At 44.1% G+C, this 72089-nt stretch overlaps 2 protein-coding genes and 1 pseudogene across 3 annotated transcripts; all 3 read right to left on the reverse strand.

Annotated features, from left to right (window-relative positions):
• Positions 1-12350: 12350 nt before the first annotated feature.
• LOC115155472 (cyclic AMP-dependent transcription factor ATF-2-like) lies at positions 12351-39918 on the reverse strand (annotated as a pseudogene).
• Positions 39734-42843, reverse strand: LOC115155469 (cyclic AMP-dependent transcription factor ATF-2-like). The gene is made up of 6 exons (XM_029702100.1): positions 42381-42843; positions 42233-42302; positions 42056-42152; positions 41314-41432; positions 41080-41208; positions 39734-39913 (listed from the first exon to the last, which is right to left on the reverse strand). Exons 2-6 carry the CDS (start codon positions 42278-42280, stop codon positions 39734-39736), a joined length of 573 nt encoding a protein of 190 aa, XP_029557960.1. The 5' UTR covers positions 42281-42302; positions 42381-42843.
• A 1087-nt stretch (positions 42844-43930) lies between these two features.
• On the reverse strand, positions 43931-46374 carry LOC115155470 (ATP synthase F(0) complex subunit C2, mitochondrial). Of its 2 annotated transcripts, none has more exons than XM_029702101.1 (5): positions 46284-46374; positions 45995-46090; positions 44935-45009; positions 44623-44813; positions 43931-44509 (listed from the first exon to the last, which is right to left on the reverse strand). In XM_029702101.1, the coding sequence occupies exons 1-5, from the start codon at positions 46362-46364 to the stop codon at positions 44395-44397; spliced, it is 558 nt and encodes a 185-aa protein (XP_029557961.1). In that variant the 5' UTR covers positions 46365-46374; the 3' UTR covers positions 43931-44394. The 2 variants fall into 2 exon arrangements, with proteins under 2 accessions (XP_029557961.1, XP_029557962.1); XM_029702102.1 differs by lacking the exon at positions 46284-46374 and adding an exon at positions 46183-46201.
• Between the last annotated feature and the right edge of the window lie 25715 nt (positions 46375-72089).

The following is a 72089-nucleotide window of genomic DNA, read 5'->3' on the forward strand; positions in this document are numbered from 1 at the left end:
AATGTGGGTTGCCAGGACCGGTGGTCAGTAGACCGATGACTTCGAGCATCGGAAGGAGCAGAAGTAGGCGTGACAGTACCGGTTTGGATTGAGTACATCAACAGCCGATCTCTCACCCCCATGGGGACATAGATGCGCTTTGGTTGGCAGGTGGCAGGAGCAGGTTCCCTCTCCAGAGCCTGTCGGAACCACATCTACGTCCCAAATCACGGGGCCAACAATACAGGAGGACAGATTGATGGGCTGGAGGACACTCACAGGACCCTCCACCGATGAGGAAAAGCAGGTCTTCCGGCATCCTGGTCCCTGTCAGTGATTCTCATCTTCGACCAGGAGATGGTGGGGTTATGAAGTTGGAGCCACGGGAAGCCTAGGATGACTTTGTGTACGGGTGGGGTGATGTTGAGGAAGGGAAGGCTTTCCTGGTGCATGGGTCCCACGGTGAGGGTGAGTGGTGCTGTGATGTGCGTAACTGTGCTGGATCCCAATGGTCGTTTATCCAGGGCTTGGACAGGAAAAGGAGAGGATAGCGGGTATGAAGTTAAGTTCAGGGAGGAGGCGAGGGCCTGGTCGATGAAGTTCTCTGCGGCACTGGATTCCACTAGAGCTGTAGAGACAACATTTGAGGGCCAGCTAGCCAGTGAAATGGGAACCAGAAAGGGTTTGGTGGAAAACGATGATAATGGAATACTTACGCCTACCCTGGGAGACGGAAGGTCATGGGGCCACCCATCTGCTCTAGTTGACCCTGGGGTGGGACGCACTGGACACCACTGAAGCTGGTGCACCTCCTGGCCACAATAGGGACAGGGCACCAGCTGTCTCCGGCGACGCCGCTCTGCCACGGAGAGGTGTGTGCCCCCTTCCTCCATGGGTTCAGGCTCTACCTCAGACAGCCAAAGGAGGTAGTCGAGTGATGACGTGGACACCGGCGCTCCCGAAGAAGGTTATCCAGCCGGATGGCCATCGGGATGAGAGCGTCCAAGGATATGTTGTCATCCCGACATGCCAACTACATCTGGACCTCTTTGTGCAGTCCACTGCGGAATAGAGTGCAGAGCGCCGGCTCATTCCATCCGCTGGAGCCTGCCACACTCCGAAAGTTGAGGGCCAAATCTGCAGTGATCTGAGCACCCTGCTGGAGTTGGAAAAGTCTCTCACCTCCATCCTGCTCTCTGGAGGATGGTCGAAGACCGCCCTGAATAGAACCATGAACTTCTCATAGGAACCCAGCTCCTCCTCTCCTCTCTCCCAGATGGCCGTAGCCCATTCCAACGACCGTCCGGTCATCAGGGAAATGACCGTGGTAACCTTGGAACACTTGGTGGTGGGGGCTCCCGTCTGATAGGCGAAATAGAGGGAGCACTGGAGTAGGAAGCCACGTCGTTTCGATTTAGTGCCGTCATACTTCTCCGGAAGGGACAGCCGGGCATCGCTGACCTGGGTGGACAGCTGGGGACGGCTGAGGGACTGGCTCCCTGTGACGACCCCTGGTAGGAGGCCCTACATCAGAGGTTTGGAGAACCTTGCTGGTGGTGTCGAGGCGGCGGAGAACGCGGAGTACCTCCTTCAAGGTCGTACCCAGTACTGCCAGCTGGTGGTGTTGGTGGAGTAGAAGACCCTGTTCCTCGACCGTCTGGAAGATGCTGTTATCTTCTGCTGCTTCCATATTTTCTGAGGCAGTATTCTGTAACGTATTTGCTAGGAGTCAGAAAGCAGGTGGAGAAGATAAGTTTATTAATGATGAGAAAAAGCAGATAAACAAAACAGGAGAAGCGTACTGAACATGAAGAAAACCAATACTGCCTGAGTACTGAGGCTACTGATTGCCATATAAAGGGAGAGTAGTCAGGGTGGTGATGAAGTCCAGCTGTGCGTAACGATGGGCTGCAGGTGTGCGCAGTGATGGTTGCCAGGAGTGCACAATGTGGGTTGCCAGGACCAGTGGTTAGTAGACCACCAATGCCGATCTTGGAGGGAGCAGTAGTAGGCGTGACAATGGTAAAAGAAAAAGCACACAACACAGGATGGTTAAGGAAATATATAACATTTAATTCACAAATACTGTTTGCAAAGACGTGAGGAAGTGTTGAATTGCAAATATTTTGCTCATGTTGTCAACCTCACAAACACAAACTAATCATAAAACAGGAAGATGTAGCCTACACACAACAGCTGGACAGTTTTTCACTGGTGGATTTTTATTCCTTCATTACAACTCAAATCAAATCCAATTTAAAATCAAATTGTATTGGTCACATACACATGGTTAGCAGATGTTAATGCGAGTGTAGTGAAATGCTTGAGTTTATAGTTCCGACAATGCAGTAATATCTAACAAGTAATCTAACAGTTCCCCAACAACTACCTAATACACACAAATCTAGTATGAACATATAAATATATGGATGAGCGATGGCCGAGCGGCATAAGCAAGGTGCAACAAATGGTATAAGCTTATTGATATCGTGCCTAATCCTACCCTGCAGAAAAGGCATGGCTTAGGGGCCGCCCTGCGAGGGAGGTACATATATACTTGGAGACAGTCCTAGGCCGCTTCATGGAATGCCATGCGGGTGGGAGAGGGCCCTCTAACTCAGCTGGTGCAGGGCTGCTGGGCCCCATCCTTAGACGCTGAGTGCAACGCCAAAGGCTGGCCACGGCTGAAGCAGGTGGATAGCCTACTGCGACGGAGGAATGTGGCATGCGGGCTACAACTGTCGTTGGCAGCTCACTGGCTGAGGCTGGTGACTCTTTCACCACGGTTGAAAGTGATGACTCCCATGGTGAAGCAAGCTGGGACCCCTGGGCATGGATCATCAGGGATCTGGAGGATGTGGGTGGCTGGGCCCCAGAGACGAGGTCAAGTGGTCTCTCACGTGAGAAGGGCTGAGGGCCGTCCAAGGCAGGAGGTGGGAGACCCCCCAGAACTAGAGACAACAGGCTCCACGGATCAGGGAATGGTGGTTTCCCCAGATCAGGGAGCTGAGGGCCTAGCAGGGCAGGGAACTTGGAACCCACTACTACATCTGAGGACTGCTATCATGGTATGGTTGGAGGCTGTCTAGCGTGAGTATAGGTGACTGGTTGCAGGCTGAGAACTGTCTAACTGCACACCTAGAGGAGCAGATAACTCCGGGTCTAGCGGGACGGGAGACCCAGGGCCAAGAACTAGGGCAGGTGGTTTGGCATGTAACACCGAGGGAGCAGACTGCTTGCTGACTGAGGCTGGGGGCTGCCGACCAACTGAGGGCAGATGCTGCAAACCTGGTGGGGCAGAGAACCTATAGCCTGTTGGAGGAGTGGACTGATGGCCGACTAGAGCTGGAGACAATGAAACTAGAATGGCTGAAGGCTTTGAGCCTAGAGCTGATAACTTTAGGCATGACAGTGAGAACATCTCTGGACCTGACAGGGAAACCAATTATTGACATGACAGTGAAACTGACTCTGGACCTGGCAGGGAATCAGACTCTGGACCATAGAAGGAAACCTGAACCTAACAGGGAGAACGAATCTGAAACTGACAGGGAGAACGAATCTGAACCTGACAGGGAGAACGACTCCAAACCTGACAGGGAGAACGACTCCGAACCTGACAGGGAGAACGACTCTGAACCTGACAGGGAGAACGACCCTGAACCTGACAGGGAGAACGACCCTGAAGCTGACAGGGAGAACGACTCCAAACCTGACAGGGAGAACGACTCCGAACCTGACAGGGAGGACGACTCTGAACCCGACAGGGAGAACGACTCTGAACCTGACAGGGAGAACGACTCCAAACCTGACAGGGAGAACGACTCTGAACCTGACAGGGAGAACTATTCAGACCCTGACAGGGAGAACGATTCAGACCCTGACAGGGAGAACAACTCTGAAATTGACAGGGAGAATGACTCTGGACCTGCCAGGGAAACTGACGCTGGATATGGAGAATAGTAGAGCTCTGGGCCTACAAGAGAAACTGGCACCTTTGAGCCTAGTGGGGCAAGAGGCTGATGACCCAGTTGGGATATGGACTGATGAACTAATGCTGGAGACAACAGACCTAGTGCAGCTGGAGACCAATGACCTAGTGCAGCTTCCTCAGGTGCATGATGGCTTTTTGTGGCGGTGTGGGCTGAGGCTGAGGTGACAGCAGCCCCAAAACAAAATGCATAGAACAAGTTTGTAGAGTCACAGCTTGATGTGGTCATTGCGTGCTAGGAATATGGGACTAAATAATAACCTTTTGACTGCTTTATTTGTAAGAATCTTTCAAAGGTGTCAATTTTTACTTGTCAAACTAAATATTTCTCTGAGCAATTGCATAAATAATATATGTATATTTTATACAGTCTTTATCAATGATGTCAATTACTTCAGACCCCACTGTATCTACTACTTTACATATTTATGTACATATAATATATTTTTTGATTACTTGTTTTGATTATTTGTGTAGAGACATTCTACTGCACTGTTGGATCTAGTAACACAAGGATTTTGCTGCACCTGCCATAACACCTGCAGATCTGTGTACGTGATCAATAAACTTTGATTCGATTTTGTTAATAATCTAGTTTGTTGTTGTTCTGTCAGATTCCAGAGGGTTCTGTTAGCACAAAACCATATACTGTATTGTCCATTTACATGGAAATTCGTTTGGAGACATCAGCATACAAATACACAACACATTACATGCTGTACGGAAAACTGTAATGTTAGTACACAAGTCACACATTTACATATTATTCAAAACATGCAGGGCTCTGTCATAATGACACATATCACTCTACCAATTAAAGGTGTGAAACACAAACACATCTAATACATTGTGATTTGTATTGTTTTATTGTTTTATTTATTCACACAGCGTGGGTCCCCATTGAGAACAGTGTCTTATTTGCAAGGAAGCCTTGTGAACGTGAACATACTATAAATACAAGATTAATCAAAACAAACTCTCAAAATATGGTGCCAGGTAGCCTAGCTGTTTAAATGTTGGGCCAGTAAGAGATAGGTCACTGGTTCAAATCCCGGAGCTGACTAGGTGAAAAATCTGTGAATGTGCCCTTGAGCAAGGCCCTTAACCCTACTTGTTCTTGTAAGTCGCTCTGGATAAGAGCGTCTGCTAAATGACAAACAAAACAATACGTCTTTCACCTCTGAATGATTCTTAGAGAGCATATTACATCAGCAAAAGTCAACCTGTGCTCTGTGACTGATGTCACTGGGACTATATCGTCTCTACTGTGTAACTCTTTAATGATGTTAGTCTGACATTTTTAAGTTTCTGACACCAGAGGGTCCTGTTATTACCTGTATGCAAGGCTCTGGAACAATGAGGTCCAAAACTCTAAGGAATTCTACCAATTAAAGGTGTTGGAGACACACAAATGCTTTACTCCAGGGACCTAATAAGGCCCCAATACAGCATAAACATTCAAAGTGAACCTGAGTACAGCTCTATTGTCATTTGTGTGAATTCAACTTCCATTAGGCCTCAGCCTCAGTACAACCCTCACCCCTAAACTAGTCTTCCCTGCACTGGTCAAGAATCCCACCTCTGAATCATGACTCTGTCACAGGTGGGATCTGAACCATGGTATCCTGAGTGGAAAACCAACATCTTAACCAATAGTCCAAGAGGAAAGTCCCGCTTGGACCGAAGGTGACTGATTTAGAAGTACCAGGCAAGGCTACCTCATCACGAGAGCATGAGTCTAACTCACCTCTGCTACACATTTTCCATTTTAGTCATTTAGTCATTTAGCAGATGGGGGGGGGGGGTTGCGGCATTAATAAAGATAGTCATGAAGAGGTAGGTTCAGACTAAACCTCCCCCTAACCTCACTCAAGTCTCAATCCTACATCCTCTCTTATTTGTCACAAACACTTTACAAGACATTTTCACAAGTACAGAACTGAAATTACATTTTTTTTATATGGCCTCTGAGTGGGCACATCCTGATTTCATGGGGCATGATCCAGAATCAACACAGATATAATATGATCTAGGGTCAATATAGACATAACTAACATGCCAAAAGACTAATGTGACCCCTGACCTGGCAGCAGTGATGTACTGAGAGCAGTGTTCATAACCAGTATGTTGAGGTTGAAATATCTGCTGTGGTCTCCTGCTCTGTTGTGTTTCCATCGTTCAGCCAGGTGATAGCCGGAAGAGGGTTGTCACAGATTAGAGACACAGGGTTGTTCACCACCACACTCACATGTTCTGGATGTAACGGCTCTTGTTGGTGGTAGGAAGAGTAGACCAAAGCGCAGCGTGGAAAGTGTTCATGATTATTTTATTCACAAAACACTAAAACAAATACCAAAACGCAAAAAACGAAAGCGCACAGTACTGTCAGGCAGAGACACTAAACAGAAAACAAGATCCCACAAAACCCAAAAGGAAAATGACAACTTATATATGATCCCCAATCAGAGACAACGATAGAGAGCTGCCTCTGATTGGGAACCACACTCGGCCAAAACCAAAGAAATAGAAAACATAGACTTTCCCACCCGAGTCACACCCTGACCTAACATAGAGAATACTAAGGATCTCTAAGGTCAGGGCGTGACACTGGACCTGGTTCTGACCACAGATAATGGGGGAGACTGGAGGCACAAAACACACATACTGTATATTAACACACACACTGTACACACACACACACACACACACACACACACACACACACTGTACACATACATTTTGTAGCATTCTGAGGTTGTTGTTTACATACAATATACCTGCAGGCTGTACTCCTTGGCTGCGTTGCTGATGGCTGTGTAGATTAATATCTTAACTTATTTAGAGCATGTACGTGAGTTTTGCAGCAATGTGTCAAATTGATTAGAGCCCGGGTTGGCTGTGTGGCATGCATCACTGACCCAGGGTTGTGGCTAATAGTGTGGAGTGGCCTAGAGGTTAGCAATTATGCCCTTAAATGGACATTTCACTCAAAAACTATCTTTAGTTGTTTTTAATAGTCCACTGTTGATACAGTCCCAAAATATTTTGCATGACAGATCCCTTTTTGATGTCACCTGTTAAATCCACTTCAATCAGTGTAGATGAAGGGGAGGAGAAAGGTTAAAGAAGGATTTTTCAGCCTTTAGACAATTGAGACATGGATTGTGTATGTGTGCCATTCAGAGGGTGAATAGACAAGACAAAATATTTAAGTGCCTTTGAATGGGGTATGGTATTAGGTACCAGGCGCACCAGTTTGAGTGTCTCAAGAACAGCAACGCTGCTGGGTTTTGAACACTCAATAGTTTCCCTGTGTATCAAAAATGGTCCGCCACCCAAAGGACATCCAGCCAACTTGACACAACTGTGGAAAGCATTGGATTTATCATGGACCAGTATCCCTGTGGAACGCTTTCGACACCTTGTAGAATCCATGACCCGGCGAATTGAGGCTGTTCTGAGGGCAAATTAATATTACAAGTCGTTGAAATGAACTCTGAACAAAAGAACGACGAAAACAGTTCTGTAAGGTACACAGACAATACATGGAAACAACCACCCACAAAACACAAGCTGAAAACCCCTACTTAAATATGACCTCCAATTAGAAGCAACTAAGAACAGCTGCCTCCAATTGAAGGCCAAACCAAAACCCTGAACATAGAAATAGAACAACTAGATAACGACATAGAACAGTACCCAAAAAAAACAACAACACAAAACAAACACACCCCTGCCAGAACAGTACCCCAAAAAAACAACAACACAAAACAAACACACCCCTGCCACATCCTGACCAACTACAATAACAAAATTACCCCTTTACTGGTCAGGACGTGACAGTACCACCCCCCCCCCCCCCCCCCCCCCCCCCAAAGGTGCAGACCCTGAATGCACCTGAGACAAAACTCACAAAAACAATAACCCCAAACTAAAGGGAGGGAAGGGAGGGTGGCCTCCATCACCGACGGTTGTGTGCAACACCCCCCCTTCCCAATCCTCCCCCCTACGGAGGTGGCTCAGGAGCGGGACGCAGACCCCGCTCCACCACTGGCTCACCCCACTTTGGTGGCGCCTCTAGAGCGAGGTCCCTCGCCGCCGGACTGGCAGCAACTCTGGCAGCGACGGACTGGCGGGCGACTCTGGCAGCGACGGACTGGCGGGCGACTCTGGCAGCGACGGACTGGCGGGCGACTCTGGCAGCGACGGACTGGCGGGCGACTCTGGCAGCGACGGACTGGCGGGCGACTCTGGCAGCGACGGACTGGCGGGCGACTCTGGCAGCGACGGAACGAACTGAAGCACTGGAGGCCTGATGCGTGGGGCTGGCTTTGGAGGCGCCAGACTAGTGACACACCTCAAGGCTAGTGCGAGGAGCAGGAACAGGACGTACTGGACTGGGCAGGCGCACTGGTGGCCTAAGGCGTGGGGCTGGCTTTGGAGGCGTGGGGCTGGCTTTGGAGGCGCCAGACTGGTGACACGCACCTCAAGGCTAGTGCGAGGAGCAGGAACAGGACGTACTGGTCTGGGCAAGGGCACTAGAGGCCTGATGCGTGGGGCTGGCTTTGGAGGCGCCAGCCTAGTAACACGCACCTCTGGGCTAGTGCGAGGAGCAGGAACAGGGTATACTGGACCCTGGAGACGCACTGGAGGTCTGGAGTATACGGCCTGCACAACCCTTCCTAGCTGAGTGCTCAACATAGCCTGGCCATACTGAGGAGCTTTTACCGATCGCACCGGCCTTTGAATGCGTCTGGGCAATACAGTGCGCATTTCCGCATAGCTCGGTGCTTTCTTGATCCGTCGCTTCCCGTAATAAGCACGGGGAGTTGGCTCAGGTCTATTGCCTGACTTAGCCAATCTCTCCGTGTGCCCCCCCTAAAATTTTTGGGGGGCTGCCTCTCAGGCTTCCTTGCCAACCGTGTTCCCACATAAAACTCCCGGTCCTCTCCAGCCTTCCTCCATGGTCCTTCTCCAGCTAGTATCTCCTCCCATGTCCAGGACTCGAGATGGCTCTCCTGTTGCTCCTTCCTCCGCTGCTTGGTCCTTTTTTGGTGGGTGGTTCTGTCACACTCGTCGTAGTGAGGGGACCAAGATGCAGCGGGTATGTGAATCATCTTCTTGTTTATTAAAGAAATGAACACTGCACAAAAGAACGACAAAAACAGTCCTGTAAGGCACACAGACAATACATGGAAACAACCACACACAAAACACAAGCTGAAAACCCCTACTTAAATATGACCTCCAATTAGAGGCAACTAAGAACAGCTGCCTCCAATTGAAGGCCAAACCAAAACCCTGAACATAGAAATAGAACAACTAGATAACCACATAGAAATAGATGACATAGAACAGTCCCCCAAAAAAACAACAACCCAAAACAAACACCCCCTGCCACGTCCTGACCAACTACAATAACAAAATGACCCCTTTACTGGTCAGGACGTGACAATTCTAAGTGATGAAAGTGTGTTTTAGACATAATTATGAGTGATGAGGTGTTTCAGACAAAATTCTAAGTGGTGAAAGGGTGTTTTAGACATAATTATGAGTAAGGATGTGTTTCAGACATAATTATGCACTATAGCTATATTTTAGAATTTTCGCGCCGGGAGAGTTGACGTCATTGTCTGATCTAAAAATGAACGGAGTCAGGTTTGTAGCAATTATTTTGACCTTTGTGTTTCGCCGATTGCACGATCACGGAAATAGATATGGTTGGCCTTGTTCAATAGAGCCATCTCAACGATGTTACTATCTGCCAGAACATCAAATAAAATCTTTGAATCAAATGTTATTTGTCACATGCTTCGCAAACAACAGGTGTAGACTGACAGTGAAATGCCTACTTACAGCCCTTCCCAACAATGCAGGGAGAAAAAAAAAAAAATAACACGAGGAATATATATAACAATAACTTGGCTATATACATGGGGTGCCAGTATCGAGTCGATGTGCAGTGGTGTGCAGTACTTTAAAGTATTGTTACTTAAGTACTTTACACCACTGGTTTTTAGACATTTTTGCAAATGTAAGACACTGTCTTTGGGCCATAACTGATTGACCCAAAACGCTTTCAACAAGTTATCAAAACGTGATGCCTTGAGATTGAAAGGAAATCTTATCTTGAAAATCTGGAAGCATGTGTTGTCTCTGTACTCACATCAGGGAGATTGACCTCGGTGACAATTTGACCTCCTCGATCAACGATTCTGCTTTTAACACCTCTAAGGGTTCTGAAACTGAACCGCAACACTCCCCCACTTAAATCCAAGGGCATTGGAAAGCAGGCTTCAGCTGTCATATTTCAACTGGGATGAGAACCCATGGGACTGCAACTGCAGAATATTTTTTCCTAAAAAGATGTCTCGAGACGAGCAGTAACAGACGTCTCAGTGTTTCTGTGAGGTGCTCCAAACCTGAAACTCTGAGAGGGCACTACCTGGATGCCATAAGCACTGCATTGATCGAAAGCATGTGCAGTGATGCACTCCCCCATGTCAGTTCTAGAGCAATCGCTTTTGCCAGCATGACATGACATGGCTGTCAGAGCTAAACATCGTCAACAGTGAGGAAACAGAGGGGAGAACCAGACTGCTACTCCTGTGGCAACGTTTTAGTCACAGCAATACCCAAATCAATCAGCAGTTTGAATATTGAAAACAAAAAAAACAAAGCATCAATGCCCGTTTAAAGATCAACTCCAGCCAAAGCTTCCCCTGCTAAGTACATCACCGTCAACGATGCATGCACCTAAAGTACAATCAGGTGGTCATCAGCACAGACAAGTCACCTCCAGCTCTGCTGTCACTGAATGGAGAAAGCCGACAGATTAAACATTACAGTATGACCAGTTTGACACAAGAGCTCGATGGTCGCTTCATCAACATCAACCAACCTTGATGACCTACGGCCCTCCACCACCCTATTTTGTTTGGAAAGTGTAATTTGTTTTCGCTAGCTAATGCTATAGCAGCCCATTGTATTCCCTGAAAATGCAGCGCCTAGCGTTGTGTGAGTAGCTTCCGGAATTGTTGTTGAATCCAATGGGTTGCTTTAGAATTATCTAGCACGCTGACAAAAATGTCAGTTTCATTAACGAGCAGTATTTCAATCTTCTCGATTCACCTTTTATAATTTCAGGATGATTAGGAGTACAACGACATATTCCATCCCTGGATTGGGGAATGTTTTCCTAGCCATATACCTTGCCAGGCTCTGGCTGTCCACATTCCAGCATAGCACCGTTACGACTCGAGATAAATGAACGAGAGTCAGATCCCTGTGGCTGCTCCTGTGTGCTGGGATACCAATGTCTGATGGCAACTCGGATTCAAACTGACTACATGTTACCATACTTGGGTTGCAATTACTCTTCATTATCATATATGTTTTACATAGTGTATGTGATTTGGATCATTGAAAAAATGATCTGTTATATTTGTCATTGAAACGTATTGTAATGAACAGCAGGCAGGGAGCAGGTCTCGAACCCTCGACCTTCAAGCCCGAAGTCCGGCGCGCTATCGACTGTGCCGCAAAAGCGTGCTCGAGCAGCAGATTCGATTTCCGCGTTTATAAACCCAGGGTCATTACAGTATATTTCATTGCATGTTTTGAGGGAGTTAGTTGCAGGTTTTTCTGTGTTCACTGACCCATAGCAAACATAATAACCTAACTATCCACCTGGTGGCAGAATACTAACTTTCACCACAACAAACTTACACAGAGAGACTACTGTCAGCCAGCAGTAACTGTACATACACTAAAGGAGCGAATTATGAAACGTTGATATGGTCCAAAGAAAACATGCTTGAGTCAGAAAGAAGCAATTATCTAGTTTGCACTCCAACTGGTTGTATACAGATAATTCAATGGTTCCCTGCTTGACATCTCTGCCTGTCACACCTCCAACAGGTGCCTGTAGACAGCTGTTGTGCTGGCAGGTAGCCTCGTGGTTAGACTGTTGGGCCAGTACCTGAAAGGATGCTGGATCAAATTCTGAGCTGACAAGGTAAAAATATATTATTCTGAACAAGGCAGTTAACACACTGTTCCCCGGTAGGCTGTCATTGTAAATAAGAATTTGTTCTTAACTGACTTGCCTAGTTAAATAGACCAGGGTCATCAGCTGGGAACCACCTCTCCTCATTCACTCAGTGCCATTATACCTCCTGGTGGAGCAGGGGCTTGCTACCCTCTGCAGCTGGCCTTCCTTCAGATGTTAGATCTTTGTTTTCATGTCCTTCCTCTTTACAATAAACAAGCAAATAATGAAATGGTAATATGGAAAGCATGCTTTGAGTCAGAAAGAAGCGATCGTCTAGTCTGCACTCCAACTGGTTCTATGTCATTAATACAGAAAAAGAGGCAAAAAGGGATTAAAATATTTTTTTACATCTTATTCATTTATAACACTTCACACATACCTTTCACAAGTTTACTGCCATCACAATTTCACACACCTTTTAATCAGTTAAGCAGAGGTGACAAAATGTTTTATAAAATTGGGACCATTTAGTTACAACTCAAGGTGAAACAGGTTCAATGTTACTTCTTGACAGACATTATTTAGTAACAGTTTAATTATCTCAAATAATGATTTAATCATGCAGAGAGAGCACACAACAGTGAGAGCACACAACAGTGAGAGTACTTTAAATGAGGAACAGACTTAAAACATACATCCTGGATTCCTCGTTAAGTTTCTGGTGCGGCGGTATGTGGTTCAATGTTTTTAAAGGTACTGTACAACAACAGAAGTACAGAGCCTTAGTGTTAGGCTGCAGGCCAATAAAAGGTTCCTCAAGTTGATCTTTCATTGATCAAAAAAAATAAAAGTTCTTAAGATAAAATAGTAAAACTATTCTATAAAAAAAACTCATTACATCTGGAAAGATAATGTATCAGTAATAATGTTATTTATAATGTTTCCTAAAAGTGTCATATTCTTATCTCAAGGAGTAACTAATATTTCCTCAAGAGTGTTCAGGGTCAAACATGAAAGCAATAGACTGTCACTTCGTAAGCAGAAACATTACTCAGAAGCATGATATCTCTATACCAAGCAATTATGTACATGGAAACGCCCTGTGTGATGAATAACAGTAACGGCACATGGTTAAGTCAACATCAACATGTTTGTGTAATGTAAAATGTACTGCATTCCTACAATCACTGCTTCATGGAACAATCAGACTACAGCTGGAATGTTGGTTAAAGAATACACACAGAATTCTACCCAAGCTTCCCCCGAAGAAGACTATTTTACAAGTGGCGGAATCTCCGAACATTCAAACCACATTATGCTACCGGCAGATGCAGCTAACCTAGTCACTCACAAAAAAAGTTGCCTGTTAAAATCTAATTAAACCACTGAAGTTTTGTAATGAGACAGGTATTTAAATCTACCTCTTAACACTGCCAGTACTTTGCATGAACAGTCAAACACTACAAAAGGTAAGCTCTTATCTTTCATTATGTGCAAAATGGAAAAGGCCAAACAATAAGTTTCTTATATCTCTTCATAAGATACTTATAAAGGGACATTAAAAACCAAATACATTCCAAGTGAGCCACAATACACTTTGGAAAAGTCTCATTGACAAAGCACTGATTGAGTCATTACAACTTCATAGGTCACAGAGGTCCAAAACAAAAAGTATGGGTATACAGTCAATAAATTAAATAAATACAAGAGAAAAAGACAATCAGTTCCATTTTCAACAATTTCCTAAAATGCTTTTTTCTCTCGCATATTTACCAATTTTCCACAAACGATCGTGTTGTTTTTCAGGAACGTTGCATTTTCAGGAATGTTGCATTTCAAGAAAATCAAAAGACAGGAAATGCTCGCTCTCCATTAAAAATTAAATTGTTTTATTAGACAAGTTTAAAAAGTCAAAAGAAAAAGGAAACAGTATAGTCCAAACTGACACGGAGTGAGAGTTCCTTTCCCCAGTGAGGGTGGGCCACTGCCTGTGGTGCGGTGGGGTTGATCAGCTTCCTGAGGGCTGAGTCTGGGTGGTGAACAGGGAGGCACCCCCCTGTGGCTGGTCTTCCTCTGTGCTCTGGGCTGCTGTGGTTGGGACGTGGGCTGAAGCAGGGGCGGAGGCCGCAGGGGTCATGGAGGAGGTGCTGACTCTGTTGGATATGCTGACGGAGCTGTGCTGGATGGCCTCTGGGAGTCTGGGACTGACATCTCCTCATAGCTGTTCTCCTCAGACGCTGCGAACACACATACGCACACTGAGCCACAGTGTGTTTAAAAAAGCCAATTTTGGCTTTGTGGTTTGATCATCACGTTTTATACAGTACATCTACTGCAGCAATAGTGCTTGCTAAAGTCCAACAATTAATCAAAATGCATAGCTTATTTCAATACACTATGCTGATATTCTAAAACAGGATCATGAGTAGGGTTACTAAGGCAGGATATATTACTGGAAACTTTTAAAGTTCATCAGTCAACTACAAAAAAAATATAGAACTTTAAAAAAAAAAAAAGGAATTTTATCAGTGGCCTGTTTGGGTACTTCAGATTATCAAATCAAATTGTATTTGTCACATGCGCCGAATACAACACCTTACAGTGAAATGCTTCCTTACAAGCCCTAAACCAACAGTGAAGTAAAAAAAAAAAAGAAGAGATAAAAGTAACAAGTAATTAAAGAGCAGCAGTAAAATAACAGTAGCGAGACTATATACAGGGGGGTACCGGTACAGAGTCAATGTGCGAGGGCAACGGTTAGTTGAGGTAGTATGTACATGTAGGTAGAGTTATTAAAGTGAGTATGCATAGATGACAACAGAGAGTAGCAGTGGTGTAAAGAGGGGGTGGAGGGGGGCACTGCAAATAGTCTGGGTAGCCATGTGACTAGAAGTACTGGAGTCTTATGGCTTGGGGGTAGAAGCTGTTTAGAAGCCTCTTGGACCTAGACCTGGCGCTCTGGTACCGCCTGCCGTGCAGTAGCAGAGAGAGCAGTCTATGACTAGAGTGGCTGGAGTCTGACAATTTTCAGGGCCTTCCTCTGACACTGCCTGGTATAGAGGTCCTGGATGGCAGGAAGCTTGGCCCCAGTGATGTACTGGGCCGTTGGCACTACCCTCTGTAGTGCCTTGTGGTCGGAGGCCGAGCAGTTGCCATACCAGGCAGTGATGCAACCAGTCAAGATGTGCTCGATGGTGCAGCTGTAGAACCCTTTGAGGATCTGAGGACCCATGCAAAACCTTTTCAGTCTCCTGAGGGGGAACAGGTTTTGTCGTGCCCTCTTCACGACTGTCTTGGTGTGCTAGTTGTGATAGTTTTCAGACACATTGATTTTTTCCACATTTTGAAAATGTATTAAAAATAAAAAACTGAAATGTAACATTTACATAGGTATTCAGACACTTTACTCAGTAATTTATTGATGCACCTTTGGCAGCAATTACAGCCTCGAGTCTTCTTGTGTATGAAGCAACAAATCAAACCAAAGTTTATTTATCACGTGCGCCGAATACAACAGGTCCTAACCAACAATGCAATTTTTAAGTAAAAAATAGGTATTTCGTAAACAATAGATAAGTAAAGAAATAAAAAACAACAGTAAAAAATAGTCCGGGTAGGCAAATATTCCAGGTAGCCATTTCATTACCAGTTCAGGAATCTTATGGCTTGGGGGTAAAAACTGTTGAGAAGCCTATTGGTCCTAGACTTGGTGCTCCAGTACCGCTTGCCAAGCATGGCACACCTGTATTTGGAGAGTTTCTCCCATTCTTCTCTGCAGATCTTCTCAAGCTCTGTCAGGTTAGATGGGGAGCGTCGCTGCACAGCTATTTTCAGGTCAATCCAGAGATGTTCGATCGGGTTCAAGGTCGGGGTCTGGCTGGGCCTCTCAAGGACATTCAGAAACTTGTCCCAAAGCCACTCCTGTGTTGTCTTGGCTGTATGCTTAGGGTTGTTGTCCTGTTAGAAGGTGAACCTTCACCCCAGTCTGAGGTGCTGAGCGCTCTGGAGCAGGTTTCCATCAAGGATCTCTCTGTATTTTTCACTGTTCATCTTTCCCTCGATCCTGACTAGTCTCCCAGTCCCTGCTGCTGAAAAACATCCCCACAGCATGATGCTACCACCACCATGCTTCACCGTAGGGATGGCGCCAAGTTTCCTGAGGATTTGTATTTATTTAATACATTTTAGAATATGGCTGTAATGTTACAAAATGTGGAAGTCGTCAAGGGGTCTGAATACTTTCCGAATGCACTGTATGTACAATCCTAGGCCTATTTTGCCAATGCCTCTTACAATTTTTGCCTTTAATTAAAGTTAAATTACAATGTCAATTTAAACCAAAGTCATAAGGGGACGTTACATTCTGGGGCATGTGGCAGTGATTCCCAATCCTCACTGCATTCTCATTAGTTTTTTCCTACCTTGCCAACTACTGTAGCGACAGATTTTAATTATGCTCACACTGGAAAGTACACAAGACTTAATCTCGAAATGCCACCAACTGCTAGGCAGTTGTATTGAATTAACTGGATCCTGATGAAAATAAATCCTGTCACAATCATGCTCTGACTCAAAGGAATGAGGAAGACCACTAATGATAATTAATATAGCTAATGATATGTAGTCAGTTGAAATGGCACTAGGTAATTAACGATTGGGCTTGGTATTTGAGAACGTAAGATACAGACCCCATAATACGTAAAGTTGCAATAAAATTCCATTTAAAAAGGCCCTCTGTGTGGGAGGGCTCCCGTTGCCTTCGTACTGACTACACTTTGATCAGGTGATTTAGTGCAAATCACTCGGAATTTGTCCCTGCATAAGGCTGCTCCCAGAGTAAATCATAAGGCTGCTCCCAGAGTAAATCATAAGGCTGATCCCAGAGTAAATCATAAGGCTGCTCCCAGAGTAAATCATAAGGCTGATCCCAGAGTAAATCAGCCTGGTCTTTTTGTACTATATTCCATTGTGTATTATTACTCTTAATGGCATTAAGCACAGGAGCGGAATGCTGATATTTTATCATACGCAGCTTTACTGGTTCCCCTAAGCAGCTCTTTACATTATTTCTGATGTGATTTTTACCAGAAGCAGATGGACAGCTCTGTGTGGTTTTCACCAGAAGCAGATGGACAATTTGATGTGCCAAGAGGAAGCACGGCCTGGTATGTTTGTAGGGTAGGCTGGGTAATTTCCTCCCACCTGCTGTAGCTGAGTGCCTGGACCTGAGCCTGGGGATGGATAATGAAACATATTACAGGACAGAGATGAAAGATGCTGGGAGCCTGGGGATGGATAATGAAACATATTACAGGACAGAGATGAAAGATGCTGGGAGCCTGGGGATAGAAAATGAAACGTTACCAGACAGAGACGGAGGATGCTGGGAGCCTGGGGCTGGATAATGAAACATTACCAGACATAAGGGAGGATGCTGCCTTTTGTTGCCACAGTATTGACAGTATAGTAGAGTATGTACAGGCTGATGTCATCTACCGCAACCTCACCTTTCAAAAATAGAATGCTTCCGTAAAGTAACAGGATGAGTCTAGGCTGTTATCTCCACTGTATCAACTAGCTGTAAGGGATCATCCTTCACAGAGGTCTAAGAAGCTGGGGGCACATTCTACATACCTGAGAAAGATTATTTTTATTTTACCTTTATTTAACTAGCCAAGTCAGTTAAGAACAAATTCTTATTTACAATGACGGTCTAGGAACAGTGGGTTAACTGCCTTGTTCAGGGGCAGAACAACAGATGTTTACCTTGTCAGCTCGGGGATTCAATCTAGAAACCTTTCGGTTACTGGCCCAACAGCTCTAACCACTAGGCTACCTACCGCACCAAAAGATGACCCAATTCATCCGCAAATCGTAGTCGAAACAATCTCAGACAACCAAATGATTCCCGTCTGTGACAGGTCAATACAGCCTGGGAGCCATTCAGCCATCAGTCCCAGAATAAGCACAAGGTGTGTCAGCTATGGTTAACAATAGGAATGCAGAATGAACAGCAGAGCTGCGGCACCTCTCACTGAGAAAGCTCCACAGTCTGGTCAAGCTCTCCTCTCAGCAATAATGGACTCATCTTGGAGGAAATCATTGTCAATCCAATCCAGACGTGGCTCTACATTACACATTCTGCATATTGACCCATCAAAGAGAGATGGTGAGGTATGAGCTCAAAGCTGAACTGACAAAAAAAAATCTAGATTCTAAAATACAGAGGCAAATGGGGCTGAAATGGTGGAAATGAAAAAGTATAACAGCATGTTCTTACAGAAGTGCTTACACAATGACTGGTGAAACCTGGCAGCCAATAAGTTTTACAACAAGAGAAAACCTGAGAAACAGGCACTGCTGGGCAAAGTGAGTCAACCATCGTCTCCCAACAGCCCGTTCTACTGACAACAGCAAATTGAAATGAAGAGGCTGGATATGGCAGACTTGCATCATTAAAGAATAAAAACCTAAAGACGTGGAGCTTAACGTATATCTGCTAATGCCTTTACTCATGTAGGCTTCCATAAAGATGAAGGAAAACCACATTTAAAACAATATGACACCTCAAAACACATGACTTGCCTGGATACAAAAAGGCATACGAATAGCTCAATTTCTCAGAAGTTTTTCAAAGAGAGGACGGCCTTATGTGTCGATAGCTCAGGAGGTGTTGGGCTAGGCGATGAGTGAGACGTGTCCCTCTGGCGAGCGGTTAGCAGGGCTGGTTTTGGATGTATTTAGCGGGCGGCCCCGGGGCGAGGGTAATGGAACATTACTCACTGTGATAGGCAGATTTCTTCTTCTTGGCGGTTACAGGACAATCTTTATGAGCCAGAAGAAGATGCTTCAGCTGATCCACTTCATTTCTCAGCAGGGTGACTTCATTCTGTCAGAGGGGAAACAGACAACACACAATCAATAAAACACCCTCATACAGACAGAGTACATTAGGAAAGTATTCAGACCCATTGACTTTTTCCACATTTTGTTACGTTACAGCGTTATTCTATCCCACAGCTGAAACACTTCAATAAAATAAGCCATGAAGTCGAAGGAATTGTCCGTAGAGCTCCGAGACAGGATTGTGTCGAAGCACAGATCTGTTGAAGGGTACCAAAACATTTCTGCAGCACTGAATGTCCCCAAAAACACAGTGGCCTCCATCATTCTTAAATGGAAGAAGTTTGGAACCACCCTCATCTTCCTAGAGCTGGCCAAACTGAACAATCAGGGGAGAAGGACCTTGGTCAGGGAGGTGACCAAGAACCCTATGTTCACTCTGACAGAGCTCCAGAGTTCCTCTGGAGATGGGAGAACCTTCCAGAAGGACAACCATCTCTGCAGCACTCCACCAATCAGGCCTTTATGGTAGAGTGGCCTGACGGAAGCAACTCCACAGCAAAAGGCACATGACAGCCCGCTTGGAGTTTGCCAAAAAGGCACCTAAAGGACTCTCAGCCCATGAGAAACAAGATTCTCTGGCCTGATGAAACCAAGATTAAACTCTTTGGGCTGAATGCCAAGCCTCACGTCTGGAGGATAGCTCGCACCATCCCTACGGTGAAGTATGGTGGTGGCAGCATCATGCTGTGGGGATGTTTTTCAGTGGCAGGGACTGGGAGACTAGTCAGGATCGGGTAAAAGATGAACAGAGTAAAGTACAGAGAGATCCTTGATGAAAACCTGCTCCAGAGCAATCAGGATCTCAGACTGGGGCAAAGGTTCACCTTCCAACAGGACAATGACCCTAAGCACACAGCCAAGACAATGCAGGACTGGCATGAGTACAAGTCTCTGAATGTCCTTGAGCCAGAGCTGGCCGCCCGGCCAAACTGAGCAATCAGGGGAGAAGGCCTTGGTCAGGGAGGTGACCAAGAACCCGATGGTCACTCTGACAGAGCCCAGCCAGAGCCCGGACTTGAACCTGATCAATCAAATTTATTTATAAAGCCGATGTCACAAATCTAACATCTCTGGAGAGACCTGAAAATAGCTGTGCAGTGACGCTCCCCATCCAACCTGACAGAGCTTGAGAGAATCTGCAGAGAAGAATGGGAGAAACTCCCCAAATTCAGTTGTGCCAAGCTTGTAGCGTCATAACCAAGAAGACACGAGGCTGTAATCGCTGCCAAAGGTTCTGCAACAAAGTACTGAGTAAAAGGGGCTGAATACTTATGTAAATGTGATATTTAAGTGTTTTAATTTTGAAAACCTGTCTTTGCTTTTTCATTATGGGTATTGTGTGTAGATTGATGAAGGGGGGGAAAAAACTATTTAATCCATTTTAGAATAAGGCTGTAACGTAACAAAATGTGGAAAAAGTCAAGGGGTCTGAATACTTTCCAGATGCACTGTACATACCGGAACTTGGGTCTGATAACCATTGGTATACCATGTCTCTGAAACAGAGGCTAAACCTTCACGATCCCTAACCTTATGAGGAGCACGACCTGCCAAACCATCAGCCAGCATACACCCGTTTCCCAGTTCTGAAAAGTGAAAGGACTTCAGCTACTATTTTCCCAGGACCAAAACCATAATGATTTTATTTGACAAAAAGAAAGAACCTCATTACACCACAAGTCATGTCTTTCTCCTTGTCTGGTACATATGACCATTACATTACCTCACACCCGTCTGTATGAGAGGTCCATACAACCATTACATTACCTCACACCAGTCTGTATGAGAGGTCCATACAACCATTACATTACCTCACACCAGTCTGTATGAGAGGTCCATACAACCATTACATTACCTCACACCAGTCTGTATGAGAGGTCCATACAACCATTACATTACCTCACACCAGTCTGTATGAGAGGTCCATACAACCATTACATTACCTCCTATTCACCCCACCATGAAGAAGAACAGACACTGGGAAAGGTAACTGGATAATGGATGGCAGGTGAATAAAGGACGTTGTAAATTATTATAATAATTACGTCAGTTTACTGGCTATAAACAACACAATTGTCAGAGGTCTTCGGAATGTCAGCAAAACTTTGTGGATTCTGCTGAGAGTAACACTCCTGTGTCATTACTCCCTGTGGGAGTGAGGGATTCAGCATGCCGTAAAGAGAGGCAACATTACACTCAAGGTGACTACGTGGATTTAGAGCAGCCTGGGGTCCAAACACATTAAGGCACTTACATTACATTTTTATTTATTTATTTCACCTTTATTTAACCAGGTAGGCTAGGTGAGAACAAGTTCTCATTTACAACTGTGACCTGGCCAAGATAAAGCAAAGCAGTGCGACACAACACAGAGTTACACATGGAATAAACAAACATACAGTCAATAACACAATAGAAAAAGTCTATACACAGCGTGTGCAAATGAGGTAAGATAAGGGAGGTAAGGCAATAAATAGGCCATAGTGGAGAAATAATTACAATTTAGCAATTAAACACTGGAGTGATATATGTGCAGAAGATGAATGTGCAAGTAGAGATACTGGGGTGCAAAGGAGCAAACATTTTTAAATAAATAACATTATGGGGATGAGGTAGTTGGATGGGCTATTTACAGATGAGCTATGTACAGGTGCAGTGATCTGTGAGCTGCTCTGACAGCTGATGCTTAAAGTTAGTGAGGGAGATATGAGTCTCCAGCTTCAGGGATTTTTGCAAATCGCTCTAGTCATTGGCAGCAGAGACCTGGAAGGAAAGGCGGACAAAGGAGGAATTGGCTTTGGGGGTGACCAGTGAAATATACCCACTGGAGCACGTGCTACGGGTGGGTGCTGCTATGGTGACCAGTGAGCTGAGATAAGGCGGGGCTTTACCTAGCAAAGAATTGTAGATGACCTGGAGCCAGTGGGTTTGGCAACAAATATGAAGCAAGGACCAGCCAACGAGAGCATACAGGTCGCAGCGGTGGATAAAACGCATGGCACTGTGATAGACTGCATCCAGTTTGCTGAGTAGAGTGTTGGAGGCTATTTTGTAAATGACATCGCCGAAGTCAAGGATCGGCAGGACAGTCAGTTTGACGAGGGTATGTTTGGCAGCATGAATGAAGGATGCTTTGTTGCAAAATAGGAAGCCGATTCTAGATCTAATTTTGGATTGGAGATTCTTAATGTGAGTCTGGAAGGAGAGTTCACAGTCTAACAAGACACCTAGGTATTTGTAGTTGTCCTCATATGTCAGAACCGTCCAGAGTAGTGATGCTGGACGGGCGGGCAGGCGCGGGCAGCGATCGGATGAAGAGCATGCATTTAGTTTTACTTGCATTTAAGAGCAGTTGGAGGCCACGGAAGGAGAGTTGTATGGCATTGAAGCTCGTCTGGAGGTTAGTTAACACAGTGTCCAAAGAAGGGCCAGAAGTATACAGAATGGTGTCATCTGCGTAGAGGTGGATCAGTAAATCACCAGCAGCAAGAGCGACATCATTGATGTATACAGAGAAGAGAGTCGGCCCGAGAATTGAACCCTGTGGCACCCCATAGTGACTGCCAGAGGTCCAGACAACAGGCCCTCCGATTTGACACACTGAACTCTGAGAAGTAGTTGGTGAACCAGGCGAGGCAGTCATTTGAGAAACCAAGGCTGTTGAGTCTGCCGATATGAATGTGGTGATTGACAGAGTCGAAATACTTGGCCAGGTCGATGAATACGGCTGCACAGTATTGTCTCTTATCGATGGCGGTTATGATATCATTTAGGACCTTGAGCGTGGGTGAGGTGCACCCATGACCAGCTCGGAAACCTGATTACATAGCGGAGAAGGTACGGTGGGATTCGAAATGGTCTGTGATCTGTTTGTTAACTTGGCTTTCAAAAGACCTTAGAAAGACAGGGTAGGATAGATATGTCTGTAGCAGTTTGGGTCTAGCGTGTCTCCCCCTTTGAAAAGGGGGATGACCGTGGCAGCTTTCCAATCTTTGGGGATCTCAGACGATACGAAAGATAGGTTGAACAGGCTAGTAGTAGGGGTTGCAACAATTTCGGCTGATCATTTTAGAAAGAGAGGGTTCAGATTGTCTAGCCCGGTTGATTTGTAGGGATCCAGATTTTGCAGATCTTTCAGAACATCAGCTATCTGGATTTGGGTGAAGAAGAAATGGGGGAGGCTTGGGCAAGTTGCTGTGGGGGGTGCAGGGCTGTTGACCGGGGTAGGGGTAGCCAGGTGGAAAGCATGGCCAGCTGTATAAAAACGCTCATTGAAATTCTCAAATCTAGTGGATTTATCAGTGGTGACAGTGTTTCCTAGCCTCAGTGCAGCGGGCAGCTGAGAGGAGGTGCTCTTATTCTCCATGGACTTTACAGTGGAGTTAGTGCAACAGGATGTACATTTCTGTTTGAAAAAGCTAGCCTTTGCTTTCCTAACTGCCTGTGTATATTGGTTCCTGACTTCTCTGAAAAGTTGCATAAAAATCGCGGGGGCTATTCTATGCTAATGCAGTACGCCACATCAAACCAGGTAAAAAAATCCAGATCTAGCCTATACAGTCGTGGCCAAAAGTTTTGAGAATGACACAAATATTAAATTTCCACAAAGTTTGCTGCTTAAGTGTCTATATATTTTTGTCAGATGTTACTATGGAATACTGAAGTATAATTACAAGCATTTCATAAGTGTCAAAGGCTTTTATTGACAATTACATGAAGTTGATGCAGAGTCAATATTTGCAGTGTTGACCCTTCTTTTTCAAGACCTCTGCAATCTACACTGGCATGCTGTCAATTAACTTCTGGGCCACATCCTGACTGATGGCAGCCCATTCTTGTATAATCAATGCTTGGAGTTTGTCAGAACTTGTGTGTTTTTGTTTGTCCACCGGCCTCTTGAGGATTGACCACAAGTTCTCAATGGGGCTAAGGTCTGGGGAGTTTCCTGGCCATGGACCCAAAATATCAATGTTTTGTTCCCCGAGCCACTTAGTTATTACTTTTGCCTTATGGCAAGGTGCTCCATCATGCTGGAAAAGGCATTGTTCATCACCAAACTGTTCCTGGATGGTTGGGAGAAGTTGCTCTCGGAAGATGTGTTGGTACCATTCTTTATTCATGGCTGTGTTCTTAGGCAAAATTGTGAGTGAGCCCACTCCCTTGGCTGAGAAGCAACACCAGACATGAATGGTCTCAGGATGCTTTACTGTTGGCATGACACAGGACTGATGGTAGCGCTCACCTTGTCTTCTCCAGACAAGCTTTTTTCCGGATGCCCCAAACAATCGGAAAGGGGATTCAGAGAAAATGACTTTACCCCAGTCCTCAGCGGTCCAATCCCTGTACCTTTTGCTGAATATCAGTCTGTCCCTGATGTTTTTCCTGGAGAGAAGTGGCTTCTTTGCTGCCCTTCTTGACACCAGGCCATCCTCCAAAAGTATTTGCCTCACTGTGCGTGCAGATGCACTCACACCTGCCAGCTGCCATTCCTGAGCAAGCTCTGTACTGGTGGTGCCCTGATCCCGCAGCTGAATCAACTTTAGGAGACGGTCCTGGCGCTTGCTGGACTTTCTTGGGTGCCCTGAAGCCTTCTTCACAACAATTGAACTGCTCGCCTTGAAGTTCTTGATGACCCGATAAATGGTTGATTTAGGTGCAATCTTACTGGCAGCAATATCCTTGCCTGTGAAGCCCTTTTTGTGCAAAGCAATGATGACGGCACGTGTTTCCTTGCAGGTAACCATGGTTGACAGAGAAATAACAATGATTCCAAGCACCACCCTCCTTTTGAAGCTTCCAGTCTGTTATTCGAACTCAATCAGCATGACAGAGTGATCTCCAGCCTTGTCCTCGTCAACACTCACACTTGTGTTAACGAGAGAATCACTGACATGATGTCAGCTGGTCCTTTTGTGGCAGGGCTGAAATGCAGTGGAAATGTTTTGGGGGATTCAGTTCATTTGCATGGCAAAGAGGGACTTTGCAATTAATTTCAATTCATCTGATCACTCTTCATAACATTCTGGAGTATATGCAAATTGCCATCGTACAAACTGAGGCAGCAGACTTTGTGAAAATTAATATTTGTGTCATTCTCAAAACTTTTGCTACGACTGTAGTTTACTCCCACGTACGGAACTAGAGCCAGCGAGTTGATCTCTGTTGCTTCAGGCTATTCAGCATGGGAGGGTGGGAAATTGTGGGAACCAGTCCATGTACAGTGCCTTCAGAAATGATTCACATCCCTTGATTTATTCCATATTTTGGTGGGTCACAGACTGAAAATGGATTCAATATGATAATTTTCTTTACCAATCTACACAGAATTCCCCATAACGACAAAGAGAAAACGTTTTAATTTTTGCAAATTAATTGAAAATACATACATCTAATTTACCATTCAAAAGTTGAGACATACTCATTCAAGTGTTCTTTATTTTTAATATTTTCTACATTGTAGAATAATAGTGTAGACATCCAAGCTATGAAATAACACCTATGGAATCATGTATAAACCAAAAAAAGTAATAAAATCAAAATATATTTAATATTTCAGATTCTTCAAAGTAGCCACCCTATGCCTTGGAGACAGCTTTGCACAGTCTTAGCATTCTCTCAACCAGCTTTACCTGGAATGCTTTTTCAACAGTCTTGAAGGAGTTCCCACATATGCTGAGCACTTGTTGGCTGCTTTTCCTTCACTCTGCGGTCCAACTCATCCCAAACCATCTCAATTGGCTTAAGGTCGGGTGATCGTGGAGGCCAGGTCATCTGATGCAGCACTCCATCACTCTCCTTCTTGGTCAAACAGTCCTTACAGAGCTTGGAGATGTGTTGGGTCATTGTCCTGTTGAAAAACAAACCAGATGGAATGGCGTATCGCTGCAGTATGCTGTGGTCGCCATGCTGGTTAAGAGATCATCTGATCACCTACTCTGCATCTCACAAAGACACGGCGGTTAGAACCAAAAATCTCAAATTTGGACTCATCTGTTCAAAGGAATGATTTTCACTGGTCTAAAATGTCCACTGCTCGTGTTTCTTGGCCTATGCAAGTCTCTTCTTATTGGTGCCCTTTAGTAGTGGTTTCTTTGGAGCAATTCGACCATGAAGGCCTGATTCACGCAGTCTCCTCTGAACAGTTAGTGTTGAGATGTCTCTGTTACTTGAACTCTGAAAATAATTTATTTGGGCTGCAATTTCTGAGGCTGGTAACTCTAATGAACATATCCTCTGCAGCAGAGGTAACTCTGGGTCTTCCTTTCCTGTGGCGGTCCTCATGAGAGCCAGTTTCATCATAGCGCTTGATGGTTTTTGCAACTGCACTTGAAGAATCTCAAAGTTTTTGAAATTTTCCGCAATGACTGTCCTTCATGTCTTAAAGTAATGATGGACTGTCATTTCTCTTTGCATATTTGAGCTGTTCTTGCCACAATATTTACAAAATAGGGCCTTCTTCTGTATACCACTCCTACCTGGTCACAACACAACTGATTGTCTCAAATGCATTAAGGAATGAAATTCCACAAATGTACTTTTAACAAGGCACACCTGTTAATTTAAATGCATTCTAGGTGACTACCTCATGAAGCTGGTTGAGAGAATGCCAAGAGTGCGCAAAGGATGGCTACTTTGAAGAATCTCAAATATAACATATTTTGATTAGTTTAACTTTTTCGGTTAATACATGATTCCATGTGTTATTTCATAGTTTTGGTCTTCACTATTACTCTACAAAGTAAAAAAATAGTAAAAATAAAGAAAAACCCTGGAATGAGTAGATGTGTCCAAACTTTTGACTGGTACTGTAAGAATTTTACTAAAACATTTTGGTTGTTGATCATTGCTTGACAACCATTTTCAGATCTTGCCATAGATTTTCAAGTAGATTTAAGTCAAAACTGTAACTCAGCCACTCAGGAACATTCACTATCTTCTTGGTAAGCAACTCCGGTGTAGATTTGGCCTTCTGTTTAATGTTATTGTCCCGCTGAAAGGTGAATTCATCTCCCAGTGTCTGGTGGAAAGCAGACTGAACCAGGTTTTCCTCTAGGATTTTGCCTGTGCTTGGCTCCATTCTGTTTATTTTTTTTATCCTTAAAAACTCCCCAGTCCTTAACAATTACAAGCATACCTATATAGGGCTTTTGCGGTGACTGTATTACCACCACACCGGCAGTCATGACCGCAGTAAAATTCCACGTGACTGTTGAGTCACGGTTATCTCCTCTTATGCACTCTGGACATGCGTTGGTAGTACCCAACTCGCTAACTACCATCAGGTCCTAATGGCCTGGTACTCAGGGCTCTATTGTCCCTCTAACCACTCTGACATCAATGCAATCAAACACATCATAAAAACGGTATGTGATTTTAAAACTCACCTCACTGTGATTGATCAATTTGAAGAAAGAAGTTCAACAACAGGTTACTCAGGAGGCTGAAGAAATTCGGCATGGCCCCTAAGACCCTCACAAACTTTTACAGATGCACAATTGAGAGCATCCTGTCGGGCTGTATCACCGCCTGGTACGGCAACTGCACCCCCCGCAACCGCAGGGCTCTGCAGAGGGTGGTGTGGGTGGTGTGGTATGCCTAAAGCAGCACCCGATGTCACAGGAAGGCCAAAAAGATCATTAAGGACATCAACCACCCAAGCCATGGCCTGTTCACCCTGCTAGCATCCAGCAGGCGAGGTCAGTACAGGTGCATCAAAGCTGGGACCGACAGCTTTTATCTCAAAGACATCAGACTGTTAAATACCCATCACTAGCCGACTACCACCTGGTTACTCAACCCTGCACATTAGAGGCTGCTGCCCTGTGTACATAGTCATTGAATCACTGGTCACTTTAATAATAGAAGACCAGTCACTTTATTAATAATGTTTACATACTGCTTTACTCATTTCATATGTATATACTGTATTTTGGTCAATGGCACTCAGACATAGCTCAACCTAATATTTTTATATTTAACTCCATTCTTCTACTTTTAGATGTGTGTGTATTGATGTAAATTGTTGCATACTACTGCACTGTTGGAGCTAGGAACACAAGCATTTCGCTACACCCGCAATAACATCTGATAAATACAGTATGTTTATGTGACCAATAAAATTGGATGTTAATCTAAGTGGAAATCATGGTTGTTGTGGATATTGTTTCAAAGCCTAACAATGAAATGGACAGTGCTTTCTAAGGTGATGGTTAATTCAAAACACCATAACCATATCAGAGTGTATACATAGGCCTACACACACACACACAAGCCAAAGCCTGAAAAATACACAGTATGAGCCCAAGCCTGAAAAAAAAGAGGAATTAAAATAACAAATAACAATTGTGCCATTTGTTATACAATACATATTGTTGGAATGTGCTAAACTTTGAACATTGAGATATTAAATGAATGACAGGAAATGAAAGAGACTAGGTGTTATGTTAGAAGTTAATGGTTCTCAGAAGAAAGAAGAAGGCTTTGGAATGTGTTTGATGGAGGAGAGGAGAGCGATGTGTTGATACAGGGGAGACAGATGGACATCTGTGTATTAGATGAAAGAGGGGTTGAGGTCAGGAGGTGAGGACAGATTCTCTTAAGAGAGTAATAAATGTTCGGAATCCTGTTACCCTCTTTATTAGCTTCCTGTAGAGCCATAACATGTAAGGATTGGAGAGAAAGGGGAGTGTCTTAAGTAGCATGCATATAAACTGTGAAGTCTGAAATCTTTAGCTGTCTGTTTTCAGCTGTACAGAACCTTTGGGGAATGATTAAACTTGGTAAAGCTTCTATAGTGTCCGTGAGTTATTTACTCTGAGAAATAAGAACCTAACAATATGCTACTGCAAAAAACACACACAAAAAAAAAAGATTTCCAAAATGAATCTTAATAGAGGCTAGACCAATTTAAAGTACAGACATTTTAGTAATTACCAGGGATGCAAACTGGTGAGGGCTCAAAAAGGTGACACTTTTTGCACTGAAACATGCACAAAATCCCTGCTAGGGTGAAATGCAGGTTTTAACTAATTAAACAACGAAGAATATGATCTACATGATCAGTCTCTGTGTGTAAAATAAAAAGTGGTTACTCACAGCTATGTGTGTGTAAAATAAAAACCTAACTCACAGCTAAAAAACATTAAAGAAAACAATCCAATGTTATTTGTTGCCTATAGACTTTACTGCAAATTACACTGAATTCTTGAGAAAAAAAACAATACACTAATATTGCAGTTAGCCATGACAGCCTTTATAATAGAACGCTTGTGACTACACACACATCTAAATATTGCACTTGGGGAAAAAAACATCTTAAAGTAGAAGAATGAATAGAATGAAACAAACAGGCAATCTATTGTTGCTCTATTATAGTGGCCACTATAGACGTCGATCAAGTGCACAAGGCTACATGTGTGCAAAAATAAACGGTCACTGAGTAAAAAAAAAATATAAAAAGATTATCCCCCCTTAGTTCAACGTAACAAAAACAATATCTTTAGGATACACTTTCTGCCTGTAGACATCTGTTCTGCAATGTGCCAGCAAAAGTGAGAAAGAGGGAAAGTGTGTGGTGTTCCTTTCACCTCTATAGTGACATCCAGCTTTACACACTCCCAGCTACACTTAACTGTTTAACAAGCAACGCCTCATTTTCACCCAATTCTCTCATTCTGAAAATTAACTAATGTTTTCCCTCTACAGTATGTGGTTAACAGATAGCGGTTAGTTCGTTAGCTAGTTAACATTTCACACAGATTGACAGGGTCCAGTAAGCAACGAACGCGTTATAACTTGAACGGCAAGGAGTCGTATACCAGTATATACTACAGCGAATTGGTTTGGTTACTAATGTTAGCTCATTTGATGTTATAATGTTGCTGTCTGACTTTATAAGCAAGCTAATTTTCACACCATAAACTAAATTATTTGATCAGATGAGTTGGCTAATGTTGCTCATCATTTCTCTGGCAAGCTAACGGAGAATTCGATCCAGATAGTAAGACACTTAATTAACAATGCTAATACTTGTTCCACCACACTTTCTCCCTCACCAACATTTGGAAAAAGTCAAGGGGTGTGATTGACTACTTCCTGAAGGCACTGTACGTAACAACAAATCCATCAGATATTGACTGAATTATAACACATAAAGCACATCCCTGGCATGGACAAATAATTCATAGAGTTCAAGGATTTGTGGGAATTCAGGTATACAATTTATTATAATGCAGTCATATACATTTTCTAATGTAATCAGTTATTTTCCCCCAAAAAATGTGTAAAAATAAAGAAAATTATATGTGCTTCATTTGCATAAATACACTGGTAACTTACATTAACATAAAGGGGTGGGACAGGGCTGCAACCAGCAAAAACATGCTCTTGTCTAGGCCTACCTGCACTGTCTAGACTGCCTCATTAATTACTGTTGCCACGTTCTGTTGCATAACTCAACAAGTGTATCGATAGCACGACACCCTCGGATTAAAAACCAACACCTCTATACATACTTTACATTGTGAGATCAGAAATAACACCACCGGGATGTTTTGACATGGCATTACAAACATTTCTGAGGTCGTAACGTTAACGGGGAAGTTAACGACAGGCCGAAGCAAGATTATGAAAGAGTCGCAGGAGCAAAGTGAAAGCAATCAATCCAGAGAAGTTTCAGTGACAAGTGGATTTTGCACCTCTCAAAACACAGGAAATAGATGGCTGAAAAACACAGGTCCTCAGGTGGACGGGGCGTGCGCGTCACTAGTGTCAGAGGGAAATAGGAGCGTGCGCGCCTCAGTGCACATAGGAAAAGGCTACGTGGCCCGCGCGTCACGCTTTGGAGTCAGTACGTGAATAAGAGAACATTATTCCATGTATGAATGGTGATGAAATATAATTAATAATCATTAAGTCTGATTAAGATGAATGTACCAATGGATTTGGAAATTAGAAATTGCTTTTCTACATTGTAGAACCAGTTTATTGGTTGCGATTTCCAATTAGGTAATTGTATGGTCCTGGGAAGGTTCAAGTGCTTATATGTACCTGTTGAGCTCCTGACAGATTCCATTTGCTTTCTCAATGGGAGGCTGTGCAGTCTTGACCTCTACCTGTCTTCGTTCAGATAGGACAGGTTAAGCCTGATACGGAGGCTGTATCTTTTGGGCTTCTGCCCGTGTATATCTGGTAAATCTAATTGTATATTTAGTATGATATGGCTCTTTCACCATTGGATCACCAAGACCTGTAAGTAAATGTACACTCCGAGCACATCAACCTTGTACGTCACTCCGAGTACGTCATTTTACAATGACATCATCAAAATGTGTTACAGATAAAAATAGTGAAAAGGGCTGTCTGGTAGCCTCAATACATAGACACAGATCTGTACTTGAACAAAGCGTCGCAAGTATAGATTTCAGTTTTTTTTTACTTGACTTGATACTTGATTTGAAAAAAAAAAAAAAAAAAAAACTTGACTCGACTTGCTCTTAGAATGCACGACTTGGACTTGACTCGAGACTTAACCCGTTCTACTTGGGACTCGACTTGAGACTTGGACCTGGTGACTTGCTTGAAACTCGAATAATAGTGACTTGGTCTCACCTCTGTCTAATACCGACTGGGAGTATACCTGTAGTTGTCCGTTCATAGAGTTGAGGTCCTCAGCCTTCTTCTCCAGTGAAGACACCCAGACCTTCCTCTTCTGTCTGCAGCGGGACACCGCCCCTCGGTTGCGTTCCAGGAACTTGCGCCTCTTCTCGTCTGGGTCTTCGCTGGTGGCTCTGCGTTGCCGGCCCCCTGTGGTTGTGGTGTGCTGGGCAGGGGGCGCCTGGTATAGAGACCAGAATGAGCAGCACACATCAGAACCAAACTATCAAAGCTCTATAACCCAGAGACTACAACATACTGTATCTAATGGAAAAACAAACCCTCATTATCACAGAGGGTTGTATAGAGCAGGGGTTTCTGCGTCCTAAAGTTTGGGAACCACTGATATAGAGTAATATCATGTAGAATTCATCAAGGTAATACTGTACAGTGATACATGTACTTCAATGACTGTAGTTGTGGAATGGCCGAACTAAGCATAGCCCCCTCTGATGGCCAGTTGTGGTAGTGTACACACAGTGGTGGAGGTGGCAGGCTGATGGAGGGGCTGGGGGCACGGTTCCTCAGGTGGGGCAGGGACATGTGATGGGTCTGGACCAGAGGAAGGGGTCAAGGTTGGAGCCAGGGCTGGGGCTGCAGTGTGGGTCACAGCACTGCTCTGGACAACACCAGCATCTCCACTGGTTACCTGAGGGAGCTGCTGGCTCACTACTGCTTTCAGCATCTAGCGGGAGAAAAGAACACAAGCCACGAGATAAAACTTTTGTGCAATGTAGAGATGTTATGTTTGAATTGAAACCAAAATCATTACTATGTTCATAGATCAATGACAAAAAAAGGAGTCCCAAAATATACATTCTGTGCGAAACCAACATTCTACATTCTGTGCGAAACCAACATTCTACATTCTGTGCGAAACCAACATTCTACATTCTGTGCGAAACCAACATTCTACATTCTGTGCGAAACCAACATTCTACATGAAACCAACATTCTACATTCTGTGCGAAACCAACATTCTACATTCTGTGCGAAACCAACATTCTATATTCAACCAATATCCTATATTCTGTTCGAAACCAATGTCCTATATTCTGTATGATACCAATGTCCTATATTCTGTATGAAACCAATGTCCTATATTCTGTATGAAACCAATGTCCTATATTCTGTATGAAACCAATTCACTATATTCTGTATGAAACCAATGTCCTGTATTCTGTATGAAACCAATGTCCTATATTCTGTATGAAACCAATACACTATATTCTGTATGATATAAAATTAGACATGAAAACAAAGACTTCTCCAGTAATGTTACGTAGGACTTCTAATGGCAGTCATGGCCAATATATCCTAAGGAGCTGGTGACATCAACTTGCCAGAGGAAGCTCTGCCTCGAGTGTGTTTATAGCAGTCCATAGTGGCCCCGCCCCCTAGTGCGCCAAATCATAAAACTAGCTAACAAAGTCAAACGTACAAGACCTTAAGTGACGACACAAAACAATTCCATCTTCTAGGAAATCAAAACGAAGAGATTACATTACATGTAGAGGTCTAGTTAGGCATGCTACATACTGTGATGTTAAACAGAGACATTACATGTAGAGGTCTAGTTAGTCATGCTACATACTGTGATGTTAAGCAGAGACATTACATGTAGAGGTCTAGTTAGTCATCAAATCAGGTTGTATTCGTCACATGCGCCGAATACAGTAGGTGTAGACCTTACAGTGAAATACTTACTTACGAGCACCTAACCAACAATCCAGCTTAAAAAAATACGGATAAGAAATAAAAGTAACAAGTAATTAAAGAGCAGCGGTAAAATAACAATAGCAAGACTATATACAGGGGGGTACCGGTACAGAGTCAATGTACGGGGGCACCGGTTAGTCGAGGTAATATGTACATGTAGGTAGAGTTATTAAAGTGACTATGCATAGATGATAACAACAGAGAGTAGCAGCAGTGTAAAAGGGGGGGAAGGGGCAATGCAAATAGTCTGGGTAGCCATTTGATTAGATGTTCAGGAGTCTTATGGCTTGGGGGTAGAAGCTGTTTAGAAGCCTCTTGGACCTAGACTTGGCGCTCCAGTACCGCTTGCCGTAAGGAAGCAGAGAGAACAGTCTATGACTAGGGTGGCTGCAGTCTTTGACAATTTTTAGGGCCTTCCTCTGACACCGCCTGGTGTAGAGGTCCTGGATGGCAGGAAGCTATGCCCCAGTGATGTACTGGGCCGTATGCACTACCCTCTGTAGTGCCTTGCTGTCAGAGGCCGAGCAGTTAGTTGCCATACCAGGCAGTGATGCAACCAGTCAGGATGCTCTTGATGGATGGTGCAGCTGTATAACTTTTTTAGGATCTCCGGACCCATGCAAAATCTTTTCAGTCTCCTGAAGGGGAATAGGCTTTGTTGTGTCCTCTTCACGACGGTCTTGGTGTGCTTGGACTATTCTAGTTTGTTGGTGATGTGGACACAGGACCTTGAAGCTCTCAACCTGCTCCACTAGAGCCCTGTCAATGAGAATGGGGGCGTGCTCGGTTCTCTTTTTCCTGTAGTCCACAAGCATCTCCTTAGTCTTGGTTAAGTTGAGGGATAGGTTGTTATTCTGGCACCTGCCGGCCAGGGAATATATTTACATGGGAGAAGAGAGGAGCACGTTATTCTAACTACCTTTTGCCAGAGCAATCGATCGACCAAGTTAGTTTATAGTGTATTACCCTTGTTGAAGCTCTTCTGGCAGAAACAAGATATTACTGTCCTGGAACAGCCCATAGGAGGCAGAAGTCGGTCAGATTCCTATTTCATATCTGCCACAAAAACTTCATCAGCGTAATAACCCTTCATCTCATGGGTGTTTTTCAACCATCTGCTGCCCTATTACTTATCTTTATTTTGAAACTAATTAACAGCATAATCTTTTAAATTCAGAAAGTTCATTATCATGGTCTTTGCGTTTGCTGATAAGCTGAGTGTGATGGGGGAACCGGGGGCTGGGGGAAAGCAGTTCAGCCAGGATTCTGCTGAACAAAAAGGTTCCATGCAGGTGGAGGCTGGAATAATGTGCCTCTACGAGCCCATGCCAAGATGCTCTGAGCTGGCTCTCGGCGGAAGCCCCCCCCCCCTCCTCCTCCTCCGGTTGGCCCCGACAATGGCATGCTGAGCAAAACACTGTCTGTGCGTTTGTCATCACTGCACCCTTTATACGCAACAAACCACTCCCCATCTTGAACGCCGACCCCCACCCCGCCCCATCTTAACCTCCTAAGGTCGATGTCCACACTCCTGCGGAAATCAAATTAGCATAATAAAACAATCCCCATAAAAATCTGTCAGTTTAAGAGATTTCTGTGTCTCAATTCACCTTATCCTCTGATGTCCGCATCTGCATCTGCGGTGAAAGGTGACAGAGCTAGACCGGTGTTTGTCAGACCATGAGACTTGCTGAAAATCATCTTCTCACAAAATCGTCTGTAGTGTCCGACCGGTTTGGCCTAAAAACTATTACGAACACAATGGTGTTCTCCGTTTTGCTCTACGACCTCCACAAATGTGTGCAAAGGTGAGACTCTCACGAACATGTCCTTGTCGGTGATATTAAAGGAGCAAAGTACAGAGAGATCCTTGATGAAAACCTGCTCCAGAGCACTCAGCACCTCAGACTGGGGCGAAGGTTCAACTTCCAAAAGACAATGACCCTAAGCACACAGCCAAGACAAGAAGGAGTGGCTTCGGGACAAGTCTCTGCATGTCCTTGAGTGGCCCAGCAAGAGCCCGGACTTAAACCCAATCGAACATCTCTGGAGAGACCTGAAAATATCTGTGCAGCAACGCTCCCCATCCAACCTGGCAGAGCTTGAGAGGATCTGCAGAGAAGAATGGGAGAAACTCCCCAAATACAGGTGTGCCAAGCATGTATCGTCATACCCAATAAGACTCTAGGCTGTAATCGATACAGGTGTGCCAAGCATGTATCGTCATACCCAATAAGACTCTAGGCTGTAATCGCTGCCAAAGGTGCTTCAACAAAGTACTGAGTAAAGGGTCTGAATTACTTATGTACATTTCAGAGATATTTCAGTTAATTTTATACATTTGAAAAAGAAAAAAAAAAGTGTTTTTGCTTTGTCATTATAGGGTATTGTGTGTAGATTAATGAGAAGAAGAAAAAACAACTATGTAATCAATTTTAGAATAAGGCTGTAAAGTAACCAAATGTGGAAAAAGTCAAGGGGTCTGAAAACTTTCCGAAAGCACTGTATGTCTGGATACTGCTTAATGCCAAATAAAAGGGGTTAAATACAAGTCAGAAAAACAAAAATGTCCTGATATTTATTATATCTCTCAGATATAGTAGACACTTCAGGACAAACTTCCTTTTGATTTTGTTTTGGGACGATTTTTTTTTTTACTTCAAGGGGTATTAATATTAGCTCAATTACCCTCTGTATGACCTTCTTAAAACAATTCCATAAATCTTAGTAGAACCCCCCCCCCCCCCCCCCCCCCCCCCCCCCCCCCCCCAACAACTTAGACAGGGTTTAGACTTATGGGTTTTAAACTCAAACTAATACACATGGCCAGAGACACTACCTATACACAGGGCCAGAGACACTACTAATACACAGGGCCAGAGACACGACTAATACACAGGGCCAGAGACACGACTAATACACAGGGCCAGAGACACGACTAATACACAGGGCCAGAGACACGACTAATACACAGGGCCAGAGACACGACTAATACACAGGGCCAGAGACACGACTAATACACAGGGCCAGAGACACGACTAATACACAGGGCCAGAGACACGACTAATACACAGGGCCAGAGACACTACTAATACACAGGGCCAGAGACACTACTAATACACAGGGCCAGAGACACTACTAATACACAGGGCCAGAGACACTACTAATACACAGGGCCAGAGACACTACTAATACACAGGGCCAGAGACACTACTAATACACAGGGCCAGAGACACTACTAATACACAGGGCCAGAGACACTACTAATACACAGGGCCAGAGACACTACTAATACACAGGGCCAGAGACACTACTAATACACAGGGCCAGAGACACTACTAATACACAGGGCCAGTCACTACTAATACACAGGGCCAGAGGCTGGAGACACTACTAATACACAGGGATAGAGACACTAATAATAGACAGGGCCAGAGGCTGGAGGCACCACTACTTGGCTCTGGAGTAACCAGGGACAGAGAGACGTGGCTCTGTGGGAACCAGGGACAGAGAGACTTCTATAGCACCTATGATATGGCTATATCAGCTAATGTCCTCAACGGACACCGAAACGTAATATCCATATTACAGGTCGACCGATTAATCGGAATGGCCGATTAATTAGGGCCGATTTCGAGTTTTCATAACAATCGGAAATGGGTATTTTTGGACGCCGATTTGGCCGTTTTTTTTTGTTTTTTTTTACACCTTTATTTAACTAGGCAAGTCAGTTAAGAACACATTCTTATTTTCAATGATGGCCTAGGAACGGTGGGTTAACTGCCTTGTTCAGGGGCAGAACGACAGATTTTTACCTTGTCAGCTTGGCGATTCAATCTTGCAACCTTACGGTTAACTAGTCCAATGCTCTAACCACCTGCTTTACATTGCACTCCACGAGAAGCCTGCCTGTTACGTGAATGCAGTAAGAAGCCAAGGTAAGTTGCTAGCTAGCATTAAACTTATCTTAGAAAAAAATCAATCAATCATAAATCACTAGTTAAACTAGTAATATCATCAACCATATGGAGTTATCTAGCCTCTCCTGCGTTGCATATAATCGCTTAGGTACACGTTGCTCCAACGTGTACCTAACCATAAACATCAATGCCTTTCTTAAAATCAATACACAGAAGTATATATTTTTAAACCTGCATATTTAGCTAAAAGAAATCCAGGTTAGCAGGCAATATTAACTAGGGAAATTGTGTCACTTCTCTTCCGTTCATTGCACGCAGAATCAGGGTATATGCAACAGTTTGGGCTGCCTGGCTCGTTGCGAACTAATTTGCCAGAATTTTACGCAATTATGACATAACATTGAAGGTTGTGCAATGTAACAGGAATATTTAGACTTAGGGATGCCACCCGTTAGATAAAATACAAACGGTCCCGTATTTCACTGAAAGGAAAAACTTTTTGTTTTCGAGATGATAGTTTCCGGATTCGATCATATTAATGACCTAAGGCTCGCATTTCTGTGTGTTTATTATATTATAATTAAGTCTATGATTTGATAGAGCATTCTGACTGAGCGGTGGTAGGCAGCAGCAGGCTCGTAAGCATTCATTCAAACAGCACTTTTGTGCGTTTTGCCAGCAGCTCTTCGCTGTGCTTCAAGCATTGCGCTGTTTATGACTTCAAGCCTATCAACTCCCAAGATTAGGCTGGTGTAACCGATGTGAAATGGCTAGCTAGTTAGCGGGGTGCGAGCTAATAGCGTTTCAAACGTCACTCGCTCTGAGACTTGGAGTAGTTGTTCCCCTTGCTCTGCATGGGTAACGCTGCTTCAAGGGTGGCTGTTGTCGATGTGTTCCTGGTTCGAGCCCAGGTAGGAGCGAGGAGAGGGACGGAAGCTATACTGTTACACTGGCAATAATATAGTGCCTATAAGAACATCCAATAGTCAAAGGTATATGAAATACAAATCGTATAGAGAAATAGTCCTATAATTCCTACAACCTAAAACTTCTTACCTGGGAATATTGAAGACTCATGTTAAAAGGAACCACCAGCTTTCATATGTTCTCATGTTCTGAGCAAGGAACTTAAACGTTAGCTTTCTTACATGGCAGAGATTGCACTTTTACTTTCTTCTCCAACACTTTGTTTTTGCATTATTTAAACCAAATTGAACATGTTTCATTATTTATTTGAGGCTAAATTGATTTTATTGATGTATTATATTAAGTTAAAATAAGTGTTCATTCAGTATTGTTGTAATTGCCATTATTACAAATAAAAAATAAATAAAACTAAGGAAAAATTATTTGGCAGATTAATCGGTATCGGCTTTTTTGGTCCTCCAATAATCGGTATCAGCGTTGAAAAATCATAATCGGTCGACCTCTAATCCAGATCATCATGTTAATTGATTGTGACACACATCAGGCATAGTCCATCCAGTCTGCCAGAAGTCAAGTGTGGTGATTCAAATTGTACAAGGACAAATGGCAGTGAGGCACTCTGGATGGGGCCAAGTAACCGTTTGGCCTACTCAATGTCTTTGCCATGGTGACATACAGCTGCTCTCTTCTAAGGCACATTAGATCCCCCATCATCCCCTGCCTATGCAACACATGCCAAAGACACTAATGCCAAAGCAGTAAATAGGGACCTCTAGGGGCGGAATGCAGATACATGACATTAACTACTGGAACGTGGGTATAGGCCTAGTGGAAATGTGACCGAGTGATTGGGAAAGGGAAAGGGGGGATACCTAGTCAGAAGTACAACTGAATGCATTCAACAGAAATGTGTCTTCCGCATTTAACCCAAACCCTCTGAATCAGAGAGGTGCGGGATCTGCCATAATCGACACCCACCTATTCGGCGCCCGGTGAACAGTGCCTTGCTCAGGGGCAGAATGACAGATTTTTACCTTGTCAGCTCAGAGATTCGATCCAGCTGCTGGCCCAACACTCTAACCACTACAGCTCATTGGAAATCAATACATTCAAAATACACAATGGAACTCCATAAAACAAGACTTGCAATACTTACAGGAATGGCGGTTGGAATGTGTACACCAGATGCAATGGTTGCTGGGATAGCGACGGGCATGGTCTGTCCATTAGGCAGCTGAAAGAGTACAGGGAAAGTGCCAGAGACTGGACTGGAGAGAAGACAAGACACTGGGTTACACAACAAACAGCAATTATATAGTTTTTCAAAAATATATAATTTAAAAACATTATGATACACTTTACACTACAAAAAAATGTAATAATAAACTTAACAGGCAATCAAAAGAACATAACTTAACAGCCTAATTAAATGGATTTGTATTCATACAATATGGTGCCAGTCCTGGTCACTGACATCAAACCAAAGAGCAAACTTTTCAATGAACCATCTGACCACGAAATGCAATATCATAAAGACATAATAGCACAACAATTATTCCAAGAAAGAAATCAAGCAAAAACTTTTTTTTTAATAAAATTGTAAAAAATTGACAAAAGAATAACTAAGTTATATTTTTGAGTTACTTACACTATTGGCCTTTTAGAGGATGAGGCTTGGGTAATTACAGAGCTAGATGTTGGCGATGGGAGAACTTGCTGTATAACAACACTAGCGTCTGAGGTTGCAAGAAGTACATTGGGGACTTGGAGGGATGCAGGATGGACTATAGTAGAGCTTGGCAGTGAGGACGGCTGCAAAGATAACTCCAGAAAACACCATACGAGACCTTAGCTGCATTAATAGTTCAATGAAATCTATTTTCTAGACTTCAACTATGAAATAATGCCCTAGTTTTGTCTAACTCCTGTAATACAGTTTAAAATGATAAGAGTACTAACTGATAATCAAATAGTTATTATGGGTCTGGTGAACAAAATATAACCCAAAGTGATTTCTTTCTCCAAACCATTTGTACAGTTCTGGTAGTAATGTGTTCTTTTCGTGAAGGAGTGAAACCATCAATCAAAGCAGTGTGGAAGAGAATCAGTGTATCAAACATTACAGTGTGACTATTCAACGGAAGACAAAGCTCCCTTTCTGTGAAGAAACATTTCAAAAAGGTGCTGCAAGTGAGTATAAACCTCATTCTGAGATAACAAAATATTTTAAACTGTAGATCAACTCCATTACACTGGGTGGTCATAACAGAGAACAATTCACTCTGAGCTTATTGCAATGTTGTTGGGCAACATCTCTGATAAGCCATTAATTTGGGGTTCCTGGATACCGTGTGACCAGACTTATGGCAGTACGTCTGTATAGTTAGCCTACATGGTAGCAAAGACAATTGCTTTTTTCAGCAATCACATCTGCAGTGTTACTCAACATTCAAGTAACACTGTTCGAAATTAATCAAACTGTTTAAGGTTTAATATAATCCTGGATATTCAAAAGGTGAGACAATAGTTGTTTATAAATGTACAAAATGCATGTCAAGACCTAGAATTGCCCCACAGACAAATGATGACGGTGTCACAAGCAACTAATATTGAAAAACTTGGATCTAACAACTAAACCTTGGATCTAACAACTAAAACTTGGATCTAACAACTAAAACTAGGATCTAACAACTAAAACTAGGATCTAACAACTAAAACTAGGATCTAACAACTAAAACTAGGATCTAACAACTAAAACTAGGATCTAACAACTAAAACTAGGATCTAACAACTAAAACTAGGATCTAACAACTAAAACTTGGATCTAACAACTAAAACGTGGATCTAACAACTAAAACTTGGATCTAACAACTAAAACTAGGATCTAACAACTAAAACTAGGATCTAACAACTAAAACTAGGATCTAGCCTACATTTATATCAACTAATTCACTTGGATATCACTGTATGAAGTATACCAAATCCTTTACCTTGTCATCCCTTGTTGTAGATTCCAGATGGGGCAGAGGGCTGTCCCGATGTGCCGCCACAGCTGAGTGGTCCTCAATTTTGTTTTGTATGATCATCGGTGTGGCAAGAGGTGACAAATCCAAGGGCATCTACATGTCAGAAACAAATGTCAACAGATCAGATAAGATCAAATCTGAAGCAACGAATATAAAGAGCGTTATTCTTGATAGAACCACTGATTAGTAACTAGTCACCTTTTTCATGTCATCTACAGCAGCTATTTTGAAGTCCTGCTCCATAGGACTGGTAAGCTCGTTGAAGAGTCCAACTTCCTCACAGTTCTTCAAAAAGCATGTAGGTGTTGGCGTTTGGTCTGCAACAGAAGGCAATCTCTCTCACACATCACTTGAATGAATTCTATCACTTAGCAGTGGTGTAAAGTACTTAAGTAAAAATAATTTCAAGTTCGACTTAAGTCGTTTTTCAAGGGTATCTGTACTTTACTATTTTGACAACTTTTACTTCACTACATTCCTAAAGAAAAGATAGTACTGTTTACTCCATACATTTTCCCTGACAACCCAAAGTACTCGTTACATTTTGAATGCTTAGCAGGACAGGAAAATTGTGAAAGTCATGGACTTATCAAGAGAACACGTGGTCATCCCTACTGCCTCTGTTCTGGCGGACTCACTAAACACAAATGCATATTTTGTAAATATTGTCTGAGTGTTGGTGTTCCCCTGGCTATCCATAAATTTAAAAAAACAAGAAAATGGTGCCATCGGCTTTGCTAAATATAAGGAATTTGAAATGATTTATACTTGAGTACTTTCTATACTCAAGTATATTTAAAACCAAATAATTTTACTCAAGTAGTATTTTACTGGGTGACTTTCTATTAAGGTATCTTTACTTTTACTCAAGTACGACAACTGGGTACCTTATCCACCACTGTCACTTAGTAATTGATTTGAAGCCCCTTGTTGTGCTTACCGGCAACTATGACACTGTTGTCTCTTGCTGGACCAAACTTTACTGTCATCTCATGTTTGTGTTCGTGGACAGCCAAATGGTCTTCATTTGTAAATCGCTATGAAAAGATGATAAATATATACTTAACACATTACACATATAACCACAAAGCAAACCACCGAGACTTTTAAAACATACCTGACCACATCCAGGAGCAGAACATAAGAATGGTTTGTCATCACTCATATTTAGGAATTCCTTTTATAACCTGGAATAAAAAAAAAATATATATATATATATGATTTGTACTTTAGTAGGTAGAACATTCCAGATCAATGTTCCTCACCTTATAGGCTCTTTCAAAGAGTTTATCTTGGGGACAAAGCTTATTGATGGCAAGTTGGCAACTGCCTCTTATAAATGCATGGTCTTTTTCAATCAGGAGTGAGAGATATTGTCGGGGTTAGAAGAAAAAAAGTTCTCTATCAAAATGGTTAGTGGAAACTCGAATTATGAAAGCTGACACAACGTCATAGTGCGCTTTTTCAGAAGAAACAGTTGAAACCCAATTACTTAGCTTTGTTAAAAAATTAATTCAGCGCATTCTTACAAAACAATGTGCGGTGGTTTAGTTTACACACCCCTCCTCCGCATCACCAACTAGCTTGCTCGTCCTATCCACACCGCCTTCAGTCAGGGTAACTTAACATCTGCAAGCATAGTACGGTCGCCATATTAACTATATTTACTAATGTTAACACATGAAGGGTGTGCATTTATCACGGACTCGTTTTTCACTTAAATCCCCACTAATGCCAAGAAATCGGTACACGTGCGATATCTTTGTGTACAATCGCTTTGAGTTCGTGCACTTACCAACCCGCGCAACCCTTCCTATCGAAATCCCTCGTCTGAGCAACTCTCGCGAGAGCAGCATCACCGCGGTACAGACAGCAACCGCAATTTTATAGAAATGAAGAAAAATCAGTTCACAATAAATTTTAGAATATGGTCAGTTTCAATTATCTTTATGGCTAGTCATGAGAATAAATGCTGTTATAATTTCAATGACATGTGGATGTGACAGCAGATATTTGGTGCAAGCAGTATGCTAGGCCAATGCCAAACAACCACAATGAAACAAAACATTTCATAAAGCACACACACACACACAAGCGTCCAGATTATTAGAGGATCCAATCTTGAATGAAGTGCTTGGTGAGCAAAGGAACGATCGACATGGGAGTCCAGGTGAACAAGGGGTTCTTCAGTCTTTGGAAGTACAAACTACAACTACAGTTGAAGGCAGTGGGAAATGAATCCCACCAGAACAGTGAGAATTTATTACAGAAGTCTCCTACATGTTGTCATCTGTGGGATGGAGAAATGACCTCCACTGGAACCCAGGTAAACACCAAACGCAAAATATGTACATTTGTCCAAAACGAAAGAGAAAAGGAGAAATCTTGTTGGACGAGACCAGGTTGTACCATCCTTAAGTTAAATGTTTTCTGTTCTGTGCCGACTGAACATAACCCTGGGTCTTGAAAACGTGACAACCAGGAGCCGGGGTATGAAGGGTCACCCATCTCCAGAAACTACACGGCCTTTGTATGAGAATATTGGAATTATCTTTTGAAATCGTTGCATCAAAGACACTATGGATGAATTTCCTCTGGGCCCATCCGATTTGGCAATATATTGGATCTGGTGTTCACAGGTGTCTTAAAGCTCTAAAATATATCTCTAAGTAATAAGCCAATATTATGCAAGTTTAGCATGAACCAAAAACTATTGTAAAATTGTCAAGAGAATCATATCAAGACCTGCAGGCTTTTTGACAGACTACACACGTTCATTCAGAGTATCCCAAATAAACTGGACCAGTGACCACTATTTAGCACCATCAAATTGTCTAGATTTATTTAATGCCATTTACAAAAGCAAGCATTCACTTGCTGCCTACTTACATACTTCTATAGAACTGTACTTGAACCAACAAAAGCATCAATGTGGACCCACAGAAGCAAACATATGATGCATTGGAAAATGTGCCAGACTGATTTACAGTAAGTTAAGCAGTTCCTTTGTATAATCCCATGCTGACATTCAATAGAAGCTAGTTGTCTTCTTGATTGTGGTGAAACATAATTCCCAACAGAAAACATACTGCCATATGTTAAATAGTCAAATACATGCATTTTAATCATGTAATTTCTTACATTTTTACAAAACATGTTTTTGTTATTTCGACTTGAAAATATACAATTCCATGATGCCAACACAGAACATTTTTGGTAGCCACAATAAAATATGTAGTCACATCAGTAATTACAGTGTTTCTATGAACAATAGATTGGTTACATAGCAAACAAGATTAAGAAGGCAACCATCAAACAGAATAGACCCATGGCTTCAGACAGGGCGAATCCCAGGATAGCATAGGAGAACAGCTGCTGCTTCAGAGATGGGTTCCTGCAAAACACAAACCATTTCTATGTAAAAGTCAGCTTTGAATCATAGTTTTTTTCTGAAAGCTGACATTGACAAGCACATATCTAGGCATCTATTTGTAGATGTGGACTTACCTGGCATATCCAATAATGAGACTGCCAAACACTGTTCCAATTCCAGCACCGGATCCAGCCACTCCGACCGTGGCTGCTCCAGCACCAATGAACTTAGCGGCTGTGTCGATGTCCCTGCTCACAGCACTGGTCTGGAAGCTTCTCAGTGCTACTTGGGTGAAGGGGCTCTGTAGCATGAGGGCTACATTGTTCTGAAAAACAAAACAAGCCTCTTTTTAATGATGGGTAAAGCACTCCTACATCAATAACCATTAGGAGGATTGAAAACATTGCATTGTGTTTTATTCCACAGTGAAGAGCGTCTTTCCTCACCTCTGTGTTGACCTCGGGCCTGGACATCATACAGGCAGACAAGGGTCTGTAAAGAGTCCGGGAGCCAGCTCGGACCTGCACCAGGGACAAGGACAAAACCGAGTGGAAAAAAAATGTCACTAATATTTTGCCTAAGGGCACACACGGAAGATCTTGAAGGCAATAAATAAAATGACAGATGAAGTGCACACGACGGTTCAAAGTTCAAGACAAGTAAACTCCTAAGTGTTATGTTTCCCACCGTGAAAGGCAGAACAAGTGCACCTTGGCCTGTGGCAGGCACCTTGACAGTAGCTAGTCACTGTCATTGTGGAACATCATAGAGCTGTACCAAGACATGCATACCAACAACACATTACAATTTGTTAATTCCAACATCATAGCTGCTTTCCCTGCTTAGTCATCAAAAAGTATTTAAGATTCGTTCCTCAACACCACCTGGTAACAGTAACGTTACAAGGAAAAAAACTCTAAACTGCTGAGTGCACTTTGCACAAACTAATGTCCAAACAGTTACGTTACCAGTAAAACAACATGTTAGACATGTTTTACCTGAACATGTAATGTTTCTAGTCAAGTAAAACATGACCTTGGGCAGAAAGCCCCAAACAAAAACACAAAAATATAAGGAAGGTGACAGCTGAAGAAAAAGAAGCAAGCCAGAGGGTTAACTAGCGTTGCTATGTCACAAGCTAGGTAACGTTACAGATAGACTTGGATGCTGAAGCAAGCCAAGTGTCATGTTGACCTTATTCATAGCTAACTAACGTTAGGCTATAGCTAAAAAAAAGCCGGATAACTAGTTCCCGGCTTGGAGTATCGAATTAGCAAACAACTAGGAAACTAAAAATAGTGTCACTTACATAATCATAAAACGTTAAACTAGTTAATAACGGTAGCGAGTAAGCTAACGTCCGTTGGCTAGTTAACGTTAGCCAATACCCTTGTCAGACAATTCCATTCAAGTTCAACACAGGCCCATACGAATACAACCGGATAATATGAATTCAGATGTAAAATAAACATGGTTTCTTTTAACAGATTGATGAAAATAACTCACCAGAGCCGGCGTGGAGACGAACTTTGCGCAGGCGTACATTTTCAATTTAGTCTGTTTTAACCTGGTCGGTCTAATTTGATTGAAGCCCGGGTCTTTCTGCGAAGACAATACAGATAAGGTCAATAGGTTTGTAAATACACAACGATACAAATCAATAATGACAGCCCAATGTACACAATAAACCGTACAATGTGCACCCGTCACTTGTATTGTGCTACGTGTTGTTTTAACGATGGATTAAAAAGGATTTGCAATGGACAATTCTTAGATAGCCCTCCATTACACTTACCGACTGCAGAAGGTCGAACCACAGAAGACACAGATGGAACAACGAGCCAGATATTTCACCGTATATATAAATGTGAAGCATCCGGTTGGCGTTTCCACTCAACACCAAATGTGGTGATGAGAGGAAGTCCAGTGACCGGCAGTGGGAGAAGATGGAAGCGAGATGGATTTTGGCCGACATTCTGCTAATTTTCTCATCGATTAAACATTTGCTCTCCATACAGTTTTCTGTTTCCAAAACTAGATTATGTAACAAACAGAGTGGGCTGCATTTTGAATACTTTTTAGACTTACCCTTTGCCAAAAAAGTGCGTTGTTTAGGAGTGCAAGGCCGAATTGAGTTATTGCACAAGCAGAGACTAGGCGTTCCCTACCGGAAATATGCAAATGAATGCAAGAACGCACCAATAGGATCTCACTAGCTCATGCTTGGCTCTGCCCACTATGTTTCATTTGCTCCAATTGGAAACGACAGGCTTTAGTCTATCTTGGGTTAGTTATAAAATCTTCGGTATAGTAGTGCGGCCGCGCAAATCGGTGTTTATAGATTCCCGGATGAAGATATTGGGACAATGAAAGAGGCATCGCATTAGTGGAAAACAAGACTTTTCCCAAGGCAGGCCTGGTTGTAGCTAGATATGTTCGTGTCGCTTCCCGGGCAATTTTAAAATTGTAGCTAATTCTCCAAACCTGCTACGGTAATTTTCGTAACCTGTCATGTTCATTATCCTAACCTGCTGCAAAAAAGTTACTTCTGCTAGTCAAAACCGTCAGACTTGCCCTGAGAACAGTCTTGGTTTCCACTAATGCGATACAGCGCCACGCAAGGTCATTTCAATATAACTTTATTAAACCCTATACTTTTTCGAATGACAACTAAAAAAACATGTCATTGAAGAAGATTGTGCTGGTTAATTTACTATCAAAATCCATCGAAGCTCCATGAATGAAATTTATGTAGGCCTTTTATGTAGAGGCCTACCCTTCTAATAGGTATGTCTTGACTAAATACTAAACAAATACAAATAAAAAGCACAAACCGGAAGAATCAACTTATTTTCCTCAGAACGTCTGGCTTAGAGAATATCAGCATATGACAAATATATGATTGAATGGTTGATATTGACCGGACTAGACTATCATTGATTAGATTGGTCGTTCTTTAAAAGTAATTTCCTCACTTAAATAAGCATGCCCCTTTCAAAAAATGTAGAACTAAGAACAAATATAGCCCTTGGTTCACTCCAGACCTGACTGCCCTTGACCAGCACAAAAACATACTGTGGCGGACTGCAATAGCATTGAATAGTCCCCGCGATATGCAACTGTTCAGGGAAGTCAGGAACCAATACATGCAGTCAGTCAGTAAAGCAAAGGCTAGCTTTTTCAAACAGAAATGTGCATCCTGTAGCTCCCACTCCAAAAAGTTTTGGGACACTGTAAAGTCCATGGAGAACAAGAGCACCTCCTCCCATCTGCCCACTGCACTGAGGCTAGGTGACACGGTCACCACCGATAAATCCATGATAATCGAAAATTTCAATAAGCATTTCTCTACGGCTGGCCATGCTTTCCTCCTGGCTACCCCAACCCCGGCCAACAGCGCCGCACCCCCCCGCAGCTACCTGCCCGAGCTTCCCCAGCTTCTCCTTCACACAAACCCAGATAGCAGATGTTCTGAAAGAGCTGCAAAACCTGGACCCGTACAAATCAGCTGGGCTAGACAATCTGGACCCTCTCTTTCAAAAATGTTCCGCCGCCATTGTTGCAACTCCTATTTCCAGTCTGTTCAACCTCTCTTTTGTATCGTCCGAGATCCCTAAAGTTTGGAAAGCTGCTGCGGTCATCCCCCTCTTCAAAGGGGGAGACACTCTAGACCCAAACTGTTATAGACCTATATCCATCCTTTCCTGCCTTTCTTTCTCCACTGTGCAATTCGGTTTCCGAGCTGGTCATGGGTGCACCTCAGCCACGCTCAAGGTCCTAAACGATATCATAACCGCCATTGATAAAAGAAAGTACTGTGCAGCAGTCTTCATCGACCTGGCCAAGGCTTTCGACGCTGTCAATCACCGTATTCTTATCGGCAGACTCAATAGCCTTGGTTTCTCAAATGACTGCCTCGCCTGGTTCACCAACTACTTCGCAGACAGAGTTCAGTGTGTCAAATCGGAGGGCCTGATGTCTGGACCTCTGGCAATCTCTATGTGGGTACCACAGGGTTCAATTCTCGGGCTGACTATTTTCTCTGTATATATCAACGATGTCGCTCTTGCTGCGGGTGATTCCCTGATCCACCTCTACGCAGACGACTCCATTCTGTATACATCTGGCCCTTCTTTGGACACTGTGTTAACTAACGTCCAAACGAGCTTCAATGCCACTCCTTCCGTGGCCTCCAACTGCTCTTAAATGCTAGTAAAACCAAATGCATGCTTTTCAACCGTTCGCTGCCCGCACCCGCCCGCCCGACTAGCATCACTACTCTGGACGGTTCTGACCTAGAATGTGTGGACAACTACAAATACCTAGATGTCTGGCTAGACTGTAAACTCTCCTTCCAGACTCATATCAAACATCTCCAATCCAAAATCAAATCGAGAATCGGCTTTCTATTTCGACTATCTGACTATCCTACCGATCCTCGACTTCGGCGATGTCATATACAAAATGGCTTCCAATACTCTACTCAGCAAACTGAATGCAGTCTATCACAGTGCCATCCGTTTTGTTACCAAAGCCTCTTATACCACCCACCACTGCGACCTGTATGCTCTAGTCAGCAGGCCCTCGCTACATATTCGTCGCCAGACCCACTGGCTCCAGGTCATCTATAAGTCTATGCTAGGTAAAGCTCCGCCTTATCTCAGCTCACTGGTCACGATAACAACACCCACCCGTAGCACGCGCTCCAGCAGGTATATCTCACTGGTCATCCCCAAAGCCAACACCTACTTTGGCCACCTTTCCATCCAGTTCTCTGCTGCCAGTGACTGGAACGAATTGCAAAAATCGCTGAAGCTGGAGACTTACTGTAAGCTGGAGACTTACACTAACTTTAAACATCAGCTATCTGAACAGCTAACCGATCGCTACAGCTGTACACAGCCCATCTGTAAATAGCCCACCCAATCTACCTACCTCATCCCCATATTTTTTTATTTACTTTTCTGCTCTTTTGCACACCAGTATCACTACTTGCACATCATCATCTGCTCATCTATCACTCCAGCGTTAATCTGCTAAATTGTAATTACTTCGCTACTATGGCATATTTATTGCCTTTCCTCCTCACGCCATTTGCACACACTGTATATAGACTTTCTTTTTTTTCTATTGTGTTATTGACTGTACGCTTGTTTATTCCATGTGTAACTCTGTGTTGTTGTTTGTGTCGCACTGCTTTGCTTTATATTGGCCAGGTCGCAGTTGTAAATGAAAACTTGTTCTTAACTAGCTTACCTGGTTAAATAAATGTGAAATAAAATATTAAAAAATAAAAAAGATTATTTAGGGGTAGTTTTAATTAGCTGCTGAGGGGACTGCGGCTCATAATAATGGCTGGAATGGAGCAAATGGAATGGTATCAAACACATGTGTTTGATGTTATTCATACCTTTCCACCTATTCCGCTCCAGGCATTACCACGTACCGCCAACCTGTGCATTACAGTATTTGCTGAATTAGGCAACAGGCAATTGGCACTACTTCTATACATGTTTTTGTGCATGTTAAATCAAATCAAGTTTTATTTGTCACATGCTTCGAATACAACAGGTGAACATGTGTAGGCTTTACAGTGGAATGCTTATTTACGAGTCCATTCCCAACATTGCAGAGTTAAAAGGTAAGATAAATATTTGCTAAATACTAAAGGAAATAGTAACATAATGAAAACAATAATGAGACTATATAGAAGGAGTACCAGTACCAGTCAATGTGCAGGGATACGAGGTAATTCAGTATGTACATGTGGGTAGGGGTAAAAGTGACTAGTCAACCATGATATATAAAAAACGGAGTAGCAGCAGCAGCATATGTGAAGTGTGTCTATGTGTGCTTGTTAGAGTATCAATGTATTATGAGTGAGTGTGTGGGTAGAGTCTAATGAGTGTTCATAGAGCCAGTGCACAACAATTAAGATAAATAATAAAGGGGGTCAATGTAAATAGTCCGGGTAGCCATTTTGATTATTACCTTTATTTAACTAGTCAAGTCAGTTAAGAACACATTCTTATTTACAATGACGGCAGTCTTATGGCTTGGGGGTAGAAGCTGTTTAGCAGTCTTATGGCTTGGGGGAAGAAGCTGTTTAGCAGTCTTATGGCTTGGGGGGAAGAAGCTGTTTAGCAGTCTCATGGCTTGGGGGTAGAAGCTGTTCAGCAGTCTCATGGCTTGGGGGTAGAAGCTGTTCAGCAGTCTCATGGCTAGGGGGAAGAAGCTGTTTAGCAGTCTTATGGCTTGGGGGTAGAAGCTGTTCAGCAGTCTTATGGCTTGGGGGTAGAAGCTGTTCAGCAGTCTTATGGCTTGGGGGTAGAAGCTGTTCAGCAGTCTCATGGCTAGGGGGAATAAGCTGTTTAGCAGTCTCATGGCTAGGGGGAAGTAGCTGTTTAGCAGTCTTATGGCTAGGGGGAAGAAGCTGTTCAGCAGTCTTATGGCTAGGGGGAAGAAGCTGTTTATCAGTCTCATGGCTTGGGGGTAGAAGCTGTTTAGCAGTCTCGTGGCCTACAAGTTGGTCGTCTTCAGCATCACATCATCATAGGCCAGTTGATTCAAGAATACATGTATTGATGCCAAGCAAATTTTCCTATGATACATTAAAATATTCAGTCATTCATTGTCATAAAAAAGCCATTATTTTGATTTAGGTCTATATATAAAAATGTCTCCCTTGTAAAACAACTCTATTGAGTAGACAGTGCCTTCCACATTTCCCCAATTTTGTGAATGTAACACTCTACCCAGAAGGGATGTCTCTACTTAGAGGTATAGCTGCATACCAGGTGAATTTGTAATGTTGTGGAATGGTTCGCCAGCACCTGAGGCTGAGGTAGATGTAACGGGGATGGGGAGCCCCTCTTTGTTGCCTGTACGGTTGCTCTAAGGGAGGAATCCCCAATTGGTTCTTCATTAATGATCTTCTAAGGGAGGAATCCCCGACTGGTTTTTCCAGGTATGGTCTTGTAAGGGAGGAATCTCCCACTGGTTTTTCCAGGTATGGTCTTGTAAGGGAGGAATCTCCCACTGGTTTTTCCAGGTATGGTCTTGTAAGGGAGGAATCTCCCACTGGTTTTTCCAGGTATGGTCTTGTAAGGGAGGAATCTCCCACTGGTTTTTCCAGGTATGGTCTTGTAAGGGAGGAATCTCCCACTGGTTTTTCCAGGTATGGTCTTGTAAAGGAGGAATCTCCCACTGGTTTTTCCAGGTATGGTCTTGTAAGGGAGGAATCTCCCACTGGTTTTTCCAGGTATGTTCTTGTAAGGGAGGAATCTCCCACTGGTTCTTCAGGTATGATATTTCCTGGTGCACAGGGGTTTGAAGTCAAAATCATAGCCTCTCGATGTCATGAGTAGAACCAGTCTTACTATGTAGCACATAAACCTCCAACGCCCTATGGAAATAACAGAATCAACAGTCACTGGAGGATCCATATAGTTCCTATTAAATAAGAATGCCTTTATTTGCACGGAGTAGCACTGAGCAGCAGTGGATTCAGATTCACCAAAGGGACATTGATATAAATTACATTTAGATGCGTTCTGATGTATTTTACACAAGCTTTCCGTGTGGAATAGAAGGACATTGGTTCATTTGTTTTGTTATAATCAGTTCAACGACCTGAAACGGCAGGATCATGTTTATAATCACATCATGTGACATGTCATGTCTGTAGCTAGTTGAAGCTAAAGTATTTCTATTTAGAGGGATTTCATATCATCATCATTACATCATTTATCACAGTGTCATGCACCATCTTGTTACACATTAAAAACATGTCCTCTGGTGAATCATTGCATGTCCCCTGTCCCTGAATGTAATCGGTGGGATTCAAGTCCAGCAGAGGGTGCCATTGAGACCTAATGTGATGTATGTGATCGTAACCCTTTGTTATCAGTAGTCAAGAGGACTTCAATTCCACTAAAGGAATTTCATAGGCTTCATGTTCTCACTCATTCATGCTGTCATCATTTCTACATGATCATATCCACTACTGACTGAATTTTATATTCCATATTCCAAATGTATTTTATTTATCAAATGCATGTGGTATTTAGGAATATATCACTTCTTTACAATGCAGCAGAATGAATTGACAACGTGTGCACAATGTTTTTTGTTGTTGTTGTAAACTCGTATTGCAATCATGCATAGGCTACATGATAGATACAATACTATGTATGCTCTACAGCCTGAAGCAGAGTATTTTGAAGTAGGAACATTTAGCAATATAGTAATTGCAACAGCTAGACAGATAGCATATTAATGTCGTGCTTAACCACCTGAGGTCACGGTCTTAGTGTCTAATGAACAGAGCTGCAGTAGTAGGGGGGAGGAGACTCCCGCCGCCTCCCTCGTCCAACAAGGTACTTACTGCTCTCCCTGTCTGTGGTGTTGCATAGAACCCTCAGAGACATTCCATCTGCATGCCGGCCCCATCAAGCTGGATGCGCTCAGACTCCTAATAAAAAAGGCATTGACCCCCTTAACCTTTATGAATGACAATTTGTGCCTGCAGGACGTTCTGTCAGAGGCCTCAGAAATGTGGGCACCTCAGCCGAGGGTGTGTGCGTGTTGTTTTGTTGGTAATAAGGAGTGGGGAAAAGGTTTTTACAGCTCCTCGGCGGTGCTGCTGATTAGTGGAAAGAGAGGAGTCGCCCTGACAGCGGAGGCAGGCCAGACAAGGAAGGACTGCAGTCAACGCTGCTGCTGCTGATGGCTCCATGCTAATCTCTAGCTCTGGATGCTCAAATATAGTGTTTATAGACCGACTCATATGTCTGGCAAGTCGAAAGGGAACTGGAGTTTATCTATGGTTTACTAACAAGCCCTTATTGGTTACTATCATCTTATTTTCCACCAAACTCATGTTCATCTGTAATTGCATGTTCACTGTCTACTTCATTTAAGGGTTGTCTCCTAGATGGCCTTCAAGCAGCTGGTCCAATAATCCATAGTACTGTGGGAGTGGCAGGCAGCTCAGTGATACAGCTGGAAATCATCCTAAAATATCCAATAGACATGCTTTCTCTGAGAAAATGCTAAGATTTAAAGCACATTAATATTCACAAATAGATTTTCTCCACAAATCCATAATAACAGTAGCCTTTGTGCTGCTGGTAAGCGGGGCCATTGGATTGAGATAAGAAGTTCTGAGGCTTGCAGTATCATCATCATCATCATCCTGACTGGTCTGTAACAACTCTATAAGCAGGCATCCCAGCCTGGTCTCATAGACTAGACGTAATATAGTAAATGTAAATCTGGAATACGCAATAGTATGATATGTTATGTTTTGGCATGATTACATAAGGCAGATGGTTACTTAAGGCAAACACGCACAATGCAAACGTCTAGCAATCCAAAGGTTGCCAGTTCGAATCTCCTCACATACAACTTTAGCATTTTAGCTATATAGAACCGTTTCAACTACTTTGCATGCTAGCTAACCCTTAACCTAACCCTAACCTAGCAAACATTAGCCACCTAGCTAGAATTTAAAACATCATGCGTTTTGCAAATTGTAAAATATAATACAAATTGTAATTTGAAATATCATATGAAATGGGTGATGGACATCCACAAATTACTACATACCATACAAAACGTAACACCCCATTTAGAATGCTATCACAGATTTACGTACAGAATCATATGAAATGCTCTGAGACCAGGTTGTATAAGGGCACAAGGCGAGACTCAGTTGCAGACATGGGAGGCGGATGGTTTGAGTCTTTTGATATTTACTAAACAATCCAAAAGGGTAGGCAAGAGAATGGCCGTGGACAGGCAAAAGGTCAAAACCTGTTCAGAGTCGAGGAGGTACAGAGTGGCAGGGAGGCTCGAGGTCAGGCAGGCGGGTACAAAGTCCAGAAAACAGGCAAGGGTCAAAACCAGGAGGACTAGCAAAAAGAGAATAGAAGCAGGAGTATGGGAAAACACGCTGGTTGACATGAAAAACATACAAGACAAACTGGCACAGAGAGACAGGAAACACAGGGAGATATACACACCAGGGAAAATAAGCGACACTTGGAGGGGGTGGAGACAATCACAAGGACAGGTGAAACAGATCAGGGTGTGACAGGTCGGGCACCTTCCTGTATCCTACGGTCTGTTCTGACAGTGAACAGGGAGGGGCAAGGCTGGTTGAACCTCACTCTGCTTGGAGGTTCTACGTTACGACACATGCACCAAAAGCATTTGCACAAACTACATAAACAGAGAAGCAATAAAATGGGGAAAAGCTGAAAAGAGAAGAGAAACATGGACATACAGTATGTTATAATGGAAATGAAAAAAGGACTAAAAGGTCTTAAATTCACACATTGTGCTCGGTTACACTCCATATAAATTACACTGAGTGTACAAAACATTAGGGACACAGTCCTAATATTGAGTTGCGTCCCCTTTTGCCCTCAGAACAGCTTCAATTCGTCGGGACACGGAATCTACAAGGTGTCGAAAGTGTTCCACAGGGATGCTGGCCCATGTTGACTCCTATGCTTCCCACAGTTGTCAAGTTTGCTGGATTTCCTTTAGATGGTGGACCATTCTTGATACACACAGGAAACTGTTGAGCGTGAAAAACCCTGCAGCGTTGCAGTTCTTGACACAAACCTGCTGCGCCTGGCACCTACTACCATACCCCATTCAAAGGCACTTAAATATTTTATCCTGCCCTTTCACCCTCTGAATGGCACACATACACAATCCATGTCTCAATTTTCTAAAGCCTTAATAATCCTTGTATAACCCTTCAACCCTTAACCCTTCATCTACACACTGATTGAAGTGGATTTAACAGGTGACATGGGGATCTTATCTTTCTCCTGGATTCACCTGGTCAGTGAATGTCATGGAAAGAGCAGGAGTTCCTAAGGTTTTGTACACTCAGTGGAGCTTGAGACGGAAGGGTCGCTGTATAACAGTTGGTACTTTTGCCTGCTTCCACAGACATCATTCCAATTGATTAAATAATACAAAAACCTATTGTAGCTGGAATCTAAATGCTCAACATTTAAAATTCTCATTCACATTAAATAGCTCTTCAGGAGTATCCTAACACTCTATTATTTTCAACAGAGCAGACTTTTAGTGTTGAGGATGGCCGGGCAGTGTAAAAAAAATAGAATGGTCCGGCAATCATGCATCTAATTGCGCAAGCATAGGATACATTCAGCTGTATTCTGATCAATATGAAATGGAATTTAGGTAAAGGAAAAAACAAAACAATAGATTCTTAGGTAGATTATTATATTGTAGACAAACAGCAACCCCCTCAATCTCCTCCCTCTTTACCTCACCATCCCCCTCTATCCCTCGTTATCTCCTCCCTTTTTACCTCACCATCCCCCTATATCCCTCATTATCTCCTCCCTTTTTACCTCACCATCCCCCTCTATCTCCTCCCTTTTTACCTCACCATCCCCCTCTATCTCCTCCCTTTTTACCTCACCATCCCCCTCTATCTCCTCCCTTTTTACCTCACCATCCCCCTCTATCTCCTCCCTTTTTACCTCACCATCCCCCTCCATCACCTCCCTCTTTACCTCCACCCCCTCTATCGCCTCCCTCTTTACCTCTCCATCACCTCCCTCTTTACCTCCACCCCCTCTATCGCCTCCCTCTTTACCTCTCCATCACCTCCCTCTTTACCTCCACCCCCTCTATCGCCTCCCTCTTTACCTCTCCATCACCTCCCTCTTTACCTCCACCCCCTCTATCGCCTCCCTCATTACCTCTCCATCACCAGTTGCAGTCAGCGGCTGTGAGGGACCGTGGCTGACAGGGGCAGCCGTGACATGATTGGTTAACAGATGTGTGCTTCCTCTAGTGTCTTTTAAGGTCACTGAGATTTAAAACCAAAGTGTTTATGGCTCTTTAATAACTGGCGACTGAAGCTGATTTTAAAAGCTAGGAGTTGGCCACCGTAATGCTTGACCTTTTTTTTGTTCACCCCTTTGTGGTACCAAAGAAAGGCTCTGCAAATGCAGTTTCACAAACAGAAGGAGAGCAGGGAGACTGTTGGAGCAGGCAGGCTGCAAGCGTATGGGGACATCTGTTTATGGACAGAAAATATGTGGTACAGGTTAAAGAAAGCTTTGTTGATAGATGTATTTTCTTTGCAGTTTTTTTTTGGGGGGGGGGTAGTTAACGTGCAGTAATGTCAAGGGTCTGTACTCAAAACAGAGATGAAAAAGTTATGGCTTAAATTTATTTATCAATTTGTGTAGTTAGTAGGAAGATACACATATTTTAGCATTCAAGCCATTGTCAGTGTGAATGAGTCAAGGGCAAGTTTTTCTTGACAAGCACAGATCTTAACCTGCAGTGGCAGTCATTCATAACATTGTTGATTTTAAGAGGACATATATGGTTGGAATTTATAGTGCTCAATTATATGGTTTAAAACAGGGATTAGCTTTGAAGGGCCACTACATTATCAAAAGCTTCCTTAGGAAAACCTATTCACCAGAGATCCCTGCAAATATATTCTAAGCACTGGTCCCACATCAGGTGCCATATATGAGGCTGTCACAGTATTTAGTGCACAAGCCCTTCCTGCCTTTAATGACCTGACCTACAGCCCAGTTCAGAGAGCTAATGAAGATCCCTGGTGGAGATCTGGAGCTGCAAAATGTCAGTAGCAGATACCCAACTCGGCATGTTCCGGAATGCTCAATTAGTTGCTTTTATAGGCTCCATTACTTAGAAGATCTGTGTTTTTCAGCCATCTATTTCCTGTGTTTGAGGGGTGCAAAATCCACTTCTCACTTAAATCTCGCTTGATTGATTGCTTTCATTTTAGTCCTGTGACTATTTTATACTCTTGCTTGCAGTGGTGGAAAAAGTACCCAATTGTCATACTTGAGTAAAAGTAAAGATACCTTAATAGAAAATGACTCAAGTGAAAGTCACCCAGTAAAATACTACTTGAGTAAAAGTCTAAAAGTATTTTGTTTTAAATATACTTAAGTATTAAAATAAATTACTAAAATATACGTAAGTATCTAAAGTACAAATATAAATAATTTCAAATTCCTTGTATTAAGCGAACCAGACGGTACAATGTTCTTGTTTTTTTTATTGATGGATATGCAGGAGTACACTCCAACACTGAGACATCATTTACAAACTAAGCATTTGTTTTTAGTGAGTCCGCCAGATCAGAGGCAGTAGGGATGACCAGGGATGTTCTCTTGATTAGGCATGAATTTGACCATTTTCCTGTCCTATCCTGTCCTAGTAAGCATTCAAAATGTAACGAGTACTCTGGGTGCCAGGGAAAATGTAAGGAAAAAAAAGTAGATTATTTTCTTTAGGAATGTAGTGAAGTAAAATAAGTGAAGAATATAAATAGTAAAGTATAGATACCCCAAAAAACAACTTAAAAAGTTCTTTAAAGTATTTTCTATTCCTATTTAACCCGGAAGTGTACTGCATTCCTATTTAAACCGGGAGTGTACTGCATTCCTATTTAAGCCGGGAGTGTACTGCATTCCTATTTAAACCGGGAGTGTTCTGCATTCCTATTTAAACCGGGAGTGTACTGCATTCCTATTTAAACCGGGAGTGTACTGCATTCCTATTTAAACCGGGAGTATACTGCATTGCTGTTTAAACCAGGAGTGTACTGCATTGCTGTTTAAGCCGGGAGTGTACTGCATTGCTGTTTAAGCCGGGAGTGTACTGCATTGCTGTTTAAGCCGGGAGTGTACTGCATTGCTGTTTAAGCCGGGAGTGTACTGCATTCCTATTTAAACCGGGAGTGTACTGCATTCCTATTTAAACCGGGAGTGTACTGCATTCCTATTTAAACCGGGAGTGTACTGCATTCCTGTTTAAACCGGGAGTGTACTGCATTCCTGTTTAAACCGGGAGTGTACTGCATTCCTAAATGTTCATGTATACTTTATGTATGCACTACTGTACAGGAAGGAATATTCAGATGGTGGAGTGAAGCTCTCATGTGACCATACTGTATAAAAGTGTGTTCCATTGACAGTACTGCAGGCCATGGAGGAATGTGTAACGTTTAGATGTCTACAGGTATCCTAAGAACATATTTGATAGACTCTTAAGGTGTTTTCACACTTGGTCCCTTTCAGTCAATTTATGTGAACTCAGTGTGATTTGCTTAATAATTGTGCAGTGTGAACACTCCAAACGAACTCAGACCCCTCAAAATAGCCCCCGACGCAAACTGAGAGGTGGTTTGAGTTTGGTTCGCTTCAATTTCTGGTTCCCTTTATCAGGGCAATGTGAACACAAAGCTCTCCAGATTAGTTTGTCTTTATTCCCGCACCACACACTAGACCAGAGTTTCCTAAACTCTTGACCCCCCCCCCCCCCTGGCGGACTTTGGAGCAGTGGGGCTGTTTTTCATGGTTCAGGATAGGCCCCTTAGTTCCAGTGAAGGTAAATCTTAACGCTACAGCATACAATGACATTCTAGACGACTGTGACTCCAACTTTGTGGCAACAGTTTGGGGAAGACCCTTTCCTGTTTCATCATGACAATGCCCCCGTGCACAAAGTGAGGTCCATACAGAAATGGTTTGTTGAGATCGGTGTTGAAAAACTTGACTGGCCTGCTCTTGTGACTGAATGGAAGCAAGTCCCTGCAGCAATGTTCCAACATCTTCCCAGTAAAGTGGAAAATGTTATAGCAGGAAAGGGGGTACCAACACAATAATAATGCCCATGATTTTGTCCTATTTCACATGTACAAGTGTGTATTAATACACGTGTGCAAATTTGAACTTTTTTTTTTGCATATCCCAACTCTCCCTGAGACCCTCTTGGAGAGTGGGTTCACAGCCAGGGTTTTCCATTATCAACGGCAACCCTGGAGCAATTAGGGTTAAGTGCCTTGATCAAGGGTACATCGACAGATTTTTCACGTTTGTCAGCTCGGGGATTCAAACTAGTGACCTTTCTGGTTACTGGCCCAATGCTGCTCTAACAGCTAGGCTACCTGAATGAACATTGAGTTGGTGTTTGAGTCATTCCACATCCAAAGACCCAATTTACGGAGAGCACCTGGACCTGTGCCACTGAGAGCACCTGGAGCTGTGCCACTGAGAACAGAGAACACCTGGAGCTGTACCACGAGAGCACCTGGAGCTGTACCACCGAGAGCAGAGAGCACCTGGAGCTGTCTTCTGATCCCTCCTGTCTCAGCCTCCAGTATTTATGCTGCAGTAGTTTATGTGCCGGGGGGCTGGGGTCAGTCTGTTACATCTGGAGTATTCTCTTGTCTTATCCGGTGTCCTGTGTGAATTTAAATATGCTCTCTCTAATTCTCTCTCTCTCTCTTTCTTTCTTTCTCTCGGAGGACCTGAGCCCTAGGACCATGCCTCGGGACTACCTGGCATGATGACTCCTTGCTGTCCCCAGTCCACCTGGCCATGCTGCTGCTCCAGTTTCAACTGTTCTGCCTGCGGCTACGGAACCCTGACCTGTTCACCGGACGTGCTTGTTGCACCCTCGACAACTACAATGATTATTATTATTTGACCATGCTGGTCATTTATGAACATTTTAACATCTTGACCATGTTCTGTTATAATATCCACCCGGCACAGCCAGAAGAGGACTGGCCACCCCTCATAGCCTGGTTCCTCTCTAGGTTTCTTCCTAGGTTTTTGGCCTTTCTAGGGAGTTTTTCCTAGGGAGTTTTTCCTAGCCACCGTGCTTCTTTCACATGCATTGCTTGCTGTTTGGGGTTTTAGGCTGGATTTCTGTACAGCACTTTGAGATTTCAGCTGATATACGAAGGGCTATATAAATACATTTGATTTGATTTGATTTGTACCACCGATAGCACCTGGAGCTGTACGACTGAGAACAGAGAGCACCTGGAGCTGTACCACTGAGAACAGAGAGCACCTGGAGCTGTACCACCGAGAGAACCTGGAGCTGTACGACTGAGAACAGAGAGCACCTGGAGCTGTACCACTGAGAACAGAGAGTACCTGGAGCTGTACCACCGAGAGCACCTGGAGCTGTACCACTGAGACCAGAGCTCACCTGGAGCTGTACCACTGAGAGCACCTGGAGCTGTACTACTGAGAGCACCTGTAGCTGTACCACTGAGATCAGTTTTTAAGGTGACGATGGATAGTCTCTGGGCTGCTTTTCATACACTCCTCTTTTGATTTGTAATGGCTATAAGTGCTTTGACTTTAACAGTTAAAAAGAACACAGCCACTTTGTTTTAAAGCTCTTATATAGAAAACAGGTAGAAAAAAGGGCCTTTAAGAAGTATTGTAGGCTCTGACTATACCTCACATTGGAAGCTGAAAACCAATGATATATTGTAGTTTTTAAAATGAGCAATATTGATGAGTTAAACTGCTCCCTGGTCTCTAGGTCTCAGATTAATAAACACTCACTGTGTGTGTACTGCAAGAGGAAGGGCTGGCCAGGGGAGGTGAGACCCCTATGTCCTCTCCGAGCCCCAGCCTAGCCACCCTGTCGGCCCAAATCTCGCTTACAAGGCGAACATTCTGGATGCTCTACTCATGCCTAATGATGTGTAGAATATTTGCAGAAAATTATTTTAGCTACAAGGCTTTGTTTTATGTCAAGAAGCACCTTGAAGCTCATACCGTATGTGCAGTACACCTGTATTAAAATTGGAGTATATGTCACGATTCCCACCGACGGTGGCGCCCCCTCCTGCTCGGGTGGCGCTCGGCGGTCGTCGTCACCGGCCTATTAGCTACCACTGATTCCCTTTTTGGTTTTCCCTTTTTGGTTTTGTGCACCTGTGTTTAGTTTGGTTAATTAGCGGGGCTATTTATGTTAGCTGGTCCGCTTCCGTGCTGTGCGGGATTATTTATATTGTGACGGTTCATGTTGGCGCTATTTTACGCCATGTGTACTTTCTCCCCTGTGTTTGGGAATATTTTGTTTTGATGAGTGAGTGTACATTAAATACGCCACTACCCTGTGCTCGCTGCTTCCTGTGCCTCATTCCTTCACCACGACTGCCAATCCGTTACAGTATAACACTTGGACCGTTTCCTTTTAACCTTAGTTGCCTGGCACAAACATTCAAATGATTCCCTACTTGAAATGAAAAACAAATGAATTGCGCAATGTTTTTCGACACCGTTTCTCAGATGTGGAATCACTGGGAAGCCAGGCGGAGAAATCACTGGGAAGCCAGGCCGAGAAATCACTGGGAAGCCAGGCGGAGGAATCACTGGGAAGCCAGGCGGAGGAATCACTGGGAAGCCAGGTGGAGAGATGATATTTACCCAGCATCTCTACTTCATGACTGGCTGCACACAGGACACAGGACTGTCTAGGCAGCATCTGCCCAGTGAAACAAGACCCATTTCCTCATCATGAGAGAAGATAATTAGCATAATATCCCTCTCTGTAAGGTGAGTACAGAATAATAATTGCCTTTCTCTCTCTCTGTGTGTGTTGAAAAAACAGTAAGGAATTAATTTGAGGATATTAATTCTAAAAGCTAAAGATGGTGTGGCGAGCTGTGATTCAGAGGAGGGGGAAAGATATACAGGCTAAGGTCACGAAAGAAGGATTTTCTGTTGTGTTGCTCCTTGGTCTTAGTAGACCTTAACCACAGTAGTTATACCTACGGTAGTAGCAGAGTGGTAGGGGAGATGCAATTGTAACGGAAATTAGGCTTGGCCCCCAAAGATCATCAAGGACCTAGCCACCTGAGCCATGGCCTTTTCACCCCGCTACCATCTAGAAGGTGGAGAGAGTACAGGTGCTTCAAAGCTGGGACAGAGAGCATGTTAAACAGCTTCTATCTCCATGCTATCAATCTGTTTTAAACAGTCATCACTAGCCAACCTCCACCCAATACCCTGCCCTGAACCTTATGTACATAGTCATTGATCACTGGTCACTATAATCATTTTTACGTACTGTTTTACCCACTTCATATGTATATACTGTATTCTAGTCAAGGCTCATTCTATATAACTACTGCTGTACACACCTTTTCTATTCATATACTGTCTATACACACCATTCACAAACGTATTTACATTCTGGACTCTGACATTGCTCGTTCTAACATTTGCTTGTTCTAATATGTGTTAATTAATTTTTCTTTTTTTAATGTTTGGATTTTGTGTGTATAGTTACCATATAGCTAGATATTATTGCGCTGTTGGAGCTAGAAACAGAAGTATTTCACTGCATCTGAGATAACACAGTTTTGCAGATGTTTATTTATTTATTAAACTTTAATTTGATTTGTATTTTACTCTATTGCTCAGAGACCATTTGAACTAGGACAAACATTTCTCTATATAAGAAATGTACATCTGTCTCCTAGTCATTTATGTCTGTACATAAGACGGTCAGATCACAATATTGACTTTAATCCGAGCAGTCCTGACGTTACATTTGCCCCCGTGGCAGGGACAATTGTAACAGTAGCTGGGGTCAAATGTAACACCTAAAAAAATAAACCTTAACCCTTCCTTTAACTTAAAAAACATAAATGTTTATGAATGATCATATTATCATAGACGTATATAATGATATTAGTATATGTCCATAACCAATAATTACAGTAAAACTCACTTATTAGGCACTATACAAGATCCCAAGGCTATTTAAAGTTACTATTTGTATAATTCATACAATCTTAAAGTTAAAATCACTTGATTTCATAATTTGTCTGCTTGACTCCGGGCCATTTTAACACTGCGTTACAACTGCCCCCAACCCAGCAGCAATGACAAAGCCTAGCAAGGGACTACAATAGTGACATGTCATTCATGTCAACGTTTAGCCAACAGATAGTGGTGATTTAATGATTCTAGTTTTAATTATTGGACATTAATGCTCTGGGCTTTGTTTCCCAGAGCCTTCGTAGCATTAAGATCATTGTTAGAACCATCTTACTGTCAGAGTGTGCGCAACTGGTCGAAGGAAGTCATGTGCAGGAGAGCAGAGATGAGTGAACAGGCACACTTTATTCAGGCAGAGGAAAACAGCCGGACGCAACTACGCCACAACACTCCGGCCCAAGGAAAAAAACGATAGCGCACAAATCACACAAATAGGTACAAAATAACGAAACCACAGGTTACAACAATACCCGGCGCAAAACCAGCCTGTAGCGTCACACACGTAACGAACAAACTATACCACACACAGACATGGGGGGAACAGAGGATAATATACACGTAGAGTAATGAGGGGATGTAAACCAGGTGTGCGGGAAAACAAGACAAAACAAATGGAAAATGAAAGGTGGAGCGGCCATGACTAGAAGACCGGTGACGTCGACCACTGAATGCCACCTGAACAAGGAGAGGGACCGACTTCGGCGGGAGTCGTGACAGTACCCCCACCTTGACGCGCGGCTCCAGCAGCGCGCCGACACCGGCCTCGGGGGCGATCCGGAGGGCGAGGTGCAGGGCGATCCGGACGGCGACAGTGCAACTCCTGCAGCAGTGAAGGGTCCAACACGTCCTCCACCGGAACCCAGCATCTCCGTACCCCTCCCAATCCACGAGGTACTGAAGGCCCCTCGCTCGACGCCTCTAATCCAGTACGGAGCGAACGGAATACGCCGGGACCCCCTCGATGTCCAGAGGGGGTGAAGGAACCTCCCACACCTCAGACACCTGGAGCGGGCCAGCCACCACCGGCCTGAGGAAAGACGCATGGAACGAGGGGTTAATACGGTAATCGGGGGGAAGCTGTAACCTGTAACTATCCTCATTCAGTCTCCACCAGGACTTTAAATGGCCCCACAAACCGCGGCCCCAGCTTCCGGCAGGGCAGGCGGAGGGGCAGGTTTCGGGTCGAGAGCCAGACCCGGTCCCCAGGTGGCTTTCTGGTGCAGCACGGCCCGCTGGAGGAGAACATGGGCGGCGTCCCATATCTCCTCCGCACGCCTGAAGCAGTCGTCCACCGCAGGAGCCTCGATCTGACTCTGATGGCAAGGCACCAGAACCGGCTGGTACCCCAGTACGCACTGGAAGGGGGAGAGGTTAGCGGAGGAGTGGCAGAGCGAGTTCTGAGCCATCTCGGCCCAGGGCACGAACGCCGCCCACTCCCCTGGCCGGTCCTGGCAATAAGACCGCAGAAACCTACCCACAGCCTGGTTCACTCTCTCCACCTGCCCATTACTCTCGGGGTGAAAACCCGACGTAAGGCTGATCGAGACCCCCAGACGTTCCATGAATGCCCTCCAGACCCTCGACGTGAACTGGGGACCCCGATCAGACACTATATCCTCAGGCACCCCATAGTGCCGGAAGACGTGCGTAAACAAGGCCTCTGCAGTCTGTAGGGCAGTAGGGAGACCGGGCAGAGGGAGGAGACGGCAGGACTTAGAGAAACGATCCACAACAACCAGGATCGTGGGGGGGGGGGGGGGGGGTCGGTGAGGAAATCGACCGACAAGTGCGACCATGGCCGTTGTGGAACGGGTAAAGGGTGTAGCTTACCTCTGGACAGGTGCCTAGGAGCCTCACACTGGGCGCACACCGAGCAGGAGGATACATAAACCCTCACGTCCTTGGCCAAGGTAGGCCACCAGTACTTACCACTCAAACAGAGCACCGTCCGACCGATGCCTGGATGACCAGAGGAGGGTGACGTGTGGACCCAATAGATCAAATGGTCACGGACCAATAGATCAACCGGTCACGGACAGCAGACGGAACTTACAGACGTCCAGCGGGACACTGGAGGGGAGCGGGCTCTGCAAGTAATGCCTGCTCAATGTCCGCGTCCAGCTCCCATACTACCGGCGCCACCAGGCTGGAGGCCGGGAGAATGGGGGTAGGATGGCTCCTATCCCAGCCTTGGATGCGTCCACCTCCACTGTGAATGCCAAAGAGGGATCCGGATGGGCCAGCATGGGTGCCGAGGTAAACAGAGCCCTTAGGTGACGAAAAGCCCTGTCCGCCTCAGCCGACCACTGCAACCGTACCGGGCCCCCCTTCAGCAGTGAGGTAATGGGAGCCGCTACCTGACCAAAACCCTGGATAAACCTCCGGTAGTAATTGGCAAACCCTTGAAACCGCTGCACCTCCTTTACCGTGGTGGGAGTCGGCCAATTACGCACGGCTGAAATGCGGTCACTCTCCATCTCCACCCCTGAGGTGGAAATGCGGTACCCTAGGAAGGAGATGGACTGCTGGAAGAACAGGCATTTCTCAGCCTTGACGTACAGGTCATGCTCCAACAGTCGACCAAGCACCCTGCACACCAGGACACATGCTGGGCGCATGTAGCGGAGTATATCAGAATGTCATCAGTATACACCACTACACCCTGCCCGTGCAGGTCCCTGAAAATCTTGTCTACAAAGGCTTGGAAGACTGATGGAGCATTTATCAACCTGTACGGCATAACGAGGTACTCATAATGCACTGAGGTAGTACTGAACGCCGTCTTCCACTCGTCTCCCTTCCGGATACGCACCAGGTTGTAAGCGCTTCTGAGATCTAGTTTGGTGAAGAAGCGTGCCCCGTGATTTGACTCAATCGCTGTGGCTATGAGAGGTAGTGGGTAACTGTACTTCACAGTGATCTGGTTCAGGGCTCGATAGTCAATACACAGGCGCAGACCTCCCTCCTTCTTCTTCACAGAAAAGAAACTCGAGGAGGCGGGTGAAGTGGAGGACCGAATGTACCCCTGATGCAGGGATTCGTAGACATATGTTTCCATAACCGCCGTCTCCGCCTGTGACAGGGGACACATGTGACTCCTGGGAAGTGGAGGTTTATAAACCTGGAGGTTTATCGCACAATCCCCCTGACGATGGGGTGGTAATTGAGTCGCCCTCTTCATAGAAAAGGCGAGAGCTGGACTTTCCACCGTAGTAGCACCAACGGAAACCCCTAAACACCTCCCCGAGCACTCTCGTGACCACCCCGTGAGAGCCCTCTGTTGCCATGAAATAGTGAGGTCATGACAAGCTAACCAGGGAAGGCCTAGCACCACGGGAAACACAGGAGAGTCAATGAGGAAGAGACTGAATCTCTCCTCGTGACCCCCCCTGCGTCACCATGCCCAGGGGGGTGGTGGCCTCCCTAATCAACCCGGATCCTAATGGTTGACTGTCCAGAGCGTGAACTGGGAAGGGCCTAACCACTGGAACAATAGGGATCCCTAAACTATGGGTGAATGCTGTCGATAAAATTCCCAGCCGCGCCTGAATCGACAAGCGCCTTATGTTGGGAATGCGGGGAAAACTCAGGAAATTTAACATGCAAAAACAGGTGTGCAACAGAAGGCTCTGGATGAGAATGGTGCAGGCTCACCTGGGGTGACACCAGAATGCCCTGCGTGCTGCCTCGACCCCAGAGGAACCAACCCGACACCGATTGGCAGTGTGACCTTTGCGGCCACAGATGGTGCACGTGAAGGCCCCTCCTCCGGCCTCCCTGAGTGCAGCACCTCCCAGCTCCATAGGCACCCGAGCGATGGTGCTGGGAGAGGGAACCGACAGAGCCCTCTCTGAACGTCCGCGGGTGGCCAGCAGGTTATCCAGCCGAATGGATAGGTCCACCAGCTGGTCAAAGGTGAGGGTGCTATCCCTGCAGGCCAACTCCCGACAGACATCCTCACGTAGGCTGCAGCGATAGGGGTTGATAAGGGCCCTGTCGTTCCATCCCGCTCCGGCGGCCAGGGTCCGAAAGTCCAGGGCGAACTCCTGGGTGCTCCTCGTCCCCTGCCTCAGGTGGAAGAGACGTTCACCCGCCGCTCTACCCTCGGGCGTGTGGTCAAAGACGGACCGGAAGTGGCGTGTGAACTCCTCGAAGTGGTCCAGCGCCGCATCTCCTTCTACCCACATGGCGTTAGCCCACTCCAGGGCTTTCCCTGAGAGGCAAGAGACGAGGGCGGACACCCTCTCACGTCCCGAAGGAGCCGGGTAGACGGTCGCCAGGTACAGGTCCAGCTGCAGCAGGAAACTCTGGCAGCGTGCCGCCGTCCCATCATACTCCCCGGGAAGGGCAAGACGAATCCCACTGGGACCGGGTGCAGGAGGGGCGAGTAGTGGCGACCCGTGTTGTGCTGGTGGAGGCGCTGGAGGGACTCCCTGTCTCTCCCAGCGGTCAATAGTCTGAACGACGCGGTCCATAACGGGGCCGAGATGGTGGAGCATCGCCGCATGCTCTTGGACGCGCTCCTCGACCCCTACAACAGGGGTACCTGCTCCTGCTGACTCCATAAGAAGGTGTGGTATTCTGTCAGAGTGTACGCAACTGGTCGAAGGAAGTCAGGTGAAGGAGAGCAGAGATGAGTGAACAGGCACACTTTATTCAGGCAGAGGAAAACAGCCGGACGCAACTACGCCACAACACTCCGGCCCAAGGAAAAAAACGATAGCGCACAAATCACACAAATAGGTACAAAATAACAAAACCACGGGTTACAACAATGCAAAACCAGCCTGTATCGTCACACACGTAACGAACGAACAATACCACACACAGACATGGGGGGAACAGAGGATAATATACACGTAGAGTAATGAGGGGTTGTAAACCAGGTGTGCGGGAAAACAAGACTATAATGAGGGTCGTATGAAGGGGACCAAGGTGCAGCGTGTATAGTGCTCATCTTCATTTATTTAGAGAGAACACTTAAACAAAATAACCAACCGACAAACAGTTCCGTAAGGTACACAGACTATACGGAAAACAACCACCCACCAAACCCAAAGGAAAAACAGGCTGCCTAAGTATGGTTCCTAATCAGAGACAACGATAGACAGCTGCCTCTGGTTAGGAACCATACTCGGCCCAACACATAGAAATACAAAACATAGAAACAGAACATAGAAATACAAAAACAGACAAAAACCCCCTGGCATGCCCCCTGACCTACTCTACCATAGAAAATAACAACTTACTATGGTCAGGACGTGACAAAGACAAAACAAATGGAAATGGAAAGGTGGACCGGCGATGACTAGAAGACCGGTGACGTCGACCACCGAACGCCGCCCAAACAAGGAGAGGGACCGACTTCGGCGGGAGTCGGGACACTTACGATGTATCTTTAGTAACCAATCTGTTTCCCAGAGCCTTCATTAATAACATTTATCTTAAAAAGCTTCACACATCTATGAAAACCGAGATGACTGCATTTTAAAAGATAAATAGGTTACATGGGCCTATATATTTAAATCATATTGAGTTTTATTTTAGCATAATGTCTGTAATTTTTGGTCTCAATATGTTTCATGATGTGTGAAAACAACATGTGCGCAATGATGTGGCAAATCTGGGATTTAATGCATTATTATTGGGTAAAGCATAATGAGATTTGAGTGGAGAAGGCCGATCCGAGAGCAGCGCTGCTTTTTCTGTAGATACTATCAGTATGGACACATGCTCTAAGTTGTCTGGCAAATAATGATGCAACTGGTACGATCATCGTAATGCTTAAGTTACATTGCAACTGGGAAACGGGGCCCCGGGTAGTATAAGAAAAATACAGCCTGGGGGAAAAAACTACTTTCACTGTTAAAAAAAAATCAAACAGTTGCCCATAGCAAGTGCAAATAGTAACATACAGTACATTCGGAAAGTATTCAGTCCCCTTGACTTTTTACAGATTTTGTTACTTTACAGACTTATTCTAAAATGGACTAAACAAATATATAATTCTCATCAATCTACACAAAATACCCCACAATGACAAAGCGAAAACAAGTTTTTAGATTTGAGCCAAACTGAGCAATCGGGGAGAAGGGCCTTGGTCAGGGAGGTGACCAAGAACCCGATGGTGACTCTGACAGAGCTCCAGAGTTCCTGTGTGGAGATGGGAGAACCTTCCAGAAGGACAACCATCTCTGCAGCACTCCACTAATCAGGCCTTTATGGTAGAGTGGCCAGACGAAAGCCACTCCTCAGTAAAAGGCTCCTAAAGGACTCTCAGACCATGAGAAACAAGATGCTCCGGTCTGATGAAACCAAGATTGAACTCTTTAGTCTGAATGCCAAGCGTCATATCTGGAGGAAACCTGGCACCATCCCTTTCTGAGAAGCATGGTGGTGGCAGCGTTATGCTGTGGGGATGTTTTTCAGCGGCAGGGACTGGGAGACTAGTCAGGATTGAGGGAAAGATGAACGGAGCAAAGTACAGAGAGATCCATGACGAAAACCTGCTCCAGAGCTCTCAGAACCTCAGACTGGGGCGAAGGTTCACCTTCCAAAAGGACAACAACCCTAAGCACACAGCCAAGACAATTCAGGAAAAGCTTAAGGACACATTTCTGAATGTCCTTGAGTGGCTCAGCCAGAGCCCGGACTTGAACCCGATAGAATATCTCTGGAGAAACCTGAAAATAGCTGTGCAGCAATGCTCCCCATACAATCTGACAGAGCTTGAGAGGATCTGCAGAAAATAATGGGACATACTCCCCGAATACGGGTGTGCCAAGCTTGTAGTGTCATACTCAAGAAGACTCAAGGCTGTAGTCACTGCCAGAGGTGCTTCAACAAAGTACTGAGTAAAAGGTCTGAATACTTATGTAAATATGATATTTCAGTTTTTGCTTCATCATTATGGGGTAGTGTGTGTAGATTGATGAGGGTTTTTAAATCCATGTTAGAATAAGGCTGTAACATAACAAAATGTGGAAACAGTCAAGGGGTCTGAATACTTTCCCTAATGCCCTTTATGTGGCTGTAACTAAACTTGTCAAGCTGGGAGAGGTTCTAGACGGTCATGTACTGTGTGTTTCATCACTCCAGCTTGTTTCTGTTTTGACAAATTCAAGGTGTTACAATTGTCCTCAGTCTCCCCTATCTTGTGCTTACAGGCAGGGTGCACCAATATTACAAAACACCCTGAGAAATGGAAATTAACTTTTGGATGGATCCTATTGACCATAGTTCCCACATTCTAGAGGTTACTCTCGTCAGGCTGTATCACCCAGCTGTGATTGGGAGTTCCATAGGACTTTGGCCTAGCGTTGACTGGGTTTGGCTGGTTTCTAGAGGTTACTCTCACCACTTACAGTAAATATTGTTATACACTGCCAAGGGTTGTTGTGGCAGTCCCTGCCTCTGACTGACTTACTCTCATTCGGCTCTATCACAACCGGCCGTGATTGGAGTCCCATAGGGCGGCGCACAGGTTTGGCCTGTGTAGGCCGTCATTGTAAATAAGAATTTGTTCTTAATGGACTTGCCTAGTTAAATAAAGGTTTAACCTGTTATGGATAGGGGGCAGTATTTTCACGGCCGGATAAAAAACGCACCCGATTTAATCTGTTTATTACTCCTGCCCAGAAACTAGAATATGCATATAATTGTTTGATTTGGATAGAAAACACCCTAAAGTTTCTAAACCTGTTTGAATGGTGTCTGTGAGTATAACAGAACTCATATGGCAGGCCAAAACCTGAGAAGATTCCAAACAGGAAGTGCCCTCTCTGACCATTTCTTGGCCTTCTTTAGCCTCTTTATTGAAAACAGAGGATCTCTGCTGTAACGTGACACTTTCTAAGGCTCCCATAGGCTCTCAGAAGGTGCCAGAACATTGAATGATGACTCTGCAGTCCCTGGCTGAAAAACAGTAGCGCATTTGGATAGTGGTCGATCTGAGAACAATGAGACGGGTGCGCGCGTGCACGTGAAGAGTCCATTTTACATTTTCAGTCTTTGAACGAAAACGACCTCTCCCGGTCGGAATATTATCGCTATTTCACGAGAAAAATCACATAAAAATTGATTTAAAACAGCGTTTGACATGCTTCGAAGTACGGTAATGGAATATTTTGAATTTTTTTGTCACGATATGCGCCGGCGCGTCACCCTTCGTCACCCTTCGGATAGTGTCTTGAACGCACGAACAAAACGCCGCTATTTGGATATAACTATGGATTATTTGGAACCAAACCAACATTTGCTGTTGAAGTAGAAGTCCTGGGAGTGCATTCTGACGAAGAACAGCAAAGGTAATCCAATTTTTCTTATAGTAAATCTGAGTTTGGTGAGTACCAAACTTGGTGGGTGTCAAAATAGCTAGCCTGTGATGGCCGGGCTATCTACTCAGAACATTGCAAAATGTGCTTTCACCGAAAAGCTATTTTAAAATCGGACACCGCGATTGCATAAAGGAGTTCTGTATCTATAATTCTTAAAATAATTGTTATGTTTTTTGTGAACGTTTATCGTGAGTAATTTAGTAATGTGTTCTATTCCACTGTTTTACTCATGGGTTTCTCCAGAGCCATACCCACAAAGATATCCTCTCATCTTTGGATACTTTTCTCGGTTTTCCAATCAATGTCGGCTTTGAAAGCCAAATCAGCTAGAAGCGTAAGGTCTTGGTATTACATGTCCAGAGGCGGGGGGAGAGCTCTGTGTGAGATGTGGGGGTGCTGTATGAGTGTTTTGCAGGTTAGAGGACTGTGTTCAGTGGCTTTCTCCTAATCCAGGCCTGATCTGCAATGTTTGATCTGCAGTGCGTTCCTGAGGCAGCATGAGCAGCAGCTATTGCTGTCATTTCAAGTCCTTATGCTACTCATGATCCCACACTCCGGGCTAATGGAACAGCCCCTCGCTGAGGCGGAGATAGTCTCTCTGGTGCTTCAAGGGAATCCTCAACT

Source organism: Salmo trutta, chromosome 20, assembly GCF_901001165.1.
Source record: "Salmo trutta chromosome 20, fSalTru1.1, whole genome shotgun sequence".
NCBI lineage: Eukaryota > Metazoa > Chordata > Actinopteri > Salmoniformes > Salmonidae > Salmo > Salmo trutta.

What these genes read in the sequence shown, in the direction of transcription:
- LOC115155469 (XM_029702100.1), bottom strand. Translation starts at nt 42,280, where the DNA reads ATGAGTGATGACAAACCATTCTTATGTTCTGCTCCTGGATGTGGTCAG. An exon ending in CAACAGTGTCATAGTTGCCG is followed by an intron (nt 41,433 to 42,055) that starts GTAAGCACAACA and finishes CTTCTGTTGCAG; the next exon opens with ACCAAACGCCAACACCTACA. An exon ending in CTGTAGATGACATGAAAAAG is followed by an intron (nt 41,209 to 41,313) that starts GTGACTAGTTAC and finishes TCTGACATGTAG; the next exon opens with ATGCCCTTGGATTTGTCACC.
- LOC115155470 (XM_029702101.1), bottom strand. Translation starts at nt 46,364, where the DNA reads ATGCTTCACATTTATATATACGGTGAAATATCTGGCTCGTTGTTCCAT. An exon ending in GGTTCGACCTTCTGCAGTCG is followed by an intron (nt 46,091 to 46,283) that starts GTAAGTGTAATG and finishes TTGTCTTCGCAG; the next exon opens with AAAGACCCGGGCTTCAATCA. An exon ending in GGCCCGAGGTCAACACAGAG is followed by an intron (nt 44,814 to 44,934) that starts GTGAGGAAAGAC and finishes TTTGTTTTTCAG; the next exon opens with AACAATGTAGCCCTCATGCT.